The sequence below is a fragment of the Silene latifolia genome, chromosome Y (assembly GCF_048544455.1).
Source record: "Silene latifolia isolate original U9 population chromosome Y, ASM4854445v1, whole genome shotgun sequence".
Taxonomy (NCBI): Eukaryota; Viridiplantae; Streptophyta; class Magnoliopsida; order Caryophyllales; family Caryophyllaceae; genus Silene; species Silene latifolia.
In genome coordinates, this window is record NC_133538.1 from 439,626,254 (window position 1) to 439,698,342 (window position 72,089).

At 41.2% G+C, this 72,089-nt stretch overlaps 1 long non-coding RNA gene and 2 other non-coding genes across 3 annotated transcripts; 1 reads left to right on the plus strand and 2 right to left on the minus strand.

Moving 5' to 3' along the window:
- Positions 1–10,388: 10,388 nt before the first annotated feature.
- Positions 10,389–10,495, minus strand: LOC141636574 (small nucleolar RNA R71). Its single transcript, XR_012541180.1, has one exon. It is a non-coding gene; the product is annotated as a small nucleolar RNA R71 (small nucleolar RNA).
- A 25,829-nt stretch (positions 10,496–36,324) lies between these two features.
- Positions 36,325–36,432, plus strand: LOC141635269 (small nucleolar RNA R71). Its single transcript, XR_012539968.1, has one exon. It is a non-coding gene; the product is annotated as a small nucleolar RNA R71 (small nucleolar RNA).
- Positions 36,433–38,367: 1,935 nt separating this feature from the next.
- LOC141626858 (uncharacterized) lies at positions 38,368–42,301 on the minus strand. Its single transcript, XR_012536439.1, has 2 exons — positions 42,084–42,301; positions 38,368–39,006 (listed from the first exon to the last, which is right to left on the minus strand). It is a non-coding gene; the product is annotated as an uncharacterized LOC141626858 (long non-coding RNA).
- Between the last annotated feature and the right edge of the window lie 29,788 nt (positions 42,302–72,089).

Here is a 72,089-nt window from a genome sequence, read left to right on the forward strand (position 1 = left end):
GTTTGGTTTAGAGCCTTTTGTATGGGTTCTGAATATCAGATAAATTGAGTTTCGATTTTAACTCTAAAGAAGAAAAAAGATGGTCAGAAGGAATGGTTGAGCTGTTGGAGAGAGTTAAGATTTTTTGCGTAACTTATTTGTTCGCTTGTTTGTTTTCTTTTAATCAAGCCTAGTTTGAAGCTCGTTGTATAAAGATAAAGTGTTTCCTATTATGTTGTAGTCAAGTCATGGAATGTGCTGTGCTTATTGTAAAGCTTTTATTTAGGCAAACCTATTGTGTATACTGGTGAATGGTGATCATGCTGGATCCCCTTTTTCTGATAATGACTGAAACAATACATGCTATCTCGCATATTATGCCGATGTATATAAACAATCGTTGGTGTTGTCTTCTAATTGTAGGTTAAACTTATTGGTCAAGCTTCTTATGTTTAGTGACCACAAGTTTTACAAGGATTGGTGGAATGCAAGAACATTTAAAGAGGTATACATTTATCTCAAGCTTCAGCGAATGCCTATAGAAAAACATGAGTTCCTAATGTTTTTTTGTGAACTCTATTTTGTGGCATGTGCTTGCTACATTGATAACTTTGCATTAATATTAGAGAATGTGGAATATGGTATGCATCCTTACTGTGTCACTGTCAGTTTAAGTATTTATGAGCTTTCCTGGACTTGTATTTCTATCACATTGCCCAAAATATTAGGTATTTATGTTAAGGCTTTATACAGTGAGCTAGCAGTTTTGGATAAAGCAAGTTTGCTATGTCCGGTCTGTTAATTTTTTTTTTAGAATGGATGGATGAGAACTGAGAAAATATTCTAGAGTAGATTAAAATATGTCCGGAATGGAGAAGTAACTGACAAAATAATAGGAAAATCTTTTCTATATTTTTTTCCTATCATTGTGCTGAATTTTCAAAATTCATACCAAAATAAGTAAAATGACAACGATAATTAGCTGGTAAATCTCTCAATTATTAGTTAGATTGCATATATTGCAGTTCTATTGAGTGTAGACAGACAATTCCTAACACAAGTACATAAAAAAACCAAGTTTTCTTGAGTTTTTTTTTTCTTTTTTTAATTAACTATTAAACCCCTTTTTATTTACAAGCCGTTCTTTCTTGTTTATCAAAGTTCCCATTTTTTTTTCTCTATTTTCATCTTTTTGCATTGTTTCACTCTCTATATCACGGATGTTTAATTGTTAGGCAGAGTCTTATTTACATCTAGGGGAAAGTGGATTTGTTAAACCTTCCGCACTAATTGTCAACTTCATCACTTGTATATCTACGGAGTACTTCAATTTGTTGTCGTAATCCTTTTTGGTTATTGGCCACTTTTTGACTATTGTAACTTATTGAATTCTCATAGGAACGTAAAGAGGGTACCACAGATTGTCACTCGGGAACAATTTTCTCACCATCATTTCACTCCTCCAACATTGAACAAGATATCTTTAATGCAGGTTAGTGTAATTGTTTTTCAAACGTCAAACATGCATTTTAGAGTTGTTATTTTCTTAATGCATATTTGATACTCAAATTGACATCCTTTTTAGTAATTATTCTGACAGCCTAAAGCGTAAAACATGAAATTCACACTGACCTTGGGTAACATTTTCTTTGAATTGTGGTCGGCTTGAAACTTCAGATAATTGAACTTTATATGGGACATGTTATAGCTTAGACTTCACTACCCCCCCCCCGCGCCCCTCTCTTTCTCTTCTTCCCTGTCCAAGATTTTTTTTCCAACATCAGTCGTTTTGTCAAGAGCATTCATCATTTATATGGTCTCTTAACAACTCCTAATCCTCAGAATTATTCTTATTGATGTTGAATTGTTTTTCATAATGATATTGTCAGTCAAAGGCATGTATGTGCAAAGTTGCAAACTACATCACAATATCATGTGTTTCTGATGTAATTTGGCGCTTATGTCAGATTATGTGGATACATTTCGGCCAATGCTGTTTCCTAAACAAACATAAAGATGCCCACCAAATACTCTTGTCTTAGACTTGGACGGTATGTATGTGCAAACTACACAGAAGATATATATAGTCCTTGATTTAATTCGCCTATGAGACGTCACGTCGTAAAATTATCACGAGATTGCTCCATTGCTACTGTAATATTGTGAGACGTGAATTATTTATGCACTTGGATGTATAATTTTGAACATCAACATTGTTGTTCTCTCGGATGATATGCAAGTTCGTTGGTTGGAATTATTTTTTATGTATTGTTTTTTTATTTCCCTATTTGGATTGTCAAATTAATAGGACATTGTTGTCAAAATTTTGGTAGTATTTATCTATGGTGGTGGTTCTTAAGTATGAAACGCCACAATTAGTTCACTTTCAGTGTCGGTTCTTTGCTAATAACCGACGTCATAATTATCTTTAGTGGCGGTTCTTTAACAACAACCGACGTTATAGAGAACATGTAGGGGCACGTTGTGCGAGAATGTTATAATTGGAATACCTATGGTGGCGGTTTTCAAAAATAACCGCCACTCTAAATGAATTATAGTGACGTCACTTGTCTAACAATCATCGTTTTATTTAAGTCTATAATGGCGGTTTTTGTAATAAGCGCCACAGTAGGAGAGCTATTGTGGCGGTTGTACAACCGCCGCAAAGTATAAACAACCCCGTGATATACGACACACCCAAAATATGTAAAAACCGCCACAAAAAGGTAATTTATGACCGCCTCTATACGGGTTTTTTCTACTAGCGTTGTCTTTTAATTATTTTATGATGTATCCATATTATAAATTGTGATTTAGTTGTCAACTGCTTATCTTACTTGTGATATTATTGTTGTTCTTTGTAAATAATGTTGTGTTGAGCCCGTGTTCATGAGACTAGATAGAGCGCGATGGAGGTCAATGTGGGAATTGTGTTTCACACTACAGTGCGGTTGTTAGTGACGGTGTTTAACGTCACCGATTGTGGCGTAGGAGACGGAATGGTTGTGTTCATTCTATTATTGTCATATGAATTGATATTGCGTTTTCAGTGCTATTGTTTGCTTCTTGTGATTTCCTGCTTACGGATAAAAGGGTTAATATACATAATGGTTAGGAAATTTTAACTATTTTTATTGTGTCGATATATTTTCATAGATATTTGTTAGTAAGGCACAGTTGTTGGAGGGCTTACGAGTTTTAACTTTGATGAATCATTCATAGACTTGTAGTGACAAGAAGTTAGCGGAATATGTGTTGTTTTGAGCTAGAAGCTACTTGTGGTCCATAAGCTTTGTTGGATTAGTAAGGGGTTAGAGTATTGGGGATAAGTGTCATGTTAATATATGAGCAAATCTAGTAGTGATTAAAATTAAAGAACTTTGGAGGATCTCATTTGTGTGCAAGAATCTTGGGTCGTGCGTTATGTGCTCGGGGTAGTGCGTGAGTCGCGGAGGATGTGGTTAAGTGATAATGGGTAATTTAGTTGGCAAATAATTTATATTAGACTTGTGGGATGATTAGGAAATAGTTGAGGTATCAAAGAGTTGAGTGGGAGTGATAATATGAGTTGTTAACGGTTGTTTGAAAGTATAAAATTAGATTTAAGGAAATGATATGAACCGAATAGATGGCAATGAGAATTTGCGTGGAAGGAAGATGAGAAAGTACTAGAACGAATTGTGAGCTAAAAGTCATTTAAGATTTGTTATACGATATCTAATAAGGAATTTTGGGAATGAAATGATGAAGTTGAGGTGACGAATTATATAGAGTAGGGGCAATTTTAAATAATAAGCGGTGGAAGGTATTTAGGAATGTTCTAGTAAAGTTTGGTAGTGAAACTACTAAGAGTGATTGTGTACGCGTGATGTGATCAACGGTGGTCATATACCGATATCGGTTTTCGAGGAGTGTTATTTTGTGAGATAGAGAAATGAGGTTTGTCCCTTGAGAGTTGGTTATGTATTTGGGAATTTGAGATTTCAATGAAATTTGATACGAGTTTGGGGTGAGCTCTTGTAGGTATATTTTGCTATTTGTCGTGAGGTTATATGGATGGGTTTTAGTTATACTAATTGGGATATATAGTTGTGGATTTAGTACTACCAAGTTGGTCTTCGTAGTTACGAGATTGAGAATGTGATATGTAATGCATATAGGTCCAATTATGTTTTTTGAGGTGTTTTGATCACTTGTGTTATATGTAATACCTGCCCCGCTAGGTACCCGTTGACTAGCCATTGACCGACCTTAAACACTTGGTAAACCCTTGAGAACCCATCATACAAACGGACTTAGTTCTTGATGACCTTTAGACGTGGGGAAATCAATCTAGCGTAGGCTACTCGATCGAGTAGTATTGGGACTCGATCGAGTAGAGGCCACTCGATCGAGTAAGTCCCATACTCGATTGAGTGTGGCGGTTCCACCGGTAAGTTATAAATCGTGTAGTCCTAAACCCGAAATCAGTTTTCTTTTCATTTTCTTCCTAAACCTAATCGACGACACTTATCTCCTTCACCAACGTTCAACCCTTAAGAATTCTTTTCACTTTGAGACACCATGGGGATGGATACTTGAGTCGGGTAGCGGTCTTGTCGATGGAATGCCGAGTCTAGATGTTAATGGTGTTTGCTTTGTCTTCTTACGGATTTATGCGGTGTTGATGTTGATTGCTAAAGGTAGGTTTTCTTACTTAGTACTGTTGATGGTTGTCATGTGTGGTTATAGTATTGTTAATTGTGTGATAGTAATGCTGTGTTTGTGTACGGGGTGCGTCCGTGGCTGAGTGGAGTCATCTCAGGAATGGCTTCACGCCCTTGAATCGCACCTTGTGGTTCCCGCCACAAGAGGGATGTGCACATTAATGGACATGGGTTATTCGCTCGATGGAGATGAGCGAGGCTTAGGTGGGAAAGGATGTGGTCCCCCAATAGCGGTGTGGAATATCTGTTGCGATGGATATGCTGGCAAGACTTTACCTTCGGGTTAGTGAGATGATCGATGATTGATTGGAGTATACTTGTAATAAACTTAAATTGTTCTTTTATTGTCGTTATGATATTTACTATTCCTTGGGCAACAGAGAGGGTAATGCCCCATATCTGCTAGGGAAGGTCTTGTTAAGGCTCCTTCGTAGATGAGGGTGTTACAATGTGGTATTAGAGCGACGATTTTGGAACCAGTAACCAATGAACCTAATGAATGTAGTTAGCCTAATAAAATGAACCTAGTGTATGTGTGTTTGGAGTCCCTTGAATGGCTCGATTTTGGGTGGGAAGGCGCTCTTATTCCAAAATCCCGGCCCCAATATGCTTAAGCCAATCACTTCGTATGGGAAATGGAGTCGGGAATTTCTGTGTGCTGGTGTGGTAACATACGCTATATATGTTTAGAGATGGTGTCTTGTGTGTGAAGGATGGCATGCGTGTGATGCATAATTGTTCTCATAATTATGTGGTAGTATATAGTTGGGAAATGTAAAATGTAATGCAAGTATACAAAAGGTTATGTAGTGACATGTAAGTAATAATTTATTTATAGGTTTGTAATGTCTGATAAAATTGTATGAAAATGTTGTATGGTAGAATTTGATATGCATAGGTACGAGTAGAATATTGTATTGTTATGAGTAGATATGTGAACTAAAGTATGTAATAGCAAAATTGAATCATATGTAGTTTGAAATGTAGTAAAATAAAAGTGTAACGTTTTGATCGTGTTAATTATGTTATATGTTAAGTAATGATAACGATGGTATTAGTATATAAATAATTAGTGAGGAGGTATACCTTGGATTCCGAACAAATTGTTGTTTTGCAGGAACGATCAAACAATTCATAATCTATCATTGTTGTTTATTTTGACTTACTCGACCGAGTACGAGGAACAACTCCACTGAGTAAGCCTTAGTCGACCGAGTAGGTGGGTCACTCGACCGAGTTTGATAGAAAACAAAATAAATGCTAATTCTGCCAGCGTCAAAACTCGGCCGAGCAACCTCAACTCGATCGAGTAGGGGCAACTCGATCGACTGCCTCAGATACTCGATCGAGTATTGCTGCTACAGTGACACGGGTTCTTTAAGTTTTTCGAGGCTTATAAACCTCACTCCTTCCATTATTTTCTTTTATTCTCTCTTTCAAAATCTAATTTCTCAATTACACCTTCTTCCTTAACAAACTTGGGTGATTTTGTGCTTGATTCCTTCCGTGTCTTCCTAATTTCATCCACCAAATCCGTTTGCAAACTTATTTAAGGTAAATTTCTACTCTTTCCTTTGATTTTAAAAACAATTTGAAGCATGTATTTGTGTTGGATTTTCTGAAATTTCGGTTTTTATACCCAAATCTTGTATTGTAATTGATGTATTTTGATAGAAATCACCTTGAATCATTCTTATTGATGTTAGGAATTGCAAAATTAAACCTAATTAGTGACTATGTTCAACCGGATTTTTCTAGGGTTTGCCCCAAATTTCGATTTTTGTTCATCAAATTCATCTTAAAGTGTTGAAAAAGGATAAGGGATGTTAGTAGTATCATATTTGGTGGTCGATTTTATCTATTTTAACAAAAAAAAAAATTCGTCTTAAAACTCCGTCTTAAAGGTGTATAAAGCTGGAATTTTGCCCCAATTTCACTACAATAACCGACTTAAGACGCTTGTTTTGGTAGAAATTCAGTCTGGTTACTTCTATAACTTGTTTAAACTCTATATTTTGAAACTTTTAAAACATCTTTTGTGAGTTGTGAAGAGTAAGGGGATTGGCAAAATCTTGTTTTGTCCCAAAATTTTAAATACTTTGACAAGAAATTATCCTACGCATTGCCTTTGTCCGGATTAAGGATTTGAAAATTTCTTCTTTGAATTTATAAAACCGTTCTGTGGCTAAACTATGTTGAAACAGATGCCGAGAACCACAGCTACATGACAAAGTAAGAGGACACGCGCCACTTAGGTAAAGGTAGGAGAAAGTAGTGAAGGACCTGTTGTTCCACCAGTTTCTGGATACCCTACAGTAATCTTTGCTAACTTTAAGCAGAGAGACGCTTTTGTAGAGTTGTTGAGCCGCACCATGAGACCCACTAGGTGCATAGATACGAGTGTGTTGGAGGAGCTGAAAATAGAAGTATATGACCGACATATCTTTGAGATATTTGGTTTGGACGGGTTTTACCATTTGAAGAAGCACTCTTATGCCTTTTTGACCTTAGAGTTCATGAGTTCTTACACTTATGATGTGGCTGAGAAGTTGGTAGGTTTTCGGTTGATGAACACTAGTTTCTATCTGACCCTTGACCAGTTCGCCGATCACCTACGGTTTTCACAGGCCAAGAAGGGATATTATAGAGATGTCCCGACTGAGTGAGGAGCCCGTGGCTACCTTCCCTTGTTCACTGGTACATCTGTCCCTTCTTCGAGTAACATGTTGATCAATGATATTCAGTATGTAACCTTGAAAATCTTCCTTCAGGCCTTGACCTGTTTGCTCTATGGTAGGAAAGATGTGAGTAAGCTTAACTCTCACAAGGTCATGTTGTTGGTTGCTTACCTGAACCCCACCCGACCGATCGCGTTGCTTATAGTGCCCCGACCATAGTGTGTGCCAGGTTGGCCTTGATGGCCAAGTCTTCGATCTGTTACCTTAGTTATGGTGCTATCGCCACTCGCCTAGCTGAGAGGTTTACTAGTTTTAAGGCTTCATCGGCCCTCAAACCTTTGGTTTCAGGTTGTTTCGACTTTGGACAGGCCTTACTTCGTCTATCAAAAGTGGTTGAGAGTGTTGGGTAATGGTCGGTAAGCTTGGAGGGTGAGAGGTAGGAGTTGGATGAGAGTGCCCGACCCGGACCATCTTCTAGTGACGGAGCCATTGACTGAGAGTGACCTTCTCGAGTAGACCTACCTGATCATAGACGGCCTTCTAGAGGAGATGCTTGAGCGGGTCGAGGGAGACCACGCTAGGGCGGAGAACCAGGTACCCAGGTTGGGGAGAGGCCCCAGGAGTGTTAGAAAGGTGGTTAGAGAGTCCCAGCATGTGCAGCCTGGACCGCCCTAGTACGAGTATCCCAACTACCCGTCTTCCTTGAGCCCTCAGATGCAGGTTAGCGAGCTTACAAAGAGAGTTTCTAAGGACTTGGTGCTTTGGAACCTCCATGAGATGGCCTATGTGAAAGGTATTGGGACGAACCAAGCCGATCCGGTGTGGTGGTGAGGCGTGGGCAATGATAGCGGTGTCTTTCATTCCTATGGAATTCACTCGTCTATATAGGGAGATCCTATGAGCTACCCCTATGGGGGCCTTGCACCATGGAGAGCAGGAAGAGACCCCGACACGGGAGCTACTACCAGAGGAGGCACATTGATACGTGTCTAATATATAGTCTTTTTCGCATATTTCAGCACGTACTTCTATGCTTTTTTATACTGTTTTTATGGTATTTTTCCCCGAATTGGCTACTTTGGTTCGTTTTGTCCATTTTGTAGAAATGAACGCGAAAGTAGTGGAATAGTACTCTTTTTCGTCCTTTTTGCATGCATTTAGAGGAGACGGGATTGTTCCAGCTATTTTACCACTCGATCGAGTGGTTTTTACGTCCTTTGGTGGTCGATCGAGTGGTTTTCCACTCGATCCTTATCTTGCAAAAAGGCCAGTTACTCGATCGAGTAACTTTCTACTCGATCGAGTAGATTTGCTGAGGTGTTTGCTCGATCGAGTGGTTTTAATCCACTCGATCGAGTGATTTCGCTATCTATGGGCTTTAAACAGCCTGTGTTATGTTTAATTCCGCAAAAACTCATTTATTTTGCTATTTAAACCTACATTAGTTAGGTTATTAGGATCAGATTTACTTACTGCTTAGCATCTATCAAAACTTTTACTGTGTACTTCATTCTTCACTACTGTAACTTTATTTCGGGATTGCTTTCGCTTGGAAATTGTGTTCTTTACGGCGGATTCACGTCAATTGTAATTCTTTCTCTTCCTTTATTAATAATTAATCTTTTGTTTGCTTTAATCTCTTGTTCCGTTATCTTTACTCCTTGCCCTAATTTCTCTTTATGCTTTTTACTTGCTACTTCATTATGTTTACTACTGGAAATCTATTTGCTGTTAGTTTAATTAGCGATATGAGTAGCTAAACCCCTGTCATGTTGGGATTAGGGGATCTGCGGTAGGATTGTGACGATGTAGTAAATGAAACAGACGAAATAATTACGAGACTCTGTCACCATAGCAATTTAATTGTATTTATTCGACTTAGTTAAGTGCACACTTCTAAGTTAACCTTTAATCTGGCTAAAATTAATCCTAGATTGAAAGATTGGACTAAATAGGCCTGCTATGAACATTAGACTACCCTGACGAGAATGAAAGTTAAGTTAGTGGTATTTTAGGATAGAAAGTGGACCGTAAGGACCATTCAACATCCGTCTTACATTAATTCGTCTGAGTCATTTACATCTGAGTCACTGGACTACCGTAGTGAACCGAAATCCTGACATGTCCCTCTTTATCTGATAGTTTAAACTCATTTCCTGCCTTTATTGCTCTCGCCCTTTATTTCTCTTTCCATTAAAACTCGTAGCTTAGATAAAAGATCAAACACCCCCCCCATTTGTGACCAAATAGACGGACTTCTACAGATATCTTGCCTCCCTGTGGAGATCGACCTGACTTCCCTAGCTATATAGTTAGCCGAGTTAGTTTATTTTTGACAGGTACACGACAGACGTGTCAAATTTTGGCGCCGTTGCCGGGGAGGCAATTGCCCTATTTGTTTTCGTTCCGTTTATTTTATCCGTCTCAGGGAATTCCTATTCCTTGAGGCCGTTCTTATTATTTTCTTTCAGTGTTGTTTATGCCCAGGTCAGACAGGTGTGAATTAGTTTCAGCTGATTCAAAGCCAGAGAGATTATTCAGGCATAGACTCCGTCTGATAAGGAAATCACTAAAGAAAGACTTGAGTACTTTCGAGCCGGAGTTACATCATTCTCTTTTCGAGGAAGATAGTCCGATTTCTACAGTAAGGATGCCTAAACTTTCTAGTCATTCAGTGCCTAAAGCCTCTTCTATTCCCAAAGGTTTCAATCTCCAAACTGAGGATGGGAACACCTTTGATATCCGTCTTTTTTATATCAATCTGGTGGAGAGAAACATTTATAGAGGTGTGGCTGGTGAAGATCCGAGGAAGCATATGGAGACCTTTACCGATTACTGTTCTACTATCCCCGCCACTAAGGGGGTAACTCAAGATAAGATTAAGGAGGTTCTATTTTCTTTCTCTTTAGCTCACTCGGCCGGCAGCAAAGGGTCGATCGACTTGACCGCACAAATTCTGGGTTCTGATTGGGAGTCTCTTGCTCTTGTATTTTACAAGAGATATTTCCCTCCACAACTCACCAATTTGCTGAGGGCCAAGATTACTAGTTTCAGACAGGCTCCCGATGAAAGTTTCTAGAAAGCATGGTCACGATTCAAGAAGTTGGTGAGGTCTATCCCTCACCATGGTTTTGACCCATGGTTTCTGGCTAATCAATTCTATAATGGGCTGTATGACGACCAGAGAGCCATACTTGATGCGGCATCTAGTGGAAGATTTCAGGAGAATACAGATGACGATAAGGGATGGTCTCTTATTGAAAAGATGGCGAATCACAGTGCTGAATATGGTAACCCGATGGATGGGATTAGGAAATTTCATGCAGTTGAAAAGCAGGTTTTGGCTCAGCTGGAGACCATGAATGCTAGGTTCGAGAAGTTGGAATTACAAGCTTCTAGGGAGTCTCAGACGGTCCATGTTCTTACTAGAGGAGATACCGTTTCTTGTGAGAGATGTGGGAGTAATGATGGCCACACTACTGTTGGCTGTCTTGTAGAGAAGGAACAAGTCCTTGCTTTTCAGCAGTATAGGTAAGGAGGAGGTTCCTATTATAATAATCAAGGGGCAGTCCATCCCAACCTCAGGTGGACTAGTTAGAATGTGCTCAATCCTACACCTCCTCTGCACCAGCAGCAGCCTTATGTCCCTCCACACAAGAATCATCAAGGATTTCAAAAGCCCCCTTCTTTTACTCCTCCTAACCATGGTGCATCATCTTCCGGTGGGGTGAGTGAAATTGGTGAGCATAAGTCTATGTTGCAAGCCTTCACGAAGCAGTGGCAATTGAGTGATCAACAGAAAGATGCGTCCATAAAGGCACTTGAAACTCAAGTTGCCCAATTAGCCACTAATCAGTCCACAAGAAAGCAGGGTCAATTACCGACTCAAAATGAGAAGAATCCACAGGAGACGGTAAATTTCATCAATCTGAGAAGCGGTCGTTCATATGAGGGACCGGAAATGCCGAAATCAGACCCGAGGAGAGCTGTAACTGATGGTGAACAGTGTTCTGGCGAAGAAAATGAGCTCTCGGCAAAGAAAGTGCTCGATCGACTGGTTTTAGGCGGTCGATCGAGCAGATTAGGCAAAGAAAGTGGTCGATTGAGTGGTTTTCCCACTCGATCGAGTGAACAAGGAATTGACAATGGTCGATCGAGTAGTTTTTCTACTCGATCGAGTGATGAGCAAAATGGAGTTGCTCGATCGAGTGAAAAAACTACTCGATCGAGTGGAATTGATGAAGAATCTACTCGATCGAATGGGTATATTGCTCGATCGAGTAGTTTTGATGACGGGAAGCTTATTCGAGAGCCTGCTAGTTCTCATTTAAGCGATAAATCACCGGAAAGACCTCGTTCGAGAGGTAAGAAGCGTCCAAAGGATACAGAACTTGCTCCGGAAGATACATTGGAGGAGAGAAACAAGGGACTTGAGATACCTATTACAGTTCCCTTCCCAAGGCGTCTGCTGAATACAAAGGCCAATCAACAATTCGCTAAATTTGTTTGAACATCTGAAAAGCTTGGAAGTCACTGTGCCATTCACCGAGTTGCTGACAAAGGTACCCTCTTATCTTATGTTTATGAAAGAAATTTTGAGTCGTATGAGGACCATTAGTGATAGTGAGACCGTAGCTTTGACTGAGGTGGGGTCAGCCCTGTTTCAAAGTAAGTTACCTCCTAAGCAGTCAGACCCGGGTAGTTTTTCAATTCCGTGTCATATCGGTAACTATTTGATTGATAATGCGCTATGCGATTTGGGCGCTAGCGTGAGTGTCTTACCGTTGTCTCTGGCTAAGAGATTTGGTTTGACAAAGCTGAGTTGCACTAACATGACAGTCCAGATGGCCGACCGTAGTTTATCACGGCCACTAGGTATAGCAGAAGACGTACCTGTAAGGATCGGGAGGTTCTTTATTCCCATTGATTTCGTTGTCTTAGACATCCCCGATGATGCACACACCCCTACTATTTTAGGGAGACCATTTTTGTCTACTGCTCGTGCAGTTATTAACGTCGGGGGGAAGACTTTGACCTTTTAGGTAGGGGACGAAGAGCTGATTTTTAATCAGTCTAAGTCCCGGAGGGCTCCCATGCAAGCTCAGCCTTGCAATTCTCTCTCTTCTATTGACCCTATTATTGACACTCCAGTTGAAAATTTGGAGTATTGTGCTGCAATTGTTATCCCTCCGCCTCAGACAGAGAGCAAGAAGGAGGATAGTTCGTCTGTTTTCCTTGCTGCAGGTACAGATGAAAGCAACGAAGGAGCTGTCAAAGGGTGTTGTGCAACTGCTGTCAATCAACTTGGAAGTAAAGATGCTAAAGACGGTGATAGAGGAGCAAGGACGAGGAAAGTTCGTGCCTATGTGGATGAGAACTATTCCCCTCCCACTGTTACGAATGACCATTCATGCTCATGGAAATTGAAGAGGACAGTTAATGTTGCTTTGAGACGACGTCCTCCATCGGAGCCCTTCAAAGGGCTACTGAATTGCATTGGGAATTGAACGGGGAAATGCCCCGTGTAACACTTTGTAATAGATAATTTTTGAATTTTCCGTTGCATTTATTTTCTTGCTTTTAATTAGGACAATTAGTTTATAGACTGTCTTTAGCGTAGATTTAAGACTATAGACTGTTCTTATGCGTATTTGGTTTTTGGGATATTTTTGCACGTGTTTTTATTCGGGTTTGGGGAAGTTTTACGCATTCCAAAGGAAAAATTGACAAAATTCAAAAGCTTACGCGAGAAAAGGGCTCGATCGAGTACTTTTTGTACTCGATCGAGTGAAAATTTGGTCGATCGAGCACTTTTTCAGTCGATCGAGTAAAGCAATAAGTGGGACTTTTCGATCGAGTAGATTTCTACTCGATCGAGCAGATGAAGCATCAGAGTGCTCGATCGAGTGGTTTAAAACCACTCGATCGAGTGAAATGAACAGGACACAGGGAGTTTTTCTCACTTAAACTCTTTTTCCTAATTCTCATTCATGTGTTCCCCTAATTTTCGTCTAATACTCCCCTAATTGCGACACAAAATCATTCCCAAATCCTATATTTTCTTGCCCAATTAACAAATCCACCTCCTACAATCTCTTGTTTGCATTCTAATCTGTCAAAGCCCCATAATTTCCCCTTTACTTGTGCTCATTTACACGGTCTTAAAGGCGGGTTAGGGTTTGCGATTTTTTCGAACAAAAATCGCCTTTATTGCTTGTTTACTTGAAGATTAATTGCATTTATAGGATCTTTGCCATCAACTAAGTGATCTCTATAACCTCTTTGCGTTTTAATTTCGATTATCTCGAATTTTATGAGGTAAAAAGTTAAAATTAGGGTTTGAAGTTTCTGGTTAGTCGAATTTTTCGACTTAATTTATCATTTTATGCCCTTAATTATCTTTCTTGATGATCAAATTCCCCTTCCTCGCTTTTGTTGCATGCTTAATTCGAATTCTACATGAATTTTTGGATTTGGACTCAGGAAAGTCGAAAATTTCGACTATCAGATGGGTTTTTGCTGCTGTCATTTGTCTAAGCTAGCTTCCTTGTTGCGATAATGTTTCTGTTTGTAGAATGTTTAACATGCCTAACATGCTTCCATTCGAATGTTGCGCGAATCTTTGCGATTAGGGCTGTTTTAGTCGAAATTCTTGACTGACAGACGGGTTTACTTGCTTCCATGGCTTAATTCACCTCAGAATTGCTTATATGCTATTGTTGTTGACTGTTATGCCACCCCTCGTCGCCATTTACATGTTGCTTTTCGATTTTGTTAGAGGAATTGATGGGAAATTGTTGGGAAATATGTGCTGTAGGTCGGATATTTTCGACTGGTAGGGAAGTTCTTATGCTGTCACATGCTGTTTCGTGTTGTTTCAGCCCTGTTAGCCATTATTTTCTTATAATACCCCCTGCCCTTTGCTTACAGGATGGAGTCTAGTACTTTGCCTTCTACCAGTACCACCTCTAGCCCGTCTTTGAGTGAGACAGTGGCCCCTGCTGTTGCCACTGTCTCCACTTTAGTGACTACTGCAGCCCCAGTGTTTCTAGTTTCAGCTGCAGGGACAGTTTTTGCTCCAGCTAGCTCAGCTGCTAGCTCAGTTCAGGCTGCCACTTTCTCTACGGTCACCACCACAGCTAGCACTGCTGCTAGTCCCTCTTCAGTGGTGACCACATCAGCCACTACCTCTGCACCAGCCTCTACTTTTACACCTGTGGCGGACTCGCCAAATAGTCCGTGTTGCCTTCGAGCAGCCACAGTTCCTCACACCGTCGCTTCACGGGCTTCTGCTTTGAGTTTCAGAGGCCGGGGTTGTAGACAGTCCCGAGCTGCACCAGCTCCAGTCACCTTTACTTCCGTTCCTAGCACTTCTACAACAGCTGCTGCCTCTACTTCTGGCACAGTCACGGTCCGAGGGGACACTTCCCTCGACCCTCACCTAGACTACCCACAGGTACATTTCGTTAATGTTTTACATCGCAAGAAATTTTATCATTTAGTACGCTGTGTGCATGTACCTTCCCGATTTCTAGAGAAATCGGCACTTGAGAGATTCGGTATTTACTAGTCAGTTTGTGACTTACTTCGGGGCACGGGGATGGCTGGGCTCATCACTATGAGCGGCCACACTTTTCTGGAGCTGAGCCTCGATTTTCTCAGCTCCTTTACCTTCTCCTCGGGGGCTTACGATATGGACCCCGATTATTCTTCTGTGTCCTTCCGGTTATTTAACCGGACTTTTCCGATGACCCTAGCGGAGTTTAGTAGGTTACTGGGCCTTTCCTCTACGGGCGTGACTGTTGCCCCTAGGAAGGTCCACCGCCAACTGTGGCGGACTTTAGCTCAGACCACCTACCAGGAGCGAAAGCTCCATCAGGTCCACCTTCCCCCTGTCCGTGTTTTCCTTAGACTGATGGGGAGCACTATTTTCGGCCGAAAGGAGCCGAACAACATGACCAACACCGAGCTCTCCATCCTGGGCAGTTACCTAAACATTGACTGTGGAGGTCCTTTTACCTTCAACATTGCCTACTTGAGCGCCCGCACCTTGAGCCGGGGTCAAGGAGACGGGAACCATTTCCTGCGGTGGCATAGCCACCATTCTTGCCCGTTCTCATTTCCCCGACTGACCGCGTAACTTGCAGTACCTCAAGGGAGAGAGGCTACTGAGTCTGGAGGCCATGCATTCTCAGCATTGGCTAACCCTAGACTACCAGACTTGGAAGATAGACGGCTCCTTGTCTGTTGACTTACCTTGTGACACTCTCCCCCGTCTTGAGCCCTCGCCCACTGTTGCTAGGGGCCACCGTTTGCCGTCACTGCCTAACCTTCACCTTCCACTCCGACCACGACCACCTTCCACTGCACCTGCCGATAAAAAGCGGCGTCTTGAGACCGGATAGGGGTCTACACCTTCAGCGAGTACCCAGCCTTCCACGGCTACTCCCGATCCGACCCCTACTCCCACTACTACTACCACTCCTACTCCCACTGACCAGACACAGACTAAGCCGGTATTTCCGGCTACTTTCGTACCACCTCCTCCCTTTGTGGCGCCCGCGGTCCCGGACCAAGGGGGCGCCGTTTACGGTTTCTTGCATGCGATTGTAGAGCGTCAGGCTCGTATGGAGAGAGACATGGCTTTAGCTTTGCACCCTCTGTACGAGTACCACTTGAGGTGACACAGACCGATTCCAGAGGGTTGGCCACACCCTTCCGTCTTCCGGTTCCCACCTGAGGGGTACCCAGAGTCTGCTGACGAGGAGGAGGAGGAGGACCCAGAGGTGGCAGTGAAGAGAGCTCGAGCTAAGGAGGAGAGAGGATGAGAGAGACCCGGAGTTCAGGGTGGAGGAGATCCGCGACAGCAGTGACGACGACGACGACGACGAGTAGCTACTGGTCTACTCACTTCCCCAGATTTCTGGCTGGTTTGGGGAAGTTCGTATTTTGGTATGTTTCTCTCGCTCTTTTATTTTGTCTCCTTTATATTTACTGTTTTTATTGATTGGTTGCACATTCCCGTTCCCCTGTATATATCTGCTGGTGTATGCTGGAGGACAACGAGGCCGTTGTCCGTTTTGGTTTGGGGAGGGTATTGCATCCTTTTGAGTATGCATTTGCATTTGTTTTGCATTCACGTTTATTTTTCAGCTTGCATCGTTGTTTGTTTTCATTAAAAATCAAAAATCCAAAAAATTAGAAAATTTCAAAAAAATTTAAAAAAATTTCACGTTTATTTTTGCATATAGGTTGATTTGGAACGGTAGATTTCCGTGATGATAATACACTATAACTTATCTTTTTGCTTGAGCCTTGCACTTCTTTTGATGGTTATTAGCTTTGTCATACGCATAATCTACGAGTTTCTGTTCAAATATAGCCGACTGTCTAGACTTTACCTGATAAATTGGCAAACTACTTGAAAAATTCTGAGCTTTAGAGCCATAACTAGTGACATTCATGACCAGTTCATTAGGAATTGAGAGTAGTACTCCTTGCATAGCATGTTCATCATTTTTGCACATTTATGACATTCAATTTCTCGTCAAATGCACATATTCGGGTTTGTGGTTGGTGTCACATGCAGGGAGGTGCTTGCAAATTTCCCTTTCCTTATATTTTTCACCCATTTAGCTCCACATTAGCCAAAACTTGCCCTTTTGACCCATTAGCTACATCCTAAACTAAGTCTGCCTAGTTAAGCTAGTTAGTATGATTCTTTTGTGGTATGATTTTCTGTTGCATTTTGGCCCGTATTTCTTGTTTGGAGTTGGTGTAAGAATTGAGGAAGGAGGAATAAGAAAAAAAATTGAAAAAAAAAGAAAAAAAAGAAAGACGTGAAGAAAAGAAAAAATGAAAAAAAAATGAAAAAAAAAATGAGAAAAAGTTGAATTACGTGAAACAGAAGAAAAAAAAAGAAGGAAGTTTGTTTTATTTGAGTTAGTTCTTTCAAACGGTATTAAAAAAGGGAAGTTTGTGACCGTCTGACTCCTCCGTTTTATCCCATACTTTTTCAGGAGATTGTGTTTGAGTTTAGTGAGTTATGTACCAATTGAAGGGACACTTGTTCTTAGTGTTTCAGTTAGTTGAGATTCGGATGGTTTCTTTATGGTCCTGTTAGGAACTAGCTTGACGCTTTTACCTCCACATTTCCATAACATGTTTTGCCTTTTCTCACCTGAACCTCACTATTCCCAAATTATTTGTAAGCTCTCGGCTGTGACGGACATTATCGGTTGGAGTGTGTGCATTAGTACTTGAATTGTCTTTCATTTTTGTTTCATGCATGTTATGTAGGTCGCAGTTAGGTGAGTGACTGTCTTTTCGTACCTCTTTTACATATATCATTCACCTTTGCTTCATGAGAGATGAGTGACCACGAGAGAGTCCGATTTTGTTGGTCTTGCAAGGTCGATAGGTTGGCTATATTTCTGAACAGCTTATAATTCGTTTGCGTATTGACTGCTTAGCTTTAACTGTTAGTTTTTGTTGCATTAAATTGGTTCAAGTAGACAAGTTAAGCTAGCTCTGAGTTATCATTTCCGTTCCATTAGTTTAGTTTTGAGTTTACTCGAGGACGAGTAAAGGTTCGGTTTGGGGAGATTTGATACGTGCCTAATATATAGTCTTTTTAGCCTATTTCAGCACGTACTTCTATGCTTTTTAATACTGTTTTTATGGTATTTTGCCCCGAATTGGCTAATTTGGTTCGTTTTGTCCATTTTGTAGAAATGAACGCGAAAGTAGTGGAATCGTACTCTTTTTCGTCCTTTTTGCATGCATTTAGAGGAGACGGGATTGTTCCAGAGTGAGCTACTGTATTTGGAAGCGTCATGGCACGGATTACGAGGCATTCGGTGACGGACTTGAGCTGATTTGAAGTTAAAGAACTCGATCGAGCTGTTTTACCACTCGATCGAGTGGTTTTCCACACGATCCTTATCTTGCAGAAAGGCCAGTTACTCGATCGAGTAACTTTCTACTCGATCGAGTAGATTTGCTGAGGTGTTTGCTCGATCGAGTGGTTTCGCTATTTATGGGCTTTAAACAACCCGTGTTATGTTTAATTCTGCAAAAACTGTGTTCTTTACGCCGGATTCACGTCGATTGTAATTCTTCACTACTATAACTTTATTTCGGGATTGCTTTCGCTTGGAAATTGTGTTCTTTACGCCGGATTCACGTCGATTGTAATTCTTTCTCTTCCTTTATTAATAATTAATCTTTTGTTTGCTTTAATCTCTTGTTCCGTTACCTTTACTCCTTGCCCTAATTTCTCTTTATTCTTTTTACTTGCTACTTCATTATGTTTATTGCTGGAAATCTATCTGCTGTTAGTTTAATGAGCGATATGAGTAGCTAAACCCCTCTCATGTTGGGATTAGGGGATCTGCGGTAGGATTGTGACGATGTAGTAAATGAAACAGACGAAATAATTACGAGACTCTGTCACCATAACAATTTAGTTGTATTTATTCGACTTAGTTGAGTGCACACTTCTAAGTTAACCTTTAATCTGGCTAAAATTAATCCTAGATCGAAATATTGGACTAAATAGGCCTGCTATGAACAGTAGACTACCCTGACGAGAATGAAAGTTAAGTTAGTGGTATTTTAGGATAGAAAGTGGACCGTAAGGACCTTTCAACATCCGTCTTACATTAATTCGTCTGAGTCATTTACAGCTGAGTCACTGGACTATAGTATTGAACCGAAATCCTGACATGTCCCTCTTTATCTGATAGTTTAAGCTCATTTCCTGCCGTTATTGCTCTCGCCCTTTATTTCCCTTTCCATTAAAACTCGTAGCTTAGATAAAAATTCAAACAACCCACCCCCCCTATTTGTGACCAAATAGACGGACTTCTATAGATATCTTGCCTCCCTGTGCAGATCGACCTGACTTCCCTAGCTATATAGTTAGCCGAGTTAGTTTATTTTTGACAGGTACACGACAGACGTGTCACAGTTTAGGAGTCGGCACATCAGGAGCAGGAGGAGATGAGGAGATGGAGGAGGATCGAGGTGGTGACCACGAGTGATATTTCTTGTTAGCTTGTTACATTTGTTGGTCCGCATTTGGATTTTCTTTCGTTGTTGGTACTTGGATTTCTACTCAGTTTGTGTTTGGCCATAAGTCCGCACTTTATGTTGGTTTTCTAAACTTGCTATGTAGGTACATAATGCCGAGGATGAAACCCCGAACCTTGTTACATTTTCCTTGTTTGATAACGCATTTGGGAGCATTCTAATCTGCAGTTACTCGATCGAGTGCCCTCATCTCGATCGAGTACATGCATTTGACATCTTAGGGAGCCTACTGACCTATACATACTCGATCGAGTATGCTTAACTCGATCGAGTAGCCTGATGTGAAATCGATCGAGTAACCCTAACTCAATCGAGTACCCCTGCTAGTGTTTTTACACGTTTTGCTTGTCACATGGAGGTTATGGTAGTATACTTTCTTGACGTGTTGTGCTATGACCGTAAATTATTCATTTGTGTTTTCTACCTGCGTATGAAAGGTATCCAAGAGTTAAAAGGTGGTCGTAATTTGATATGGTTGCTAATTTGTGTTTACCTGTTGTCCTATGCGGTTGACAAATTCGTATCTTGTTAATAATAATTTTGAGATAGTCATGTTGAGTAAGCATGTTTTTCATAATGTTTCATGGACAACAGGATTTTGTTTTCTAAATGTATATCCGATGGTATTTTTGAAAATGTCCAATCTAATTATTGTGTTGTTATCTCCATATTCTATATTAACATAAACCCATTATTATGTTGTAATGTCAAAAGGGCTAGTTTGTAATTGTTGTTTTCATCATGTTTGGTCCATCTCGTAATGTCAAGAATAAGTAATGGTCTTTCTTTTATAGTAATGTATTTCATCTTAAAGGTGAACTTCGAGGACAAAGTTCTTTTTAAGAGGGGAAGAGTAATGTCGCGCGTGAAAAATGCCTAAAATGTCATCTTTTAAGTACTTCATTGGTAATCTAATTGTTGTTTCTGTTGTATAATTTAATTGTTGTTCCAGTAATTTAATCATTTGATAAGTAATTTATACATTGGATGTTTAATGGCTTAATTGTTGGTCGAGTAAGTAAGTTGTTTGCGTCCAATGTGTATGGTGTATTTGATGTAGGGCGTCCTATGGCGTAAGTTTGTTCGGTAAAAAAGAAGTGATAGTCGCGGTAGTATACCTTTGCAATTGTTAACATGTGGGTGATGGCTTGGAAGGGAGTTGTGTTTGATGGTCTGTTCGTGAAGTAGATGATGATGATTAGTCGGCACGGGAAGTGGGTAGAATGTTGGGTATGACTATAACAGTTCTCGCCAGGTTACGTTTTGTTAGTTGTCTTGACTTAGCATACACCTTTTGTTGCGGCAGAGGATGTGTTGGAACTTTGGGAACGGAGTTCTTTTAAAGGGAGGAAGACTCTAATACCCGCCCCGTTAGGGACTCGTTTACTAGCCGTTGACCGACCTTAGACACTTGGTAGACCCTTGAAAACCTTTCATACGAACGGACTTAGTACTTGATGACCTTTAGACGTGGAGAACTCGATCTAGCGTAGGCTACTCGATCGAGTATTCTAGGAACCTGATCGAGTAGAGGCCACTCGATCGAGTAAGTACCATACTTGATCGAGTATGGCGCTTCCAGCGGTAAGTTATAATACGTGAAGTCATAAACCCCAAATCATTTTTCTTTTCATTTTCTTCCTAAACCTAATCGACGACACTTCTCTCATTCACCAACCTTCAACCCTTGAGATTCCTTTTCACTTGGAGACACCTTGGGAATGGGGACTTGAGCCGGCTAGCGGTCTTATCGCCAGAATGCCGAGTCTAGGTGTTAATGGTGGTTGCTTTGTCTTCTTACGGATGTATGCGGTGTTGATGCTGATTGCTAAAGATAGGTTTTCCTACTCAGTACTGTTGACTGTTGTCATGTGTGGTTATAGTATTGTTGATTGTTTGATAGTAATGCTATGTTTGTGTGCGTGGTGTATCCCTAACTAAGTGGAGTTATCTCGGGAATGGCTTCACGAAATTGATTCGCCCCTTGTGGTTCCTGCCACAAGGGGGATGTGCACGTTAATAGACATGGGTTATTCGCTAGATGGAGATGAGCGGGGCTTAGGTGGGAAAGGCCGCGGTCCCCCACTGGCGGTGTATAATATTTTTTGCGATAGATATTCTGGCAGAACTTTACCTTCGGGTTAGTCAGATGATTGATGGTTGATTGGAGTTGGAGATGGATGTGTGTATGTTGTATTTTAGTTTGTATGTTGTTCTTCAGTTATTGACCTTGTGTGGTGTTGTTTGTCTTTCTTTCTTCTTTTGTGTCTGTCGTGATCCATAATGGTGAGCAGTCAGTCTTAGCAGGTGTTGATTTGTAGAAGCTTAGCTGGGTGCGTTAGAGGGACGAGTCTTTCACCGAGTTCTGACACGGAGTAGTATCATCGTAGTTGATAGTTATTTGTTGTGAGTTGTAGCTTTCCTTTTTGTTGAGTAAAATTGTTATAAACTTAAATTGTTATTTTATTGACGTTATGAAATTTACTATTCCTCGGACAACCGAGATGGTAATGCCCTTATCTGCTAGGGAAGGTCTTATTAATGCTCCTTAGTAGATGGAGGTGTTACATTATATATAGAATAACTATCTAATTGGAGAATGTAATTATGAAGCGTGGAAATGGTAGTGTAAAACTCAGCCCTTGTGAGTGGTAGTATGTATGTTGTTTGTAAAGTTCTCTTTTAATTATTCTGTGAAGTATCCATGTACTACATGGTGATTTAATCATCAATTGCGTATCTGAGTTATGATATTGTTATTATTTATTGATAATGTTGTGTTAAGCCCGTGTTCATGAGTCTACATAGAGTGCGATAGAGGCCGATGTGGTTGTTGTGTTTTACACTACAGTGCGGTTGTTTGTGACGGTGTTTACCGTCACCGGTTATGGCGGAGGAAACGGAATGGTTGTGTTCATTCTATTATTTTTATATGAATTGAAATTGCGTTTTCAGTGCTATTGTTTGCTTTCCGTGATTTCCTGCTTACAGATAAAATGTTAGAATTTACATAATGTATATTTGTTAGTAAGGCACTGTTGTTGGAGCGCTTACTAGTTTAACTTTGATGAATCATTCATAGAGTTGTAATGAAAAGTAGTTAGCGGAATATGTGTTTTTTTGAGATAGAAGCTACTATTGGTCCATAGTCTTTGTTGGAGTAGTAAGGGGTTAAAGTATTGGGAAAAAGTGCCATGTTAATGTATGAGCGAGTCTATTAAAGATAAAAATTACTTTGGAGGATCTCGTTTGTGTGCAAAAATCTTGGGTCATGCATTACATGGTCGGGGTAAATACGTGAGTCGCAGAGAATGTGGTTGAGTGACAATGTGAAGGGTTAACCGAGTGGATTATGTTAAGGATTTCGCTGTAAACCTTAGATGGCGAGAGGTATGGTTGGAGGTATGAAAGTTATCATAAAGAATACTACATGTGAAAGTAGTTAGCGGTGTGATGTTAAAGCGATAACCGGTTATCGGCGGGACATGATGGTGTTATTGAACGGAACTAACTAAGGATATAGTACGGAGTGGGCATTTTGTGGTATATGTCGTTTGTCGATTGTGCTATTGAGGTATTGGTGGCACTTGCGGTATTACTTATTTAGGGTACTTATGGTATTACTTATCAGGAGGGACAGAATTATAAAGTAAGGTTGTAGTTGTGTATAATAGTGATAGTATTGAGGGTGTTGAGTAGGAGCGGACTTTAATGGTGTTGAGTGTGAGCGAACTTTGGGGACGAAGTTCATTTGAATGAGGGGAGAATGTAACATTTCATGTTGTTCGATGCCCTTGCTTGGTAAATGTCATTAGTATTGGAGTATTAGTACCCGGGGTCGCATAATGACGATCATAGGTTGAGCATGATGATGGTCGTAATGCTTGGAAGTCGGTGTCGGATTAGTGGATTAGTGATAGGTGTAGTGAAGCTCGATAAGTAGAGTGTTGCGGCGAGTGTTGTGAAGCTTGATAGGTAGAGTGTTACGGTAGTGTGAGTCGCGTGCGAGGTAGACCGTGTACCTTGAGTTGGTGTTATGTGTTGGAGAGACCCTTCCTTTGGGATGTTGTTGGGACATATAGAGGAGTGTGAGAGGTTTGTGAAGGTCGGGTGTGAACATTGAGGGCGAGGTTCATTTTAAGGAGGGAAAACTATAATATCCATTATTCTATAGCCGTGCACTTGGCCAAGTACAGTAGCGTACTCGACCGAGAGGCACTCTACTCGATCGAGTGCCCTCTGGGCATTAACCCATCTCCTGGTGGTGAGTCACTCGGCCGAGTGGCTGTTGCAATCGACCGAGTGTACGAGCCTAGGCCCTGTTTCCGCATGTTGGGCTCCGTGTTTTGGGCCTTGCTATATAATCTCCTATTTCAGTTTCTCCTTAATTTTAAAACCCTAAAAATCCTCTCTACTCTGTATATACCACCATTAACCCTCTCAAACACTCTCAAACACTCTCAAACCTTATTCTTTGGGGTTTCCTCTTATCTTAGAAGATTTGCACCAAAGTTTCACTCTCTCATTTCTTTACATTGTAAGTTGTTATTTACTCTTTTTCCTCGTATTTACTAGTAGTAACCCTAGATTTTGGGGGTTTTATGGGAGTTGTTAATTAGTGATTGAAATTCCTATTATGAGTTATTAAATGGTAATAATAAGGGATTTTATATAATAAAAGAGTATAGGATGTATTGTGATGGTAATTATGTAATTTATGTAGGGTGGGACGGTTTTATGAGATGGGATCTAGCTTGTTTCGAGTAGCTCAAAGAGTATGCTGAAGGTAGGGTTTCCCTACTCGGTTTTGGTAATATGAATGCTTAATTAAGTGTCCGTTGTCATTATCTTTCAGGGTTGAGGTAGTATTGCATTATATAATGATATTGGAAATTGTGGTGAGTCTTATGTTGTCGTCGGAATTGCATTATATTTTAATAATGACACATGTCGAGTTAAAAAGTCGGAATAATTATAGAAATTCTTTTTCATGGCATTTTTAGGATTGTATCTCATGGAAGTCGCATAATTGGTTTTTCTGTTGCATATGCCATACAAATGGTTATTGTGGATGTTGGAGGTTGTTGGTAGAGTTGTGGTGGTGATACATGGTTGTTGAGGAGACGTAAGACGGGTCGAGAAACCGTCATACTTTTGGTTCGCCTTTTGGAGCTTCCCACTCTAAGAGGGACGTCCACGTTTATGAATAGAGTATGAAGGGGCTCATGTGGTGTCACGATGCCTGGCAGGGGTCTGGTTTGCGGCCGGGCTCGGTACTACGGACGTGTTCCGAGTACTTGTTTTACGGGCTGCGGCCCGGCTGTTTGGTGGCAAATATTGCGGTACCGCCACTGGTTTGTTGGTACCCCAGACGTGGTCCGGGTACCGGTGAGATGATTGGGTAGAGGTGATGGATGGAGAGTGGTGACTTGTGTACCTCATTGATGCATTGCATATTCACATTCATATGTCGTGTCTTCGGTTTTTGTATTATTGAAACTGACGTGTGTTAGTTGTGTGTAATTTCCGCCTACTTTAATTGGGGCGGCCTATGATGAACCATATGATATTTCCGGTCATATGGGGAGTAGTTTGAGTACAAGTTTGGTTTGTGTGTCTTACGGGAGACAGGAGGAGCTTCGGGCATTTGGATTCGATTTGCATAGCTAAATGATAGATGACATAGATGGTAGTCGAGTTGTATAATGTATAATTCACACTTACTATTTATTCATTCCTATATAATTCACTAAATATGTAATTTATGTAAAATGTTTTTAAATTGATATTCCGATTCACTGTTTCGAGAAACCGAGATGGTGATATCTCCGGACTACGTTGGTCGGGTAAGAAGCAGGTGTTACAATATCACACCACATACAAAGCACCTACTCAAGCAATCCCATATTCATTGGTGTATGGAGTGGAGGATTTGTTGCCATTAGAATTGCAAATCCCGTCCTTACACATCGCCATTCATGAAGGACTCACAGATGAGGTTCTCAATGAAACAAGACTAGAGGCTCTCAATAGAAACTCCAATGCTACCAAGTAAGGTTGTCACATGCATTAAACAAAAAGCTGCGCCCTCGTTCCTACCAAGTAGGATATCCGGTCCTCATAGTTCAAAGACTAATCATCACCTCTCACAAGCCGGTTGGTAAATTCATCTCCAAGTGGTACAAGATGTCTACACAAATTGTGCTTACAAAATTGTAGATGAAAACGGCGTCCGTGTAGGCCCAATAAATGTGGGAAGTTTCTGAAGCGCTACTATTCTTGAAGTTCAACACCCAAGCTACTAAGCAATAGTGAAAACTGCACACTGATGTCTTATATTTATGCTCCTCAATAGTGTACAAGGACGTCGCCGAGTATTGTGAGGGTCGAACCCAAAGGACGGTAACTATGGCTCTAGGACGATTTAATTGACTCGAATTTAGCCTTAATAAGTTGATTGGTTTATTAGTAAACTCAGCTATAATAACTATTGAAACTAATTAAAAAGGAAGGTTAACGATTTACTCAAATTAAGAGAGAACTTGGGTGTTCGGGTTCACTAATGTAGACAAGGGTCAAAAGTAAGCCTAGATTAATATTTATCAAAGGGTAAAGTCGAAGATAAAACCTCCACCTCTCGGTGTGAGATGGTCCTAAGATTAAGGCTAGTCAAGCTCTTGCATAAACTACCCAAAACCGAATAATCATTCATGATCTACCACAAGTCAAGGCTCTCACCTTAACAAGTCAACAAAGTAGGGAAAGTCTAGAATTCTCATTCTAGCAATTCCACAAACATTTGTTGTACATGACTGTTCTAGACAAATTACCCAATGATTCCTCACTAATCCAAGAAAATAATTAACCTTAAGATCCTACAAAAGATCCCCCTCTACCCTAGTGAGAATATACGCACACATACTTAGGATGGTGGAAACAACAAATGAATCACACAACATAAGACTTACTACAAGAGACATGATGTAAACTAAATAGACGATTAATACTAAGATTAGATGCAAAAACAAAGTAGAACAGTTAACAAGAAGAGTAATTATACAAAAGATGAAAAAGCGAGGAACTTGGATAAATAATGAAGGTGAATATCTTCAATCTTCAATTCATACCCCAATAACAAAGGTAAACTATCCAACTAAAGTAGATCTAAGCTAAATGGAAGATTAATTAAGGTTTAATTAGGAAAACATTAGTTCTTGTTTATCAATGGAATTACATATTAAATTAGGGTTTCTCTCTATCTAGGGTAACGTCTCTAAAGCACCTTAACATGGAGTATTTACAGTGTTCTCAAAAATTAGGTCTTAATTAAGGGGAAGGGAAGAAATATCGTGGCGTGCTCCTGGCCGCTCAACCGGCCGCCGGGACTTTCACCGGATCTAGATGCACTATTGTATTAACTTGGAACCTTTGGAGAAGTTTGCGGTGGGAGCCGGGTATACGGCCGGCGGGGTGGTGACCGGCGCCGAGAACAAATATTTTTTTTGCCAAATTCTTTAAAATGAATAACTGTGTGTTCCTAGCTAATGGACCGGCTACCGGTCAGCCGGCTGTGGACACGTCTTCTCCGTCTTCACTCGAGTCTTTATGTTGAGGTGTGTTGGGAGACGGGGTGGCAGATGCTAGCCGGCTAAGGGCACTTCATAGCTTCATTTCCTCCTTCTTCCATGCTAGCCATCCAAACATGTTCTTTGCTTGCCCTTTTCCTCGTTTTTGGCCTAATACCTTTAGAGCCGGAAACTCATAGTACGGGAATAAAGGTACAAAATGCAAGCAAGGTGTCGATAAATCGCAATATTTAGGGCTAAAATGCATGGTAAAGACGAGGGAAATAATATAAATTCGGCATATATCAAACCTCCTCAAACTTAAACATTACTTGTCCCCGAGTAAGTAAGTGAACAAAATTAAGACCTTCATCATAAACTAATAACTAAGAAACTTTAATATAAAATTCGAATCGGGTTTAGCTTCACCCGTAGCCCTTTCAACTCAGAATTTGACACTTATGAGAGAAATGGCCCTATTGCAAGGCAATTAAGGTCTTGCTACAAAATGGTGATATATCCGGACATTTAGGCATAAAATCACATGATAGGATGTGTGAGTCAAAATGAAGCCACTTACTTTATCTAAGCGGCAGGTTTCATCTCAAAACAAAGAGGCTCTAGATAAGGAACTACCAACTCAGGGTCCCAAGTGGGTGTCGGTCCCCTATGAATGGCTCAAGCAAACCAATGTGACAACTATAAGTGACTATAAAACACATTCATAGACGGGAAAGGGGAAACATAGCTAGTCCTCCGTGATTGACAAGACTCACAGAATATTCAACCGAGATTGAACCTATTACCAAAAGAGACATAGGTACCAATTAGGTCACACTATCATTTTCGGTTACTTGTCGTTAGGAGCACCTAGACCAAAACAATATTTATAGCTTCAGAAACCACTCTACTATTAGTAAAGGGGTAAGTAAAGGTCGGATCCCAAGGGACGGGTATTGATGTCGGATTTTCGATTGCAAGTAGTGGTGTCTAAGGGTGTCACAATTTGGGTTGAGATAAGAAGATCACTAAACAAAATAACAATGTAAATAAACAAGCAAGATGATTAAAATGAGACGTAAACAATTGATTAAAAGCACTAGGGTGTCATGGATTCATAGGGGATTCATGGGAATTCATCATACAAACATATTCTCAAATTATAAGCAAGCAATTATTGTTGTGACTGGATCGAGTTGGTTTATATCTTATAATCCTAGGAAGGTTTGGGTCCCGGAGCCGAATACATTAGATTGTAAAACACCTACAAGTGGACTTAATCCTCCCTACTCAACTATTTGCATGGTCTAATGAGACTCGAGTTGGTTTATGTCTTACAAGTCGCATTGAAAAGGTAAGTGATGGGTAAAAAATGAAAGGATTCATAGGTTCGCATTTCGTCAAACATAACATGTGCATAAGTTGAGATCACAACAAGCAAGAAAATAAAATATGTGAACATATTAGATTAAGCATGAATCATCCCCCATGTTGTTTTCCCCTAATTCCTCATTAACCCTAGCTAAGGAAACTACTCACTCATTATCAAGTTTAACATTCTAACAAGGTTGTCAAACATATTAACAAAGCAAAACATGATGAATGAATGGAAAATGATTAACAATAATTAAAACAAGGGTTAAGATAATTATACCTAATGATAATTCCAAAATAATAAGCAAATAATAATAGAAGTACTTGATGATTGATGGAAGGTTGTCAATCTGCCAATAATACCCAAATAATCTTCAATTACCCAAAATAAATGATGAACAATAGAGAAACTAAGGAAATGAGATTTGTATTAATGGTTAATTAAAAGTTGATTAAAAGATTAAAATGAGATTACGAAGAACATAAATAATATTAAGGATTTATGATAATCTAATTAGTACAATGGGGTATTTCTAGTGAGGATAAGGTACATAAATTATGGTTACTAAGGGCTTAAATGACGATTAAGACCCTTAAGAAAAGTTGAGGAAATGCGCCTCTCGAAAGAAGATGCTAGTCTCCTTTTTGCTAGTCTTTTAGAAATATGCGCATCCCAAGAGGAACAAGGAAGAGACGTGCTGTACTGGGCAGAAATCCGAGCGGCCAAAAGGTCGGGACGAGCGGATTATGGTGGTGCAGGACGAGCGGGCAGGTTGGTGGGACGGTCGGATTGTTGAGGGCTTGGACGAGCGTCCCAAGGCTGCGACGAGCGGATTGTAGTCCAGCAAGCTTCTTCCTCTTTTCTTCTTCCAACAATCCTCAAGGATCTTGTAGTAGATGCAAGGATCTTCTTCATCATTGCCTATCTACTACATTATTTACATACGCCTTCTAGTCTTGTCTTCACTTTGATGCTTGGTCATTAGATTCTACCAATTTAGATCCATTTTGCCATGAAAATGCAAGGTTTGCACTCCTCTCCTACCAAGGAATCAAAACCTCAAAGAATATGCAAAAAAAAGGACTAAAGATAGTAAATGACCCAATTATGCATCAAAAAGCAAAGGAACGAGGCTAATTCGGGGACTAAATATGCTCAAATATTAGCCACAACAAATATCCGCAAACCGAACCTTTGCTCGTCCCGAGTAAAGAGGTGACAAAACTAGGACCCTTATTTAAACTAACCTACTAATATAACCTATATGAGACAATTAGCGAGTCTCACTCCGCCCCTTCAACTCACAACAAGACAACCATGAGGTGGGATGCCTTCTTGCAAGGCAAGGTGGGCCTTGCCAAAATGGCGACACATCCAAGCATTAAAGCATGCAAAATCAAGTAATGGATGCATCTATAAAAGAATAGCCACTTTCTTCATCTAAGTGGCGGAAAATATCTAAAGAGAAAGCAATTCAAGGGTATACACTCCTTCATAGATATGGTTTCTTCAAACTACTAAGCCTAGAAGGATACCAATAAATCACATCCAAGTTGTGTCAAGCTAGGGTACCTTTGTCCTCAATCGTTAAATGCTTTCGTCAAGAATAGACTCCCTATGGTGTTAGAAACACTGGAGGATCACGGAATTCCCCTTCTTGCCTAGACAAGAAGAAGGGTCGTCCCCTCTCTACCATGCATAAAAGTGGTTACGATGGAAAAGGGATCAATAGTATTTGAGTTTCATTTTGGGAGTTTGCTTTTGTTGTTGTTTTTCCCCCCAATTTCTTGTGGCATTTGACATTTTGAGAACATTTCTTTGCCATTTCTTTGATGTTTGGCATTTCAACACTTGACAATTTCAACTTTTTCTTGCATTTCTTTTTGAACATTTTCAAAGTCACCCCATTTGTAGTGAGGGTGCTTATTTTTGAAGCATAGGAGTTTTCATTTTTGTCACTCCTCTTTTCTTTTGATGCAATTTGTGCAAACTTTTTTTTTTCACTTTTCATTTCATTTCTTGAACTCAAATTTGAACAATTTTTGTGCCCATTCCCTTTGATGATAAAAATGTGGTAGAACATGGATGATGTTGCATGCTTTCAAGGGTCATCTTGGAATAAACGGTAGCCAAGGAGTTATCACACCACAAGGTACTCTTGACTAGGCCTTAATACATGGGTCAAAGGATACTAACATGACACATCATAGGATGTTTTACAAGTATTCTAACAAGCAAAGTCTTAAGAAGAAAAAGCATCTACAAGGGCCTATATACACTTGTCAAGTTTCCCAAATAGACGGTTTCACAAAAATTTTCCTAAATGCAACTATCATTTATACAACCTAATGCATATGCTTCTATCAACTAGTATGCCATATAATCTAGATGCAATCCTAAATTCACATTTTTTTTACCGCATCAATCAAAATAAAGGCACATAGTCATTAACATAAAGAGGAAAAAGGAGATTGGAAAGATCATACCATGTGGTCTTCAATATCATCATGTCTCGGATGTGGCGTAGTCAATCAATGTGAACAAGGATGAACAAACACAATATATACAAACAATATATACAAGACTACGCTACAAAGGAAATGAACTTGTATTTGGATTTTTAAATTTTTCAATTTTTTTTTTATTTTTTTTTAATGAAATTAACTTTGTATTTTTCAAAAAATTTTAATTTTTATCATTTTTGTTTTTAAAAAGGTCAAGTTAGAATTTTCCATCCCAACACTAGTATGGGCATTGTCCTCAATGGCCAATACGATAGGAAATTAAGCGATTTACATTAATATGCATGATTTCTAAACTAAATGCAAACTATACTAAACTACACTACATGATGCATGTGTTTTCGTTATGGTGGAAAGCATAATTTAGATTAGCTCCCAATGCATATGCATAAACTTTCCCAAACCAAAATAGACACTATTTCTAATGTCAAAAATTTTGGAGGAGTTCATGCACATAAAATGCAATGCATGAAACTAAAATTTGTCATTTTTGATTTTGAAAGTTGGGAACAATAAAATGAACACCTCAATGAAGCCAAGGTGTTAGTCCTCTAATGTTGCTAGGACTACACAAAATGATCAAGATAAAATAAAAACAAGAGAAGTAGACAAACCATAAAGGAGGTGTAAGAATGTAGGAGCATCCAAAAGTTTGCTAGTCCTACCCATCGTGTCATCATCATCATCTTCCTCACTTGAGGCATCATCAATCTCCATGGATGTGGAGTCATGTCCACTCTCACTTTCACTCTCTTGTTCTTCCTCACTTTCCTCTTCTTCTTGAACTTCTTCATCTTCACCTTCTTGGTTACCACTCTCATCAACAACCATCTCCTCTCCACCCGGTCTACCACCACTATAAGTGCTAGGAAAGAATACCTCCTTATCTGCCCAACTAGGCAAGGGACAAAATGGGTCGAGAAGTCCTTGCCTAGCAAGATGTAGGAGGGGCGGATATTGGGCCTTGTAAGCATCAACTCTATCATTGTAAGCTTTTTTATGCATTTCCTTCATTAGTAGAGTCAAGTAATCATTTCCCGCCTTGGCATTTTTGGGGTTGAACTCGTGGTATTCAAATGGATAAGGTGAGGTGATAATGGAGGAAGAGGGCTCGGCAACTTCTTCCCCTTGGTGTTGAATGATGTATTTGGTCTCTTCGGAGAGCGGGAGAAGGTAATTCCGTCTATGAACATTCAAGCGGCAAATCTTGCTAGGCAATGCGAAGGATTTAGCTTCATTCGTCAACCACCTAAATTTGTTATCAAGAGTATCATTCTTGACCCATTTGAATTTTAGAATCATGGTGGGCAAATCGATAAGATGGCCTCCTTTTACCGGTGTATAAGTGTTAGTCTTGTTGAAATCCCGGTTAAAATGCTTAGCCAAATAGGTAACTAATCCTCCTTTGGTAATAAAGGTCGTGCCTTCTTCGCCACAATCATCATTAAGCCATCGATCAATCAAAAGTCGTAAAGCATTGTATGGCTTGGTAAACTCTCTCCCAATGTTCAAAGCCGACTCAAGAAGAATAAAATCAAGTTTGGTAAGATGATTTGTGCCTTTCCTAGCTATCAAAGTATTCCCAATGACCTTATGCCATACTCTAATGCCCGGATGATGGACTAAGAGAGCATGACAATCATGATAAGATACGAATTTCTTTCTGGAAATGGCCATCCAAAGAGGAGAGGGGTCATACTTGGTAGGATTCTTTGTAAAAGTCGCATTATCACTAAGGCCAAATATCTTACCCATTTCAGCATAAGATAAGCATCTATCAACATTTTCAAGACGAAACTCAATAATGGTTCGGGTCTCCACCTTTGTTACTTTCAAAGAGCTCAAAAACTCTAAGGTGAGGAAGGAGTATGTCAATTCTTGCATTGCAAACAATTTACTCAACCCCAGAAACTTGAAAAAGGTCTTAGTTTGCTCAAGAACACCCAATTTTGACAATGCATCTTCACAAATGAACTTAGTAGGCATGATGGTTTTCTTAGCAAAGAGAATAAATTTCTTCCTATGGGAGTCGGAAGTGAGAATTACCTCCCGATAATCGGTTAATTGTTCAATAACCGGAGTGGTAGAAGTAGTAGCTTCCATAGGAGGACCTTGTTCTTGAATCTCCAACCTTGCATTATGAACTACCAATACCTTTGATGCTTATTTGTCTTGAAGAGCTTGTTGCCTCTTAGAAAGTGTCTTCTTTTGGGGTGCCTTGCTCCCACCTTTTGTTCTTGCCATACTCCTTTGCTTAGTACCAATGAAAGCTTGAAATCTTCAATTTCTAGTAATGCCCAAATCAATTTAGGATAGATGAAGGTTACCTTGTACGTATCCTAAAAATCGACTCAAAACATGAAGATTTTGGGGTTTGAATCACTTGTTGTTGCTAAAGGAGTGATTAATTTTTGTTTTGAGGAAGTCTGAATTTGATGTGGTTGATTTTGGTTGAGAAAATTGTGTTTTGTTGATGGAGAGGATGAGGGTTTTGGGGTTTTGGGTAGTGTATGTGTTTTGAAATAATGAAAATGAATGGGAAAGGAGGGTTTAAAAGACCCATTGGTTTTTGAATTGCAGAGGGAGACGAGCGGCTTCGATATCGGGACGCTCAGATTCTCCAATTTCTGGGTTCAAAAAAAGACGCATGGGACGAGCGGATTGCAAGAAGGACGAGCAGATTCCTGAGCTGAGATGAGCGTCTTTGGCTTAGGACGCTCGGATTCCTTTCCAGTGAAAAATCCCAAATTTTTAGCAGTAAAAAGATGATCATCTTTTCTCTTGGACGACCGTCGTGACTGAGACGAGCGGATTCCTTGCTGGGACGCTCGGATTTACAGTCAGACCCAAAAATAATTTCTGCAACTTCATAATAGGAGCGTTTTATGCCTTGGACGCTTGGGTTCTTTCAAGACGAACAGATTATCCGTCGGGCCGCTCGAATTCTTCCTCGACCACACGGATTCAGGTCCATCCGTGGGTGCTTCGTAAACCGTGTTATTTCATTCTTCAATTCTTGTGTTCTTCATTTTAGGGGCACTACAAAGGCATGAATAGCCTAGGCAATTGCTATCCCCACACTAAGGCAAAGCACTACACATCAATAAACTCATAAGTCCCTCCATCACTTCTCTCAAAATGATGAAAATCGTGATCAAGGCATAAAAATTTAAATCCAAAAATGACAAAAATGCAATACAATAATTGAAATGCAAGTTAGGGAGTTAGAATATTTAAAAATGGTAGTTTAGGGAGAACTCCACCAAACTCTCATCCAATGTGAGATGTCAAGGGGGCATGTTCAAGGTGTTGTTGATGTTACTCAACACCTTGAAGAAGTAATCGAAAGCTTGTTCATTGTCATGATAAAGGTCCTCAATAGACCTTTGCACTTGTTGTTCTCCATGATGGTCTTGGGCCATAGCATTACCAATATAGGGATTGAATATCCCTTCAAAATCATCATCGCAAAGACCGCATACTTCGTCTACTTGATCACTAAAAATGTCTTGAGTTGATGAAGACAACTCTCCTTCTTTCTTCTCTTGTCCAATGAGGCCTTCTTCTTCACTTGTCATGGGTGAGCTTTTCAAGCTCTCAATATTGCAATTTCCTTGATCTTTTGATGGAGCATCATCCACTTTCTTTTTCCATTGAAATTCCAACTTCTTCCTATCATCTTTCTGGCTATAGTGATCAACCATAAAACATGGCTCAAACAATCGGGGAGCTCTCATAGTCTTGTCAAGATTAAAAGTGACGGTTTCATCTCCCACTTCAAAGGTGAGTTCTCCATGCTTTACATCGATCACCGCTCTTGCGGTGTGCAAGAAAGGTCTTCCTAAAATAATAGGAATGTTGGAGTCTTCTTCCATGTAAAAAATAACGAAATCCATCGGGATGAAGAATTTTCCAATTCTTACGGGAACATCTTCCCATACCCCTAAAGGTGTCTTTGTTGATCTATCCTCCATTTGAAGCATGATGTTGGTGCATTTGAGTTCTCCCATTCCTAGCCTCTTGATTACCGAATATGGCATGACACTAACGCTTGCTCCAAGGTCACATAGAGCTTTGTTGATCGTGGTGTCACCAATAGTGCATGGAATGGAGAAACTTCCCAGATCCTTGAGCTTTGGAGGTGAATTTCCTTGAAGGATAGCACTACTTACTTTAGTAAAAGCAATAGTCTCAAGCTTCCGGATTGATTTCTTCTTTGTAAGGATATCTTTCATATACTTTACATAGGCCGGAACATGATTGATCAATTCCGAAATGGAATTGAGACTTCTAAATTCTTCACAATCTCCATGAATTTTCCAAGTTTGTCATCAAACTTAGGCTTAGCTTGACGACTCAGGAATGGAAGTCTAATCACAATAGGCTCCTTTTCTTTGGTCTTCTCTTCATCCTTCTTTGAAACTTCTTGAATGGTGGGTTCTTCTTCTTTAGAGTTTTCAACAACTCTTTCCTTGTCACTAGCATTCCCAGCATCTTCATCAACGGGCTTCTTTGGTCCTTCATACCTTTTACCACTCCTTAAATGGATGGCACTCACCGATTCTTGTCTTGGGGGATTACCTTGAGGTGGTAATTGGCCCTTTTGTCTTTGTGAACTTAAAGATGCTAATTGAGACATTTGGGTCTCCAACATCTTTGTGCGAGCTAGTATGTTGTTAATGGTGATGTCTTTTACTTGGCTATCCTTTTGCATTTGGGTGAAAACTCTTGTTGGTTCTTTTGCATTTGGAGGACCGCTTTTTGAACATCAAAACCTTGGTCATTTGATTGAGTGTATGGAGTTTGATTTTGGAAACCTTGGTTTTGGTTATAAAAGGGTCTTTGATTTTGGTTTCTCATTAGAGCTGGGGTGTATGTTGGTTGATGGTTTTGAACATTTTGGCTTTTGTATGAGAGATTTGGATGGAATTTGGTGTTTTTATTGTAATAGTTGGAATAAGAGGTACCACTGTTGTATGCTTGAAAAGCATTCACTTGCTCACGTGTTCCCCTACATTCACTTTGGTCATGTCCCAAAGTTCCACAATTCTCACATATTCCACTTGGAATTGATGAAGATGCCACCATGGCATTAACATGTTGCTTTGGTGATTTTGAGGCTTCTTCAAGTTTAGCCATAGCCTTATCAAACTTCAAATTAATGGTATGAATATGAGCACTAAGTTGAGCACCCAATTGGGTAATAGAGTCCACTTCATGCTTTCCTCCTCTAGTAGCCTTCCGAGGTCTACTATATTGTGAGTTATGGACCGCCATTTCCTCAATCTTGTTCCATGTTTGATTATCGTCAACTTCGGTGAACATACCATTTGATCCCATGGTGAGAATGTTTCGGGAGTCTTCATAAAGACCATTCCAAAATTGTTGTACCAAGAACCACTCGCTATGTCCATGATGAGGACATGAGCGACAAGTTCCTTTGAATTGCTCAAAAGCTTCATAAAAAGATTCTTTATCCCTTTGTTTAAACCCCGTGATTTTGGCTCTTAGCATGTTAGTCTTTTCCTTAGGGTAGAACTTTTTGTAGAAAGCAAGAGACAATTTCTTCCAAGAGTCAATACTAAGAGTAGCCTTATCAAGGCTCTTTAACCATTGTTTCGCGGTACCAATCAAAGAAAAAGGAAATAAGACCCATCGAATTTGGTCTTGAGTTACTCCGGTTTATGAAATCGCATCACATTAGTTACAAAAAGTCTCCATATGAGAATGAGGGTCTTCACTAGGCATCCCCCCAAATTGGCTTCTTTGGACTAATTGGATAAATGCGGATTTTGCAATAAAATTACCGGTCAAGTATTTTGTTGTGGGAGTACCATTGGGTAGGTTCTCCTCGGTTGGTACGGAATGTGATGAAAATTTAGGCATTCTGGGTTGATTTTTTGGTGGGTTTTGTGTTTGGTTCTCCTCTCCTTCTGTTGCAAAAGGGTTGATGAACTCAATATTGTTTGGTTGGATTATCCACAATATTACCAATACCTCTCAAAGTATTTATAGCAAGTCTTCTATTGGTTGTCAAAGTTCTTTCAATTTCGTGATCAATGGGTAAAAAGTTACCTTGTGATCTTCTAGACATGCAAAATATCAAACAACTTGAAAACAATTAGAACAAACCTTGAGGAGTTTTACTTCCCCAAGGCAAAGAAAGACACAAATAAGAACAATCAAAGAAAATCAAATCAAGTGAACACCGTCCCCGGCAACGGCGCCATTTTTGGTCGGACTATCGTTTTCGGTTACTTATCGGTAGGAGCACCTAGACCAAAACAATATTTATAGCTTCACAAACTACTCTACTATTAGTAAAGGGGTAAGTAATAGTCGGATCCTAAGGGACGAGTATTGATATAGGATTTTCGACTGCAAGTAGTGGTGTCTAAGGGTGTCACAATTTGGGCTGAGATAAGAAGATCACTAAACTAAATACTCCCTCAATTCAACTCCACTTTGCAAGTTTCACTTTTGCGCACTATTCACAAGCGAACATTCAACTTCAATTTTCTCTCGATACATAAGTGAAAATATATTCATGTGGGATCTTATTTGATTCGTCTTTAATAGTACATTAAAAATATCTAACTTTTATAATTTTTGCAAATACGTAGCTAAAGATATTTATCGCGTAAACACTGCGTTGGCAAACATGATAAAGAAAACTTGTAAAGTGGAGTTGAATGGAGGGAGTAACAATGTAAATAAACAAGCAAAATAATTAAAATGAGATGTAAACAATTGATTAAAAGCACTAGGGTGTCATGGGTTCATAGGGGATTCACGGGAATTGATCATACAAACATATTCTCAAATTATAAGTAAGCAATTATTGTTGTGATAGGATCGAGTTGGTTTATATCTTAGAATCCTAGGAAGGTTTGGTTCCCGGAGCCGAATCGATTAGATTGTACAACACCTACAAGTCGACTTAATACTCCATACTTAACTATATGCATGGTCTAATGAGACTCGAGTTGGTTTATGTCTTACAAGTCTCATTGAAAAGGTAAGTGACGGGTAAAAAATGCAAGGATTCATAGGCTCGCATTTCATCAAACATAACATGTGCATAAGTTGAGATCACAACAAGCAAGCAAATAAATTATGTGAACATATTAGATTAAGCATGAATCATCCCCCATGTTAGTTTCCCCTAATTACCCATTAACCCTAGCTAAGGAAACTACTCACTCATTATCAAGTTTAACATGGTAACAAGGTTGTCAAACATATTAACAAAGCAAAACATGATGAATGAATGGAAAATGATTAACAATAATAAAAACAAGGGTTAAGAGAATTATACCTAATGATGATTCCAAAATAATAAGCAAAGAATAATAAAAGTACTTGATGATTGATGGAAGGTTGTCAATCTCCCAATAATACCCAAATAATCTTCAATTACCCAAAATAAATGATGAACAATAGAGAAATTAGGGAAATGAGATTTGTATTAATGCTTAATTAAAAGTTGATTACAAGATTAAAATGAGATTAGGAAGAACATAAATAATATTAAGGATTGATGATAATCTAATTAGTGCAATGGGGGTATTTATAGTGAGGATTAGGTACATAAATTAGGGTTACTAAAGGCTTAAATGATGATTAAGACCCTTAAGAAAATTTGAGGAAATGCTCCTCTCGAAGGAAGTTGCTAGTCTCCTTTTTGCTAGTCTTTTAGAAATATGTGCATCCCGAGCGGAACAAGGAAGAGACGTGCTATACTGGGCAGGAATCCGAGCGGCCAAGGGGTCGGGACAAGCAGATTGTGGTGGTGCAGGACGAGCGGGCACGGTGGTGGGACGCTCGGATTGTGGTGGTATTGGACGAGCGTCCCGAGGCTGCGACGGGCAGATTGTAGTCCAGCAAGCTTCTTCCTCTTTTCTTCTTTTCTTCTTCCAACAATCCTCAAGGATCTTATCGGAGATGCAAGGATCTTCTTCATCATTGCCCATCTACTACATTTTTTACATATGCCTTCTAGTCTTGTCTTCACTTTGATGATTGGTCAGTATATTCGATCAATTTAGCTCCATTTTGCCATGAAAATGCAAGGTTTGCACTCCTCTCCTACCAAGGAAACAAAACCTCAAGGAATATGCAAAACAAAGGACTAAAGATATTAAATGACCCAATTATGCATTAAAAAGCATAGGAACAAGGCTAATTCGGGGACTAAATATGCTCAAATATTGGTCACATCACAATTTCCTCAAGGTTTTCACTCGTCGCTTAAACATGAAGTACAGGTCGTTTTTGTGGAAAAAATTTATCAAACCACTCACCTACTAAACTCGTGCAACATGGCCGCATTATAATTTGAAATCCTATCCTCTAACCATGTATGAGATGCAAAACGAGGTAATGCACACGCGATGAAAAAAAGGGTTGTAACGGGGCAAAGGGTATAGGGTAGAAACGGGTTGGTGCAAGCACCATTATGGGGTATGTGCAGTTCAATAACAAGAACTCTTAAAAATTCCCGCTTAAACCCAACCTTATTATAACAAATGAGTAATTAAACAAGTAATGAAATCAGTTAACTCAATTCAAACAAGCTTTGAAAGTTCGACTCACTTGGAAAAACATCATAATGCCAGTTATTATGCAACGAATTTTTCTACCCCTTGAATGACGTATAAGGGGAATTGCTTTCGCTTTTTCACGCTTCATACTGTAATGTATTACATATTCTTTTTGTTCATTTTTTTCTATTTTCTTTTCTTATTTTTAAAACCTCTTATTAAACACAATTTGACCAAATGAAAACAATGGTTTCAACTCATGTAAATTAAGCTCATACTCCAACAAATTAGGACTCAAACCCCACTTTCATGCAACCACATACACTATGACAACTTTCTTGATCAAGGATAGTTGTTTTTGGGATGTAGCCGCCACTCACCCTGACGGCGCCGACACATTTCAAATTTGAAGCTTAAATCTTCCAATTCTTCAATGGACGACCCATGGCCGGTAGACCAGTTGGCTGTCGCTGCTACCTGTGTTTGTCTTAAACTCCTCTTTTAGAAACCTAAGTTTTGGGACACTATATATATATTCCCTTTTAAGTTGTATTTAACCACGAAACCCTAGATCTCAATAATTTATTCTCTCTAAGTTTGAAACTTTGCTAATCCTTTGTTAATCTTTCCCTAATTAAAAACCATAATCTTTCAATTATTAGTAGTTTAGATCTAGAAATTGGGTTTTAACAAGATTGAAGATTTCTCTTTCATCCTCATTTAATCTAATATTAGTTATTTTGCATCTAGTTAGTATAATCTCTTCTCTTTGTTCATTTTCTTAAATTCACTCTTTCTTGGGTTTTGTTAGTTGTTTGGGTTTGGATTTCTCTTGTTTGATACTAGAATAAGAATTTTCTCTCTCTTATTCATGTTTTTCATGTTGTTGAGATTAATTGCTCTAGTAAAGTTCGAATCTTTGATTAGTTGTGACAAAGTTTGCTCCTTTTTACATTCACCCATCTTAATTTTAGTTTAATTAGTTAATATTCTCTTTTAACGTAATTAATTGCATGCTTTGTTGTTTAAATTAAACTATTGCCATGTTTATTGTTAAGGCATTCATCTTTATTAATTATTTAGTCTTAATCACCATGAATAGTGAGTAGTGTTTTAACTAGGTTGCGATTTGGCACTAAGATGAGTAATTAACATGATTGGTTCCATTTAAGTTAGTTGTTGAGGGGTAATTAGTGGGGTTCTTCAAAGGATTTATCACTGTTTGTGTTGAATTTGGGATTTTGGTTGATTGATTATCCTTGTCCACCAATGGTAATTGGTTAGGTCCTAGATGAACCACCTACTTGCTTCTTTAGCCTATTTGGGTTGAACCCGGGAGGGAGAGCCTAATGGGGGTACCTTTGGGAACCAAGTTGACCTCCGCCTTTGGGAAAAGGGTTTGGAAAAACCGGGAATCTATCGTAACCTTAATGTCCCTTAGTGATACTTGGGTGTTTAGATAATAGCGCGTGTTCTTTTTGTATAAAAGTATTGAGTCGGGGAAACAAAGTCATGAACCCGGGAGGGAGGTGAGTTGGGGTGTCTAATGTCCTATTATGAGCCAGGGATCTAGTTAATAGGTGAATTAGAGGCGTTTTCCCCTACTTGGTTACCCATAGATGACTAATCGATGGAATTAGCATGGTAATTATGAATGTTTGTAGTCTAATCGTGCCCTAGGCCTTTTATCAATCTAGTAAAACCGTATTTAATTGCTTGCTTCTTTATTTTAGAATTTACTGTATTTTATTTTATCTCTCGTTCGTTAGTCTAGCTCTTATATAATCATCCAACTTGTTTTATTCGACCCTTTATTGTTCAACGATCACGTGATCTTGCGAGGTTAAAACTTAGACCTCAAGTTATGTAGTCATGCCAAAGGAAAAGCTAAAGCTCAAAGTCGGGTAAACAAAAGTGTTCATAATCTAAAAGGTCAAAACACAATTTTATTTGGCAATGTGAGGTTAAAAATATGTAACGAGTTTGTTTCAAAACATATGCACAAAAAGTATGCATCTCTAAGGTTTAAGGAATGAACGCCACATTTATGCGTATATAATGTGACATAACACCCAAGGAGGCTTACTCTCAACCTAGATGAGGCCACTTATAAATGTGCCGGCCTAAAGGAGGCTCTAACTGTCACTATATATGTAGATATATCGGTAAACGTCCAGTCTTGGGTGCGACTAGATCTCACATGGTGGCTTATACTCGTTAGTTAAGCTAGTTTTCCAAGTGTTTGCAAGCAAACACCCTAAAGGTGAGCCGTTAAAAAGTTCAAGCCACTACTTGGAAAAAGAAACGGAGAGACAAATTATCATCATTGACGGTAATGTGTTCCCTTTATAGACCTTACTTTGCAAAATATTTACAAACTTTACGAAACATGCAATGGATACAATTAAACACATAATTAAATGCTACGCGGATGCATATATATATATATACAACGTGACATGTTAATTATATAGTATGCAAACAATCTAATCCTAAGAGCACACAAGCACAATATCCACAAGTTCCAAAATATGGAACATCCTCATCAACAAATATCCCACCCTCCTCAAGTATACAAAAGAAAAAAAATGGAAAAAGGAGAAGAGATGGGAAAGAGTATACCAAGCAGGTCTTCTAACTCCTTTGTTTCCGATGCCCCAAACGTGAATGTACACTTTATTAGACAAAAGCAACATCATATACAATGCATGTTTATGAATTTTTGAAAGTTTTTCTACTTTTTGTGATTTTTTTTGAAATTTTCTCAATATTTACAATATTCTAATTATTAACAAAAGTAGGATATTTCCCTCCCCACACTTAACATTTACATTGTCTCCAATGAAACAAATGCAGGGAGGAGAATCAAAATGGAATACATATTTTTGGATTTTCTAATTTTTTTAAAAAAATTATAACCATGTTTTTGTAAATTTTTTTTAAAAATGAAACAACAATTTTTTGGTATTTTGGATTTAGAAATTCTATCTCACACTTAACATTTACACTAGCCCCAATGGAACAAATGCAAAGAGGAAATCGAAAATAATGGACATGTTTTTGTAATTTTTCGATTTTTCAAATTTTTAGTCATTTTGGTGTTTAAGAATGCAATGCCTGATATAATCTAAATGCTCTAAGGAATGCGATGCAAGCTATACTACATGAAGGCAACTAAGCTATTTGTAGTAATAAGCTAACATATATTACAAATGCAAACTAACTACATGAATGCATGCTTCTTTGGGTTAAATAGGGGTTGTTTGTCATTTTGGATTTTGCTATGTGAGCAAGGAGCCTTATGATGTTGAAAGGCTAGGTAATCCTCATGGAAGTCTGAGGGACTCCTCCAACCAACTCAATTAAAAGATTGCAATTTAGAACAAAAATAACTTACAAGGGGCCATGAACATAATGCTAGGGGAGCCATCGTTGCCATGGGCGCGTAATTGCATGAATTATTCTCTACTCCAACCACCAATCATCACCACACCAAGCTAAGAATCGGTATCATAAGTCGCATTAACTTCATCATCCTCTCCATCGCGGATCACATCATCACTTGCCAAGAAGCAAGCCTTCATTCATTGGCTCATCATCATCATTCACCGTGATATACACCTCATTCCCCGATCCCGAAGCACCCGCATCACTAGCAAAGTAGGGCCTTACACCACCATACCACTCCCCTCTTTGATATTCATTATAACCCGGAGGTTGGAAAAATGGATCACTAAATTAATTCGGTTGAAGGTTGAGGTCACCTCGAATTCCTTTGGAGTGGTAGCCGCCAATGGGCCATAAGTATTAGGAAGGATGAGGCATTCCGGGTTGGATGTGCCCCGACTATCGTAATCATTATAAACGGGGTATTGACCAATGGTTTGGTCATAGTAGACATGGTCCAACCGCCTCCCCATATTGTCAAACCTTGAATTCGTTTGAATCCGGAAGTCTCAGAACTTGGATTTCACAGTAACCATATTAAAATCAATGTTCTTCATAAGGGTTACTAAGGTGAGATCCAAAATTTGGTATTGGGGTGTTTGGCTAGATGAGAAGGGCATATCTTTAGGAAATTACGAGAATTGTTGAAATTGGGAGGTTTGGGTGGTTCACATTTCATATTGCATGGTGGTGTCGGTAGGACCAACACGCTCCTTTGAGTAAACTTGGTCGGGAGTTGTTGTCGGGTCTACCACTTCAATTTCAAGGAAATACTCTTGCTCATTTTGCTTGATTTTTACTTAGTGGGCATTAAGCAAAGGCATTTAATTTCTATCTTTAATTTGCCAATAGAGTCGTCAGTCAACCAAATTTGTTTTTAGCCTCTTCAATGAGCGAGTCAAATATAAGGTGGATAGAAGGTTCTCCCCCGCGATCGGATTTAAGTTAGACTCGTCAAAATTTCTCACCAATTCTATAGAAATTTAGCTGACGTGTCCTCCTATATATATCCCGGTATTTTAGTTGAGGGATTTGACAATATTTTTCAAGTGCAGGGCCAAATGGTGGGTGGTGTTGATTTGGAAGCATTCGGGCTTGGTATACCAATATGAGCCAAGGATATTTATTTTTTCAGTCTGAAAAGTCCAAGGCTCGTGTCTCGTGAAAATTCTCCAACCCATATACCTATGCCAAATCCTCACCACCGAATTATAGCAAGAATTTGCCTCTCGCTTCACTTATGCCCTATCCTCCAAACCGGAGATTGCTTTCCACAACTTGGAGTAGTGGAATTCATGCGGAGGGTTATGGCTGTCCATATAAGTTAGCCGAAATATTTTACCAAATTCCTTTAAAGGCAAGGCATATGGGGTATTCATAAGACGAAAAGTTACCATTGACAAAAGACCAGTGCTCCTTTGTTTGTCTACCAAAAAAGAGCTCAAGTATTCCCAAGTAAGCCAGGGGTAAGTCCTCCTATTCATCGCATACATTTCCCTCATCCCAACACCCTGAAAGAGGTTCTTATACTCCGTATCCAAACCCAAAAATCTCATGGTTGTCCTTGAAATAAATCAAGTTGGATGTAAAGGATGACGCTTAAATAATTGGAACTTACTACGTTGTACCTCGATTGCAAAGACGAGATCGAGGAATACATCATCCGAGCTCGTCCCTGAACTCACCGCCGCTAGCATGGCCGCATTTGCCTTTGCCACTTCCGCCCTTTGTCTTTTAGTTGCCTTGAGTGTTGATGAGGAAAGGATATTGGGTAAGAAAACAGCATTGTGTTTTTGTGGTGGTTAAAAATGGTGGATATTTGTTGAGTTTTGAAGCAGTGTTTGTGGAGATTTGGGGATTTTGGAGTGTTTAGGTGTTTGGGAATGGAGATGGAGAGAGAGAGAGAGAGAGAGAGAGAGAGAGAGAGAGAGAGAGAGAGAGAGAGAGAGAGAGAGAGAGAGAGAGAGAGAGAGAGTGAGTGAGTGAATTTTAGAGAGAGGACTAAATTTGAGTGGTGTAGTGAATTCAAAGGGGTCATAAAAGTGTGTCCCTAGCCGGTTGGTACTGGCTGCCGGGCACCCGGTTGGGTACACATGTCACACTTAATAATTTTTTCGAATTTTGCAAAAAACCAAATGTTCTCGGCGCCGGTAGCCTGACCGGCGGCCGACCACTCGGCTTCAAGCACCACTTCTTCCATTTTCTTCGAATTTGTGCATGTAATGTGCCTACATAGCTCTGGTCTGGCATGCCGGCTCAGGACACACCTCATCTTCTTTTCTTCAATTTTCTCAAATAAAGGTGTTCATAGCCGGGTGGGTGGCTACCGTTCTACCGGCTCACCACCCCCCTTCCCTTCCAAATCCAGTTTTTTTCCTTAAATTGTAATGCCCTCAGCGCCGCTAGCCTGACCATCGGCCGACCACCCAGATGAGATGGCAGGTTCTCAATATTTAGTCATTTTGCATGTTGACTTCATCAAATGTTAGAATATCTCGACACCGGTCACGTTACGACTTCCGAGTACCCGGTTATAGATCCTAAATGCTTGTTTTTAGCATCCTTATCTTTCAATCGAACTCATAGCATCTAAATCTAGGTTAAGTAAGAGTGTTACAAGTATTTCGCTTCTTCCACAAAGACCAAATCCATATCCTCCAAAACACATCGAGGGCGAGAATCTGTCATCCTTTCCTTATCACAAAAAAATCCTTTTGACAAACGCCAAAAGTAATCCAAGAAGCTAACTCACCTAAGATACACGCACTATTTAAAAATTGGTGGTTCTTGTGGAACTCCACCAACCTAAGCTTGCTTAGTTTGAGATGCATTCATCCCCCAAGGGAGGGGGATCCTGAAGTGCCATTTCACCTTGAGTGTCTATAGGTTGACCCTCATAAAAGTATTTCACTCTTTGCCCTTTGAATTTGAAAAATTCACCTTTGTTATTCTTTAACTCAAATGAAGCATATGGGAAAACGATCACTACTTCAAAGGGTCCCGACCATCGAGACTTCAATTTTACGGGAAACAATTGAAACCTTGAATTGAAAAGAAGGACCTTGCCTCCCACATTTATCTTCTTCTTTAAGATCTTAGAAATATGTCATTTCTTGGTTCTCTCTTTGTAGAGCTTAACCTTTTTGTATGCATCCATTGTAAGGTCATATAGCTCATAGAGTTGAAGAAATTGCATGTTCCCAGCAATATCCAATTCATAGTAAAGCTCTTTTAAAGCCCAACTTGCTCTATGCTCGAATTCAAGAGGGAGGTGACAAGATTTACTAAAAACCAAACGATAGGGAGTAGTATTTATCGGGGTCTTGTAAGCAAGTCTAAGTTCCAAAAGTACATCATTCAGTTTGGCACTCCAATCTTTCCTTGATTTTCTCACCAAACGCTCTAGAATGGCTTTTCTTTTTGCGGTTCAACACCTCCACTTGCCCATTTGTTTGTGGATCATAGGCAAGGACTACTTTGACCGTACTTCTAAAGCAAGGCATAGATTGTTCGGTTAATGAAATGTAACCCACAGTCACTAATCACGACTCTAGGCACATAAAAATGCGGAAATATATAATCCTTGAAAACCTTGGACACAACTCTTGAATCATTAGTGGTTGCGGCGATAGCTTTAAATCCATTTGCACACGTAATCCACCACAACCAGTATGTATTGGTTGCCATAAGAAGATGAAAAAGGTCACATAAAATCAATACCCCACACATCAAATAGTTCCACATCTAGAATGTTGTTAAGAGGCATCTTGTCTCGCCTTCCAATATCTCCCCTTTGTTGGCAAGAGTCACAAGAGGGTACAAAAGCATAAGCATCCTTAAATAATGAGGGCCAATAAAAACCATAATGGAGAACACGAGCTTGGATTCTTGAGGTGGATAAATGGCCTCCATAAGTTGTAGCATGACAAGATTGAAGGATGACTATTCCCTCTTCAGAAGTGACACATCTTTGATAGATACCATCATTACATCTTCTATACAAGAAAGGGTCTTCCCAACATACCTCCTTGACTCATATCTCAACTTCTTCCTAGCTTAGTTATCAAATTATTCCGGAATAAAGTTAGAACATAAGTAGTTTGCAATGTCCACATACCAAGGGTTTGATCTCTTTCTCCATGGTGGTTTAATTGAATTGAGTTTTATCCAATGTTTTACTCATATAAGCTATGACCCGGAGCTTCTTGTCTTATCTTAGACCAAAGATCGCCCATATGGCAAAGTCGCTTGCATCACACATCAATTCAAAGGGGAGGTCCCAATTTGGTGATTGAAAAATTAAAGCCGTTGCGAGAGCATATTGAGCCTACAAAAACTATCACGACAAGAATCATAAAATATAAAGGATGTGACCTTAACAAGAAGTGAGGTGAGGGGTTTGGCAATTTTTGCAAAATCTTTGATAAACCTTCGATAAAAACCTGCATGCCCCAACAAACTCATCACACCCTTGACGTTGGTGGGTAGGAGAAGTTTCTCAATCACCTCAACTTTGATTTGTCACTTGAATCCCATTTTTAGAAATAACATGACCAAGAATCGCTCCCTCTTGTACCATAAAATGGCATTTTTTCCAATTCAACACAAGCTTGTATTGGACGCAAGTTTATAGCACTTGAGAGAGGTTCTTCAAACAATCATCAAAAGAGGTATGATGGATACTAAACTCGTTCATGAGCACCTCCATGTACTTCTCAATATACTCCAAAAATGTAGACATCATCGCTCTTTAAAATGTCTCAGGAGCATTGCAAAGGCCAAATAGTATTCTTCGATATGCGAAGACGTCATAAGGACAAGTAAAAGTAGTTTTTGCTTGGTCATCCGAGTTGATGGGAATTTTGAAAAATACAGAATAGCCATCAAGTAAGCAAAAATACTCATGGTTTGCCAATCTCTCGAGCATTTGATTAATAGAAGGCAAAAGGAATGTGATCCTTGATTGAGACGGAATTCAACCTTCGGTAATCAATGCACATTCTCCATCCCGTAACCGGCCGGCTGGAAATGAGCTCACCATCCTAATTCTCTACCACAGTCATACCGCCCTTTTTAGGGAAAATTTGAACCGGGCTTACCGATTCCCTTCCTGAGATGGAGTATATGACTCCGGCCTCAAGTAATTTTTCAATTTCCTTACATGCCACCTCCATCAAGTTTTGGTTCAATCTTCTTTGAGGTTTAACGGAGGGGATGTATCCATCCTCTAGTGTGATACGATGCATACACAATATAGAATCGATACCCGTAATAACGTCAATGCTATACCCAAGTGCCATTTTGTTTATTTTGTGAAAACTTAAGAGTTTTTTGTATTGTTCCATCGTTAGTTTAGCATTGATAATCACGGGGTAGGCCTTTTCATCATCGAGATAAGCATATTTAGGGGGGGAGGGGGGGGGGGAGGTAAAGGTTCTAGATCTACCTTAAAAGGGATCTTACCCTCAATCTCATTTGATGTCGGTGGTAGAGCTTCATAAATATCTTCTTGGTTTCCTCCCGAACATTTGTCCCGTGTGTCTTTAATCACATCTTCCAAAACATCCACCGAATAAGCACTTTCGAACATTGGCTTAGACATAGCCCCCGTTAAAGAGAACTCAACTACATTTCCTCCCACATTAAAGGAAAGTCTCCTATTCTTCACATCAATCATGACCCTTTCGGTTGCCATGATGGGTCTAATACCACAAAATCCGCTGGTGTATAGAAATTCCCAACTTTTACCGGAAGATCTTCAAGAACACATGTGGGATATTGTACCGATCAATCGGCAAATTTCAATGTCATGGATGTGGGAATCATGTCATTTAAGACCAAGCTTCTTGGCGATGGGAAGATGTAAGATACTAACACTTGCACCCAAATCGCACAATGTTCTTTTAATGTTCACATTGCCTACCATACTGTGGACATGGGCCACGTCTCGGTCTGTAGATTTGGGCCACCTACTGGTCTGTAGTCGCAGGCCACCTGCACGCCAAGCCAATCTGTTGACATGCAGCGGTCTTTTGAAAGCCACGCTCGGCGGCGTAAAGGTGCTTTCGACCGGATCGTTTTATATCGGTCGGTTTCTTTTAGGTAAGGGTCTCGAAACGATTAGAGATGTTCGGAGTCGCCACCAAGCATTTGTGGGATGCCTGGAACCCGTTCGAATTCCAATTTATACCTCAGTCAAATCAAAGCACAAAGTAGCGTTTGACATAGGTACTAAAGATAAGGAAATCGTCCCTCTTTAGCATCCTATCTCTAGAATGACTCTCGTACGCCCTGGATAAGATCGTCCACTATCCAAAGTTTCTGAGTAAGAGGTGAAGGTACGTATTTAGAAGCCCTTTAATCAGACACCCAATCCCGCCCGCGTTTAGCGGCCTCTACTGATCGATTTTGGTTGGTTGAATGCAAAAGTTGATAAAACGGTTTAAATGCATGAATACGCATCCAATGATTTAAAACTAACATGTGAGAGCTTTCTAAGTCGGTTGATTTAATCCAAGTATCAAGTATAAGATGTCGAGTTGGATTAATGGTTTATTTGCATGCAAGACGGAAATTAAACATCCATTTACCGTATTAGGTTTAGGGTACATAAATGATCCATTTGCCTTAGTAAGGCACTTTGCAAATATGGTTTTAATAGTCATCTGACCCGTCCTATATCCGGGTTAACCGGAGTCAGGATCGTCCTAGGCTAATGCTGGAAGGGAACAGGCCCTGAACCAGGCGGCTATAAGAGGCGCGAGCCAGCCGGCGGTGTAAGGAGCCTCCCTCTGGTTTTGAAAATGAGAAATGAGGAGCCTGCTTGAGGCGCGGGTTAGCCAACGGTTGTATGCCGTGTTCTGACTGTTAAGAAAACGTTATAAAACGTGTTGAAAATGGGTGTATGAACCCGGTTTGATTTTGAAAGGGTCCTTTAGACCGCATTTGTTGATTTGAAGAACTAGACCCGAACAATCATCATTATTTGATAATATTCGGTGTCGGGTTCGATTTGACAAACTTGACATGAATAGTTTTGAGAAATGATTATGGACTAATTGTTTTAAGTCCATTTCGAATGTAATTAGTCGATACTCGTCATCGTACCCGGGTTAAAATCCGGCATGGTATGTAGAACCAAGGATGTTTTTGTGTTGGTGTCTAATATGTTTGCTTGAAAATGTGAGGAAATAAAATAAAAGGCTTTAAAATACCTTCTAAATGTCATTAACCAAATATTATCACCGAAACACGGATTTAACCGTCATGGTATGAGGAACCAAGGATGGAAAATGCTTTATGGTTAAAACATGTGAAATGAAACAAAAAGGTTTCGAAAATACTTGAAACGGTAAAAACCGATTACAAATATGAAAAATGGATTAAGGGAAATGACGAGAACAAACACGGTTGATCTATGGTTTGAGTACCCCATTTAGGCGCGAGCCTGTTGGCGACCTAAGGGGCTTCTGCCTCAGACCAAAAATCAGTTTTGGCTAGTTTATTCCATGTTTTGGATCATGTTATGCATGTTTTAGCATGTTAGAGTCATGAAACGAATGAAAACATAATGAAAAGGATTTTTACACCCTCATACTTACATGTTTGGTTATGGCGAGTGACCGACGTAAGTGTAACAACTTGTTTGATCGGAAAAAACTCGGTTAAAACCGTTTTGGTAAGTAAAAAGAGTGTTTTTAGAAGTTTAGTGATGGTGTAGTGGTCGAAATAGTAGGTCAAATTGTTTAATGCACGATGACGGTACCAAACAATGTGTAAGGCTTGTGTTTACGATCGGTAGGTCGTAAATACGCATCGGATTGTGACTTAAGAAGTCGAGTCGAGAATTTTAAGGGAGAAAAGAGGGGGCGGACACTCGCGTAACTCTCAAATGGATGGCATTTGAGGGGTATTTATAGGAGAATGAGTGGTTGTGTGAGTTTTGAGCGACGTGGCCACCTGGGCTGCTCAAAGAGGCGCGAGCCACGTCGCGGGTCTTCGAGTTGTGTTGTCGCTTTCACAACAAACGCAATCATGATTTGTTCTATTCTAGGTTTTGTAGTCACATGTTTGGTACTTGACCAACATGAATCCGGAAAAACATAAGGTAGAAGGCTTTGAGATATTTTGGTTTTTGTGTCTGACTCGGTTTGACTCGTTGTTGGAGTCGGGATTTTGAATTTTCGAGTCGATTTTTGGTCCGGTGTCGGTTTTGACTCTAGTTAGTGTCATTGTGACCCCATCGCCATGCATTAAACACTCCAGGTATTTTTGAAATGTTTTGAAATGTTTTATTTTCGAAATCGTTTTAATTTTTCCGACGTAAAGTTGTACACAAACTGTCGATCAAACGCTGCGATTCCCAAACATGTTGTAGTCCGATAATTATCGGGTGTTTGTTGGAGTCTCAGCAGATACCGGGTATCTACAGAGCCCCCACTTTGACTGAGGCTTGGACAGGGCGAAAGTCAAAGTAGAGCCCCCAGGTCAATCGAAGATTACAACCTGGAGACCCAAGCGACGTCGAGGCGGCTCGAAAGGATTCGGGCCAAGGACCTGTCATCGAGAAGGGCGACGCCAAGGCGACTCGAGGGTACGAGTCAAGGACCTGTCGTCGGGAACATTTTAGAGTCTGTCGACTGTCCGTGTGGGTCGTTTAAAGTCCGTTAGACTACGTACGAAGGCTCGCCAACCATAAGAAAGAGTCATACCTGAGGCATCTTCGGATATGTCCTTGCATGTTTGTGGATAAAGGCTCGCCAGCTGTGGTGCGTATGTGAGGAGGGTTCGCCATCCGCGATGCGTTGTAAGGCTCGCCAGCCGAGACAAGGAAAAGTACCCGAGGCATCTTCGGGATGTGTCCTTGAAAGGTTGCGGACAAAGGCTCGCCAGCCATGGTGGGGTCGGTTAATGGACCATGGGAGTAGCCTCGTAGAAAGGGCTTGTTTTTAAAGTAGCAAACTCGTGATGTCGCCGGGGGAAATAATGATTTTGGATTTTCACTATCACCGTTTTTGGAATGAGTGGGTTCCGCGTGGAAGCCCCCTGCTAGTATTTGAAGGAATAGTGAATTTGGAATCTTCACTATTGATTGAAGTGACGGTTTATGTGCTGCCGTTGACATGTGTGGTGAAAATAGTGGACTCAAATCCCCACTACTATTTTGAAAATGACGGTTTTAATTGCCGTCGTCTAAAATTTAGAGAAATAGCGGTTTTTGAATTTTCGCCATTATTTTTGAAATTTGAGGAAAATAGCGATTTTGAATTTTCGCTATTATTTTTGAAGTTGGCGGTTTTGATCGTCGTTTGCTTGAAATTTTTGAAAATAGCGAATTTAGATTTTCACTATTTGGTTTTGTTTGTTTTCGAGAAAATGACGACATTCAATATCATTAACGAAAACTTTGGAGTTTGTTATGGGAAATTGGACAAAGCCCAAATTTCGCTGAAAAAGCAAACGGGAGGCGTGGTTTTGGCGCGAGCCATCTGGCGATAGAAGTCGGCTTCCCTTTTTTCTGTTAAAAAGACGCGAGGTTGAGTTGCGGATGATTATTCATCTTCAACCTCCAAAATTTTGAAAAATCGCCATTGAAGGACCTTCTTGCGTGCTTTCACTTGTGCCATTGTCAACAAATGTCATCTCAAGGTATGTATTTCCTCTTGAATCCTTTCAAATTTGTTGATTGTTAGCTTGATTGAATTAGGGCGAATTTTGCCCTAGAGATCGAATTGGGCGTTTTTGATTGAGCCGATTTAGAGTGAAATTGATGTTTGCATTAGGTTAGAAACCTGTTTAGGGGTATAGGGGTGCTTTTAGTTTGCATTTTGGTCCCCGTTCCCGCTCCCTATGCTCGAAAAACGTGAATGAGGCGAGAAACCGTCTCATTTCACAATGCGAAGTTTATTTTCTTGGGTAGTGGGTCCCACTAGGTTGCATTATAGTTGGGAAAACCCGTATTTGCCATCTAAGGACCTTGGTTGGATGTTTGTGGGCAAAATTGGACTTTTGCCTTTTGCGACGGTCTTACGTCTGACAAAATAAGCGCCTGTTTGGGCTTGAATTGAGTCAGTTTGCCTTGAAATGGACCTTATTGGTATCTTAGGTCACCTTGAGGCGTGATAGTATCACGTTTGCATTTTTGTGGTCATTTTTAAATTTTTGACCAGTTCAGGCTCAAATTAGCGTATGAATTGCCTTTTTGAACCGTAGAAAAATCCCCATTGTGTCGGGAATGTATTTTGGGGTTGTTGGCGGACCTTGTATGGGTCTTGAAATGCCGTTTTTGTGGTTTTGACTCGTCTTTTGCTTGAAAAGAGGGGCGAGTCGTTTATGTGTTTTTTTTTGTGAATGGTTTGGGGCGGGATTGCCCTTTGCTTTTGTATTGCAGGTTGTGTTTTTTTGTTTTCGGATTTATCCATTTCATGCCGTCGTAATGCCGAAACTTCGGCTGACGTTTTTTGTTTGTTTTTTTTTATCATAGGGTACTGTTTGGGACCTATGGGGTCCGTCATTGAGGCTTTGGAAGATGAAGTCGATCCTGGAGGGGCTGTAGCGGCCGAGGAGGCTGTCGTATTCTAGGCGGGGGTGGAGGATGCTTCCGTAGAGGAGGATAGGCGGCTAACATGGCCGGTTTGTCCTTTTCGTTGTGGCTCATAGACAGGGTGGCTGATGAGTGGGTTTCAGTATCGGAATGGTGCATTGCATCATGGTTCTTGGCCTCCTCATCATCCGAAGTCTGCAAGACACTGTCTTCTTTTTTGTCGTGGAGCAGGAGCGAAGGGTTATCGTCATGGTAGCCTCCTTTGCTTTCGCTGTTTCTCCTCTGTTTCCCCTGTTGCTCTCTTTCTTTTCCGTTTGAGAGGATAGAGAGTGCTTAGTTCGGTAGGTGGCAGATAGCCCCCAGTTCGTTGTCTTAGGCCAGCGTCTGTATGATAGACGTTTGTTTTAGGCCAGTGTCTGTATAATAGGCGTTTGTTTTAGGCCAGTGTCTGTATGATAAACGTTTGTTTTAGGCCAGTGTCTGTATGATAGACGTTTGTTTTAGGCCTAGTGTCTGTATGATAGACGTTTGTTTTAGGCCAATATCTGTATGATAGACGTTTGTTGATGTATTTTGCGTAAGGCGGTTTGTATATATGTGTTTTTGGGTTGTCGTTTATTTTGTGATTTTTGGCTTTTTTTGTGTTGTGTTTCGGAGGAGCGCTGTCGGCTGTTGATTCTCCTTTTGCTTTGTACCAGTTCATGCATCGTTAGTGTAGAAAACAGGCAGCAGATAGCACATACGTATAAACGCAAACACGTAAAAAAACATTTGATTGAAAAACAAAAATTAACCAAGATGACTTGAAGTTAAAATTTGAAATTTTGAAATGACTTTTGAAAATTCCGTGACAAGTCGTCACGTTCGGAATTCAAAAGGAATTGATTTGAAAATTTGAGCAATTAAGTCGTGTCGTGAATTAAATTGCATCGAAATTTTTGAAAATTGACTCGAAAAATATAAAACTCAAACCGTCAGGAAAGAACTTTTAGAAAATGATTTTTGCGAGTATGTTTGATTTTTTGAGGTCAAGACTCGAATTTGTGAGTGCTTGAGTTTTTGGGGAAAATTGATGTCGTGTTATCAATTCTCGATTTTGATTTTTTTGCCGGAAAATTGCGAAAAAAAGCGAAAAATTTTCGGAACTCGACTGACACGGAAACGATCCATCGCGGATCGGGGCGACTAGCCATTCCCCCCTTAAAAAAAAGAAAGAAAAATCCGTATGTTTAAAGCTGCGTCATGGAAACCGTGTCGGATTTCTTAAAACGCGAAAACAAGGAAATGTGAGTGTGAGGAAACACAAAATTTCCTGAATCATCCCGAAGAGGCGCGAGGTTCCTGGCGGGAGGTTTGACGTGTCTGGAGAAAGCACAAGTTGAAAGAGACAAGTCAACAGCGGGAATCCTGGAGAAGGTCCAAAGAGGCGCGAGCACCCTGGCGATGGAAGCCGGCTCTCCCCTTTTTCTGAAAAATGCGCTGATCATTTTGTATAAATAGGGACGTTTGCGTTTCGTTGTTTCATCATCCAAAACACACAAATATCTCTACAAAACCTCTTCTTCTTCCACAAAAATATTTCATGGATGCTTTTGAGAATGCATTGCGACAATGGTGTCGGGATTTGTCGCCTCCCGAGAAGTATCAACTCGATTGCATGGGAGTTGGTCAATTGTTGGTGCTTCGTCAAGTCAAGGTGCAACCTTCGTTTCTTGAAGCATGTTCTCGGTTTTGGTATTCGAAACATCATGTTTTCGTTTTCCCGAAAGGCGAGCTTTGTCCTCTTGCCGAAGAAATTGGAGCCATTGGTGGGTGGTCGGGTTGTGTTCCAGTGCTTCCTCCGACTCGGTTGTGCTACAAGGAGTAATTCCGTTCCATGTTGGGCTTATCAACAAGCCAAGTCAACTTTCTTCTTGCCCCACATGGTGTGGATATGTTGGCTCTTATCAACATCTTTTCAAATCGATTAGATGCTAATGTCTCGGAGGTGGCTAGGAGAAGGGCTCTTGCATTTTGCCTTGTCCATGTGTACCTCTTTGTTGATGTCTTGAAGAAGGAGGGGCCGAGATGCCATGGTAGCATGACCCTTATCCATGTGATTGAGCAAATGGAGCATGGTAGAGATCCATCGTGGTTGGTGGTTGGAGAGATTATCCAAGCTTTGGACAAGGAAGGCTCTTGTGGAGAAGCCCCCTCTTTTGGATCGCCAAGGATCCTCCAAGTGTGGCTATTGGAGAGGCTAAGGTATGTAGAGCCTCCGGTTAATCCTTCTTCTTATTCCTTCCGTCATCTTACCATGAGGAAGAAGTTGTACCCAGATAGTTTGGCTTCCACCGAGGCCTATTGGGCCGCAAGGTTGGCGGAGGAGGATGGTCCACATATCCGTTGGGTGGTGCCGTGGTGGCACTTGAGGTCCTTCACGGGGTTGCCCGCTTCGGGTGCTAGTCCTCGTTCTTTGATGGTGGTGGGTATGAAGGTTGTTTCCTTCATTTATCCTGAAAGGCTCATGAGGCAAATGGGGCGTCAACAAAAGGTGCCCGCTCAAGATACTCTTGTCCAAGAGAACGTTTTCCAGAACTCCGAGCTCGTGGAATTCTTTGAAAAGTGGTGGGCAACTCGGCCACTTTGGGAGGTGCCAAACCCCGTTGCCACGACATGGGTGACTCCCGCTTATGTCAAGTGGTCACGTGCTCCGTCCTTGGAAGAGAGATCCAAATTTCGTAAGGACGAGGTTGTCGACTTGAAGTACCGAGAGGTTGGCAAGGCCAACCGTGCCTTATTTGAAGAGTATGTTGATGGAGCTACCCCCGATGTGATGAGACCACTGAAGAGGAACAGTTCCGGCCCCAAGAATATGGTGGGCCGTGCATTGGCTCGTCTTGGGTCGAATGTGGGGTCTTGTGCTAGACCGGAGGCCGTTGCCGTCTTAGATCCGTTTAGGATCCGTTCCGAGGAAGAAGTCCATGCTAGGCGGGCCAACAATAAGAACAAGGGGAAGATGTACCCCGAGGGAAAAGGCAAGGGTAGAATGGAAGAGTGAAGACCTCCATTACCCGCTTTATTATTATGTTGTATTATTGTTGTGAGTTTTTATTATGTTGTACTAGCTAGTTATTGTGTGTTTTGTGCTAGCTTTATTTGTTGTTGAAAATGTAATCCCTCCCATTATTAATTAAATAAGAGGATTGCTCGTGTCGAAAATTGTGAACGCTTGTTTCTTCCATCCATTTTGTGAAGGCAATTCGATTTGAATCGTCCTAAATGTTTGCACTTGGGAAAATGGTATTTTGAGGAAAGGGAGAAAGGCTCATTTTGTATTTTGTTGGGAAAGGGAATGGTTTTGCCTTTCTCTTTTTTGATGGGGATGTTAGTATGGGAATGATTGTATTTGATTGTGGGAATGGTTGTATCCTTCTTCTGTAAGAAAGGACTGCCTACGTATCCACCTGAAGGGGTGAAATCAAACCATGATCGTAGTTCGAAGTATTTTGTCAATTTGAATTGGGTTTTGTGGTTGTGTCCCTTAGGCATAAGAGGGATTGCCTACGTATCCACCTGAAGATGTGAAATCAAATCATGCTCGTAGTTCAGGGGGTTTGGTTTTTGTAGTGCAAATGGACGTTGCCTTTGACGGATCAAAGGACATTCGAAACGGGCAAAGTGCCGCAGCGTAGACTCGATATGCAATTTCAAATCAGAATGTATTGAGGAACTTGACTTGAAAAGGGTTGAGGTCGATGCTAGTTGTAAAACTAGGCTAGGTTGTTGGTTGATAGGGTTCAAGGGTAGTATTTCTTGAGTTGGTCTAGGTTGTTCGGGTTTGTAAAGTCCTCCCCATCTAGGTCACTCAGTCTCACTGCGCCCCCCGAAAGTATTTTCTTGACCAGGTATGGCCCGGCCCAGTTGGGTTTGAATTTTCCCCTCGGATCGACGGGTAATGGTGCTCGGACTGACTTGAGGACCAAGTCGCCCTCCCGGATGTTTCGGGGTTTAACCTTCTTGTTGAATGCCCGTTGTATACGTCGTTGGTATAGCTGGACATTGTGCAAGGCGTTGAGTCGCCGTTCGTCTAGAAGAGTGAGTTGTTCGTACCTTCGACGGGTCCATTCCGCCTCAGGGACTTGACTCTCCAACAGGATGTGTAGAGATGGGATCTCTAACTCTACCGGTTGAACCGCCTCCATACCGTATGCTAGGTAGAAGGGTGTGGTTCGTGTCGGTGTTCGAATGGAGGTTCGGTATCCCAGAGTGCGAATAGGAGTTTGCTCGGCCAATCGTGGTAGTTGTCTTGCATTTTCTTGATAATGGTAACAAGAGTCTTGTTTGCTGCCTCCACCGCTCCGTTAGTCTGGGGACGGTAAGGGGATGATCGATGTCGTTTGATCTTGTATTTGTCCAGCAAGGCTTGAGTTTCCGCCCGAAAGTGAAAGCCTTGATCGCTGATGATTTCATGGGGTACCCCGTATCAGCAGATGATGTTGTTTTGAATGAACTTTGCCATTTGTTTGGCGGTCAACACTGCATATGACTGCGCTTCCTCCCATTTGGTGAAGTATTCGATGGCGACGACGACAAAGCAATGCCCCTTGGTGCCTATCGGGTTGACTTTCCCGATGATGTCGATGCCCCAGGTTGAGAATGGCCAGGGTGATTTCATAGTGTATAAAAATGATGGTGGTATGTGTTGTATGTTGGCAAAGATTTGGCAATTGTGGCAATGTTTGACATAGTTACGGCAATCGGCTTCCATGGTTGTCCAGTAGTAACCTAGCCGCATGATTTTCCGTGTAAGCATCATTGCACTCATGTGAGAGCCACATTCTCCGTCGTGAACCTCTCCCATGACCTTCTTGGCTTTGTGATGGTCAATGCAAAGGAGGAGAATTCCTTGGGGTGTTCTTTTGTAGAGTTGATTTTGGTTTATCACGAATTGTGATGCAAGTAAACGGATGATTCTTTGTCCTCTTTGATCAGAGTTGGGAGGGAATTCATTTTTGGTTTTGTAATTAAGGATGGCTTGGTACCAAGGTTCATCATGGCTTTCCTCGTCGTCGATAATGGCACAAATGTGAGCTGGCTCGCTCCTTCTCTCGACACATAGGGGCATCGATGTCATGTCGTCAGGTATGTTGACGAGCGCGGCAAGTTTTGCCAGGGCATCAACAAATTGATTTTCCTCTCGCGGCAAGTGGAAGTAGTCGACTTGGTCGAAGAACTCGGCCTCTTGATTGTTCTTTGCTCGGTAGGGAGCTAAGCTGTCAGATCGGATTTTCCATGATCCAGATACTTGATTGATGATGAGTGAGGAATCGCCATGGACCCTCAGTCTCTTGATGCCAAGTGTGATGGCTGCTTGTAGGCCGATGAGGCATGCTTCATATTCAGCGGCGTTGTTGGTGACGGCGAAGTCTAGCTTGACCGAGATCGGAACGTGTTCTCCCTCTGGTGAAATTAGAAGGATTCCTACCCCGAAGCCTCTCAGATTAGATGCGCCATCAAAGTATAGGTCCCATGCGTCGGTGTCGGCACAAAGGATGTCTTCGTCAGGAAGTGACCATGTGTCGGTCGTTGGATCCTCGTTGACAGGATTTTCTGCTAGGAAATAGGCAACTGCTCTTCCCTTGATAACCTTGAGGGGTACAAACTTGAGATCAAATTCAGACAGCATGAGTGTCCATCTAGACAGCCTTCCAGTTAGTACGGGTTTTTCGAAGATGTATTTAACCGGGTCCATCTTGGAGTAGATGTGGACTGAGTAGCTGAGTATGTAATGCCGCAGCTTCTTTGTTGACCATACTAGGGCAAGGCATGTCTTTTCCAGTTGAGTATACCCCGTCTTGTACTCAATGAACTTTTTGCTGATGTAGTAGATGGCTCGCTCCTCGTTGCCAACTGTTTGGGCTAGCATTGCTCCCATGGCTGTGTCGGTAACAGTCAGGTATAGGGATAGAGGAATCCCTGGTTGAGGTGGCATGAGGACAGGAGGTTTGGATAGGATTTCCTTAATCCTGTCGAAGGCTTTCTGACAGTCGTCGTCCCAATTGGAGTGATCGGAGGCGCGAAGCTTCTTGAATATCGGTTCACAGATCATAGTGAGCTTGGCAATGAACCGGCTGATGTATTGGACCTGACCGAGAAATCCCCGAATCTCCTTCTCGTTCCTAGGCCGAAGCATTTGTTGAAGGGCTTTGATTATGGTTGGATCAATCTCAATGCCTCTTTTGCTAACGACATGTCCCAAGAGTTTTCTGGAGGTGACCCCGAATGCACCCTTCTGAGGATTTAGTCTCATGTTATATTTCCGTAGACGAGCCAAGAATTTCCGGAGGGCACTGATGTGGCCGTCTCGTTCTTTTGATTTGACGATCATGTCATCGACATATACCTCTACCTCCTTATGAATCATATCATGTATGAGAGTGGTAGCGGTTCTTTGATAGGTCGCTCCGGCATTGATGAGACCGAAAGGCATGACCGTGTAGCAATATGTACCCCACTGTCTGGTGAACGCGGTTTTGTGCATGTCTTCCTCAGCCATTTTAAGCTGATTATACCCGGCATACCCGTCCATGAATGATAGGAGAGCATGTTCGGCAGTGTTGTCCACCAGAATGTCAACATGTGGCAAAGGGAAGTCCTCCTTTGGACTCGCCTTGTTCAGATCCCTGAAGTCGACGCAAACCCGAATTCTTCCGTCTTTCTTTGGTACCGGCACAATGTTAGCCACCCAATCCGAGTATTCAGACACTTTGATGAACCCAGCCTTGAACTGTTTGTCCACTTCTTCCTTGATTTTTAGGGCCCACTCAGGACGCATCCGGCGTAGCTTCATTTTCACGAGTTTAGCCCGGGTTTAATGGGTATCCGGTGCTCTGCAATTTCTCTATCAATCCCAGGCATATCTCTGTAAGACCAGGCGAACACGTCCTTGTATTCGTGGAGGAGGTCAATGAACTGTTGTCTTTCCGAGGGGTCCAGGGTTGTCCTTATCCTAAGTTCTTGAGGTGTATTATCGGTTCCTACGTTAATAGGCTCGGTTTCCTCAATGATGGGGGTTTTGGTTTCCCGCTTGTCAAGTTCTTTGGCTAAGTGAGGTGGGTAGTCGCTCAAGTCAAATTCCTCACAATCATTCAGAATCGCGTTGCAGTTAAATTGAGACGAGTCATAAGCAAACTTAGCGTTCATTAAGTTGACACGAGTGAATAGCTCGGAAAGGACAGACATCTCGTGGTCAGCCAGAGGCGACACAACAGAGGAAGTGGCCCCTGGAATAGGCTCCAGGTTGTCACCTTTCATTAAAGTGGGGGTGACCTTAGTAGACTCAGCCACGACTTTGTGATAAAACAGTGGGAAGGGGACCTTGACTGGGACATCAGGAGTGTTAGGAGCTATGACAGACTCTGACTCCGACTCAGACTCTGACTCAGATCCTTCTTCAACTCCCTTCTTGAACATAGGGCCTTCTCGAGTCGTTATCTTGAGAATACGGCCTTGGCGATCGGTCCATTTGATGGTTTTTCTCCAGCCCTGGGTAGCTTTCTCCGGGTCAGTATCGGAGATCAAGGCGGTTGGATCAAACTGGTTGTCTTTCAGGGCGATGTTGATAATGTCCTCATAGTCGAGGTGCTTGACGTTATCTTCCCCAAATAGGAGTGTGACAACTTATCCGTCAAGGCATGGTGACGGCTTGGACTCAGTTGATGCAGCTTCGATGTTGTCAGGGATAAAGTAGCAGTCCTGGAAGACTTTCACTTTCGGGTATCTAGCCCTTGCCACAGAGTCATAGATCAGCTCTGGAAAGTCGTGGTAGAGTTAAGACTCCCCCTCGGGGACAAAGTATCCGTTGAGAGTCAGGTGGTAGGGACGGAGGATGACTCCGTGCTTCTTGATTTTTCGGATTAGGAGGTTCATCTCCCGGATATCTTCGTCAGTAGGTTCGTATCCCAGCCCAAAGGGAATGTTGGGGACCTTAGCCTGTTTCAAGGGAGGCAATGGGTCTTTTAGTGGATTGAGAGGCAAACCTGGAAAATAACGCTGATGCATCATGATACGGTTGATCGTGAGGTTGGTGAACGGGTCACACTCAGAGGTTGCCGATTCATCAGTTATGGCATTTACGGCTTGGAAACCCCACATTTCATTGTCGTCCTCCTCAATGGCTTGGGAGGCTACCCCTCTTCTCATGACTGCTTTGATTGGGGAAGCGGGGATCGTGATCGTTTTCCCGTTGAAGGGGACCCTTATCTTTTGGTGGAGCGTTGATGTGACCGCCTTGACGGCGTGAATCCAGGGGCGTCCCAGGAGCATGTTGAAGGACGCGTCGATGTCGACCACTTGAAAACTGGTTTGTCTTTCTAATGGCCCGGTTGCGACGGTCAAAGTGACTAGCCCAGCGACCTTGCGACGAGTGTCGTCGTAGGCGCGTACTCCTTGATTCGTCGGGATTAAATCAGATTCCTTGATGCCCAGCCTGTGGGCAGTTTTGAGAGGAATGACATTCATGGCGGAACCGTCATCCACAAGGACCATTGGTATATTCTTTTGGAGGCATTGTACGGTGATGTACAGGGCTAGGTTATGATTGGTTCCGAATAGGTCGGATATCCTCGTCGGAGAAGACGACCGAGTTGCACAGATCAGGGGCGTCTCTCGTCATGTGTGCCACTATTTCTTCTGGGGAAGAGGTGGAGGGCACGATTTATTTTCCCAAGGCCTGCAGAAAGGCCTGTCGATGCTCAAAAGACGTTGCGATCAGTTGCCAAATTGAGATTTCGGCTTTTCCTTTCTGGAGCTGTTTCAGGATTGAGTTCTCGGGGGCCTTTGGTTGAGTGTCCACCTCTGGGTCGATTTGGTCATTCGTTGTTGGAACGGCCGTTGAGTTGCTCGGATTCTGATAGGGACGTCCGGATCGGGTGAGATGTCCGATTTCTTTCATCCGCTTCTCCTTCCCTGGGAGGATATAGACATCCTCAACATAATCCCTCCATATGTCGTTAATTTCAGAGTCTCGAGGATACCTTGGAGGGGTATTCCTCGGTGGGTAGTTCTTGTGGGGAATATTTTTGTGAGGGCGATTTTTATGGGGGTAGTTATTTTGGGGGTAGTTATTTTGAGAGTAGTTATTTTGAAGGCGATTTTCGTGAGGTCTATGCCAGAATGGTCGCGGGAGCAATCCATCCTGGGACGAGTAGTTTTGAATGCTTGGAGAATTCTCCCTCGGACGCGGTGTTGGTGGATTGAAAATGAGTCGACAGTAGGCATCGTCGAGTCGGGTGATTCTCTCAGAGAGGCTGGCTATGGCCTCTTCAACTTGCTGAAACATAGTGAGCATGGTGGCAGCACTGAATACGAACACTCCGTCTGAAGGATCCTTTTCCAGAACATTCACCTCGTCGTCAATTAGCAAGATGAGATGAGAGCAGTGTAGGTTCGGCTCATCGTCAGAGATGGCGTGAACTCCCAGGGGATTCGTTTTGTTGTTCGGTTTAGTTGGTGGGGGTATAAGTAAATCTCCCTTCTCAATCATTTCCTGAATGAGGTGCTTGAGTTTGAAACAATTTTCGGAATCATGCCCTTTCCCTCGATGATACTGGCAGTAGGCATTGGGTTCCGAAATCGGGATTTCTTGGCGTCGGCCGGGTCCGGGGTGGGCCCGATCGGTTGTAATTTCCCTTGGTCTATGAGCCTTTTAAAGGCACTTGCATATGTCGACCCTATGTTGGTGAACACTCTTTGGGGGCGTTTAGTTTTCTTGGCAGATGGTTCGACGAGGTTGACCTCATCAATCTTGTGTGTCTGACCGTAAGGGCGAGATCCGGTTGAGGTGGATCCTTGATAACCCCTGCCAGTGGTCTTTGCTAAAACACCCTTTCGGAGGTCGTCCTCAATACGTGTCCCCAGAATCTGCAGATCCTGAAAAGTCTTGATATTCTGATACCTCAGTAGGTTGGCATAAACCGGGCGGAGGTTGTTGACAAACTTCTCCACCGAGTTGTTTCACTCGGCTTAATTGACCAACTGAGTACTCACCCTCCTCCAACGGGTTAGGAACTCAGTGAATCCTTCCTTGTCGTTTTGGGTTAACACCTCGAGAGTACGGGTATTGGCCTGGATCTCGACATTGTCGGCATACTGTTTGGCAAACTCAACTGCGATCTCATCCCAAGTAGTAAGGTTTTTCGGATCCAAGGAGTAGTACCATTTGCGAGGAATCGGTTCCAGAGAGGATGGGAAGATCCGAGTAAAGAGCTCCTGTTTGACCCCTTTAATGGCCATGTAGTCTTTGAAAGCACGGATGTGCTTGAGTGGGTCCTCCACTCCCTTGAACTTGGGCACATCAGTCAGGGTGAAGTTGTAAGGTAACTGATCCCCAACAGGTTCGAACCTTCGGTTATTTTCAAGGTGGATATTGTTACCCCGGGCTAGGAGCTGTTCTTCCAAGAGTTTCAGCCTCTTCTCGGTTTCAGTCAGGGGTGGGTTATTATGTTCTCCAATTTCCTTGTTCTCGAGGGCATCGATACGGGTCTCGACACGATCCAGAATGACATTATGAGCGGTAAGCAGGCTAGCTAGCTGATCAGTTGTGACATCTCTGTTGTTATCATTATTGTTGTGGTTGACAGACGAAGTTGAAGATGGGGGCCATGGCTCTGAGGTAAAAAAACGGCTCACATTACAACTCAATCCGATAAGGTTCCAAGACTGAACGCAGACAACACAGAGGACGAGACAAAGATCGACTCAACAAGAAGGGGTGACCGTGTATGGTCCCTCGGTGCTGACTCGATTTATGACGTGACGGTGTTTGACCGAACCTTTGACACGAGTCCAACATGACGGCGTGACGCCATTGGACAGGTCTCGTGGTGAGACGACTCATAAGTAAAAACCCATAAGTACATTTGCTTTGACTTGATAGACACGAGGCGGAATTGGAATGGTGGACTGAAGTTTTCGAAAATAGGTATTTCCAAAAAGATTCATTTGTCGCTTTAATGGGCGGCTTCCGAAGATAGAGATCTCCGCAAGTTGATCAGTTGAAAAGGGTTGTCTTAAGTTTATTTGCAAAAGAAGGTTTGAGTTTAAGTCGGCTCGGAAAACAGTATGTTGCTTCCCAAGACGGTTTTGAAATTCAAAATTGTATGTTTTGAAAATCGAGTTTGAAATGTTTGAAAAGGTCTCGGGGATGGTGTATGGTCCTCGGGATCCCGAAAGTGTCTCGAGAAAAGGATGTGTGCTTTTCTCGGGTTTTAAAAGAGAGCCATTGTCGGCGCGAAACGGGTTAAAATACGTGTCTAGACGCGGCGATTATAACGGCGTAAAAAGGTGATTTGAAATGGTTCTACAAAACCGGGTTTGAAAATCGTTATTACGACGGCCTAAAAAGGCGTGTTTGAAATGGTTATACAAAACCGCGTTTGGAAATCGTCATTACGACGGCCTAGAAAGGCGTGTTGCAATGGTTATACAAAACCGGGTTTGGAAATCGTCATTACGACGGCCTAGAAAGGCGTGTATCGGTCGGCGAAAGACCGAGTTTTGAAATGGCCATTATAACGGCGCGAAAGGGGTGTTTTTGAAAATTTGAAAATGACACGGAAGGACTTATGATCAGATAGCACATAAGCACTCACAGTTCATTATATTATGCATCATGCTGACATGGGTTTTGGCTTAGAAGGGTGGGTTACACACAAAGCAATCAAACCCCGATTTGCGAGAGGGATACCAATCCAAACAAAATATGTAAGGAGGGTGCTCTAGCCTCGTGCTCGAAAGTGATGAAAGCTCTTTGACGAAACAAAATGTGTAACGTCAATGGTATGCTTGACTCAATCAGGATTCGAAACGCGGGGATGAGAAAACTCACGCCGACGAAATGAGCCAACTAGTCGAAAATGGTTAGGTTTTGGGCCCGGACAAGGAACCCGACCGTGACCGTAATATCAATTAATGCATTCCAACCAAGACCTCGTTCGAGTCTCACCATCTAGGGATCACAAAGACGTAAGTGTCCTAGTTTTCCCCAGCGGAGTTGCCAATCTGTGGACATGGGCCACGTCTCGGTCTGTGGATTTGGGCCACCTACTAGTCCATAGTCGTGGGCCACCTGCAGGCCAAGCCAATCTGTAGATATGCAGCGGTCTTTTGAAAGCCACGCTCGGCGGCGTACAGGTGCTTTCGACCGGATCGTTTTAGATCGGTCGGTTTCGTCTCGATAAGGGTCTCGAAACGATTAGAGATGTTCGGAGTCGCCACCAACCATTTGTGGGATGCCTGGAACCCGTTCAAATTCCAATTTATACCTCGGTCAAATCGAAGCACAAAGTAGCGTTTGACATAGGTACTAAAGATAAGGAAATCGTCCCTCTTTAGCATCTTATCTGTAGAATGACTCTCGTACGCCCTGGATAAGATCGTACACTATCCAAAGTTTCTGAGTAAGAGGTGAAGGTACGTATTGGAAAGCCCTTTAATCAGACACCCAATCCCGCCCTCGTTTAGCGGCCTCTACTGATCGATCTTGGTTGGTTGAATGCAAAAGTTGATAAAACGGTTTAAATGCATGAATGTGCATCCAATGATCTAAACCTAACATGTGAGAGCTTTCTAAGTCGGTTGATTTAATCCAAGTATCAAGTATAAGATGTTGAGTTGGATTAATGGTTGATTTGCATGCAAGACGGAAAATAAACATCCATTTACCGTATTAGGTTTAGGGTGCATAACATGATCCATTTGTTTTAGTAAGGCAGTTTGCAAATATGGTTTGAATAGTCATCTGACCTGTCCTATATCCGGGTTAACCGGAGTCGGGATCGTCCTAGACTAATGCTGGAAGGGAACAGGCCCTGTACCAGGCGGCTATAAGAAGCACGAGCCAGCCGGCGGTGTAAGGAGCCTCCCTCTGGTTTTGAAAATGAGAAATGAGGAGCCTGCTTGAGGCGCGGGTTTGCCAACGGTTGTATGCCGTGTTCTGACTGTTTAGAAAACGTTATAAAACGTGTTGAAAATGGGTGTTTGAACCCGGTTTGATTTTGAAATCGTCCTTTAGACCGCATTTGTTGATTTGAAGAACTAGACCCGAACAATCATCATTATTTGATAATATTCGGTGTCGGGTTGGATTTGACAAACTTGACATGAATAGTTTTGAAAAATGATTATGGACTAATTGTTTTAAGTCCATTTCGAATGTAATTAGTCGATACTCGTCATCGTACCCGGGTTAAAATCCGGCATGGTATGTAGAACCAAGGATGATTTTGTGTTGGTGACTAATATGTTTGCTTGAAAATGTGAGGAAATGAAATAAAAGGCTTTAAAATACCTTCTAAATGTCATTAACCAAATATTATCACCAAAACACGGATTTAACCGTCATGGTATGAGGAACCAATGGTGAAAAATGCTTTATGGTTAAAACATGTGAAATGAAACAAAAAGGTTTCGAAAATAATTGAAATGGTAAAAACCGATTACAAATATGAAAAATGGATTAAGGGAAATGACGAGAACAAACACGGTTGATCTCTGGTCTGAGTACCCCATTTAGGCGCGAGCCTGTTGGCGACCTAAGGGGCTTCTGCCTCAGACCAAAAATCAGTTTTGGCTCGTTTATTCCATGTTTTGGTTCATGTTATGCATGCTTTAGCATGTTAGAGTCATGAAACAAATGAAAACATAATGAAAGAGGATTTTTACACCCTCATACTTACATGTTTGGTTATGGCGAGTGACCGACGTAAGTGTAACAACTTGTTTGATCGGAAAAAACTCGGTTTAAAACCGTTTTGGTAAGTAAAAAGAGTGTTTTTAGAAGTTTAGTGATGGTGTAGTGGTCGAAGTGGTAGGTCAAGTGGTTTAATGCACGATGACGGTACCAAACAATGTGTAACGCTCGTGTTTACGATGGGTAGATCGTAAATACGCGTCGGATTGTGACTTAAGAAGTCGAGTCGAGAATTTTAAGGGAGAAAAGAGGGGGAGGACACTCGCGTAACTCTCAAATGGGTGGCATTTGAGGGGTATTTATAGGAGAATGAGTGGTTGTGTGAGTTTTAAGCGATGTGGCCACCTAGGCTGCTCAAAGAGGCGCGAGCCACGTCGCGGGTCTTCGAGCTGTGTTGTCGCTTTCACAACAAACGCAATCATTATTTGTTCTATCCTAGGTTTTGTAGACACACGTTTGGTACTTGACCAACATGAATCCGGGAAAACGTAAGGTAGAAGGCTTTGAGATATGTTGGTTTTTGTGTTTGACTCGGTTTGACTCGTTGTTGGAGTCGGGATTTTGAATTTTCGAGTTGTTTTTTGGTCCGGTGTCCGTTTTGACTCTAGTTAGTGTCATTGTGACCCCGTCCCCGTGCATTAAATACTCCAGGTATTTTTGAAATGTTTTGAAACGTTTTATTTTCGAAATCGTTTTAAGTTTGCCGACGTAAAGTTGTACACAAACTGTCGATCAAACGCTGCGATTCCAAAACATGTTGTAGTCCGATAATCATCGGGTGTTTGTTGGAGTCTCAGCAGATACCAGGTATCTACACATACACTACAAAAAAAAATAGGACTCTGGAGACTATATATGGCAACTGAAAACAGTCTCTAAAACCAATTTGGCGACTGAAAATGATCACCAAATCCTATTCGCAAGCTCTAGTCGCCTATTTTGATTGAGGCGATTGAATTCAGTCGCCAAAATTGGCAACCGTTTTATTAGTCACCAACTAGGCTCTATGGCGACTGAAAGTAGTCACCAAATTGGCAACTGAAAACAGTCTCTAAAGACTTATATTAGTCGCCAATTTGACATTAAAAAAATAAAAATAAAATAGCCACAGATATGAAACAATCAAGCTCGGATAACATGAAAAAACCAATTTTACATTACAGTACAATCAATTTTAACATAAAACAACCAATACCATCCACATTAACAACAATTTTGATAACACGAAAAAACCAAATTACGTTCATCGCCGCGGTTGATCATAACATCGGCAACGTTAAATACCCTCTACTGACCATCGTTTACAACATGGAACCTTCCGTCGATCGCCATCTATCAGCGTTGAACACCACGCCACCCTTTCCTTTTTTTTCTCCTCTGTTTCCATTTACTCGCCTCTTAAAACTAAAATACTTAGAAGTCAAGATCAGAAAACAAAAATCATTTTTGAGGATGAAGGGTAAGATACTTTGAAATTAAAATATGAAAAATTTAATTTATAGGGAAAATAGACTAATACCTTTAATTAAGTGAAGGACTATGAGATTATGACGAATATTACACAAGAGCAATTAAACTTGAGATTGGATAAAACAAACTCGTTTAACGAGATGCAGTTGGCTACTTTTGTGATTTAAAAAAAAAAGAGCAATTAAACAAAGCATTGAATGATCGAGGGTGGCAGTTTGCTTGTGTAAAGATGGAGATAAAATGATGGAAAATATAAGGGAAAGTAATAAATAGAGCCAAAGTTTGTTTGTGTAAAGAAAGCGTGAGGGTCTACTGAGGGAGGTGGGATCCAATGTCTTATTTGTGTGCAAATAAAATGGCGACTGACATTAAAATCAGTTGCCAAATTGGCGACTGATTACGGTCATCCGGTCTTATTTATAATTGCCAATATTAATTAATGTAAGGTTTTGTGGGGCCGCCAATTTGGCGACTAATATCAGTCTCCCGAGAGAATATTTTCGTCACCCATTGACGAATGGTTTGTACAATCGCCATTTATAGTCGGCCGATAACAGAATTCGTGTAGTGATACATGGGATTGAAAAGCTACCCGTATCTTGTAGTTTCTTAGGCATGTGATCAACCAATACTGCACTACAATCTTCCTTCAGGGCAGCGAGCCCATCTCCATTTCCTCTTTTCTTTGTCAACACATCTTTGATAAATTTGGTGTAGAGTGGAATTTGTGTTACTGCCTCGGTGAAAGGTAATGAAAATTCGATCTTTTTCAGTATATCCAAAAACCTAGAGAATTTATTCTCCTCATTCACTACTCTACCTCTATTAGAAAATTGTATTGGAGGGTTATAAGGCTTGTTCGATAATGAAGATTTCTTGGTGTCATCTAGCTTTTTGGTTTCCTTTTCCTTTTCCTTGTTGACCACTTTCTCAATTACAATTTCTTCAAAGACAAAGTTTTTAACACCCTTAGGTTGATGATTCACTTTTCCTTTATTGGAGCTCTCACCTCTACTTGTTGGCGAAGAAGGTTGACTCTCAACCTTTCCATTCATTACATCCCTCTTCCTTTATGTGCCCCGACTATCGTAATCATTATAAACGGGGAATTGACCAATGTTTTGGTCATAGTAGACATGGTCCAACCGCCTCCCCATATCGTCAAACCTTGAATTCGTTTGAATCCGGAAGTCTCAGAACTTGGATTTCACAGTACCCATATTAAAATCAATGTTCTTCATAAGGGCTACCAAGGTGAGATCTAAAATTTGGTATTGGGGTGTTTGGCTAGATGAGAAGGGCATATCTTTAGGAAATTACGAGAATTGTTGAAATTGGGAGGTTTGGGTGGTTCACATTTCATATTGCATGGTGGTGTCGGTAGGACCAACACGCTCTCTTGAGTAAACTTGGTCGGGAGTTGTTGTCGGGTCCACCACTTCAATTTTAAGGAGATACTCTTGCTCATTTTGCTTGATTTTTACTTAGTGGGCATTAGGCAAAGGGATTTAATTTATATCTTTAATTTGCCAATAGAGTTGTCAGTAAACCAAATTCGTTTTTAGCCTCTTCAATGAGCGAGTCAAATATAAGGTGGATAGAAGGTTCTCCCCCGCGATCGGATTTAAGTTAGACTCGTCAAAATTTCTCACTAATCCTATAAAAATTTAGCTGACGTGTCCTCCTATATATATTCCGGTATTTTAGTTGAGGGATTTCGCAAACTTTTTCAAGTGCAGGGCCAAATAGTGGGTGGTGTTGATTTGGAAGCATTCGGGCTTGTTATACAAATATGAGCCAAGGATATTGAATTTTTCAGTCTGAAAAGTCCGAGGCTCGTGTCTCGTGAAAATTCTCCAACCCATATACCTATGCCAAATCCTCACCACCGGATTATAGCAAGAGTTTGCCTCTCTCTTCACTTATGCCCTATCCTCCAAATCGGAGATTGCCTTCCATAACTTGGAGTAGTGGAATTCATCAGGAGGGTTATGGCTGTCCATATAAGTTAGCGGAAATATTTTACCAAATTCCTTTAAAGGCAAGGCATATGGGGTATTCATAAGACAAAAAGTTACCATTGACACAAGACCAGTGATCCTTTGTTTGTCTACCAAAAGAGAGCTCAAGTATTCCCAAGTAAGCCAGGGGTAAGTCCTCCTATTCATCGCATACATTTCCCTCATCCCAACACCCTTAAAGAGGTTCTTATACTCCGTATCCAAACCCAAAAATCTCATGGTTGTCCATGAAATAAATCAAGTTGGATGTAAAGGATGACGCTTAAATAATTGGAACTTACTACGTTGTACCTCGATTGCAAAAACGAGATCGGGGAATACATCATCCGAGCTCGTCCCTGAACTCACTGCCGCTAGCATGGCCGCATTTGCCTTTGCCACTTCCGCCCTTTGTCTATTAGTTGCCTTGAGTGTTGATGAGGAAAGGATATTGGGTAAGAAAAGAGCATTGTGTTTTTGTGGTGGTTAAAAATGGTGGATATTTGTTGAGTTTTGAAGCAGTGTTTGTGGAGTTTTTGGAGTGTTTAGGTGTTTGGGAATGTAGAGGGAGAGAGAGAGAGAGAGAGAGAGAGAGAGAGAGAGAGAGAGAGAGAGAGAGAGAGAGAGAGAGTGAATTTTAGAGAGAGGAATAACTTTGAGTGGTGTAGTGAATTCAAAGGGGTCGAAAAAGTGTGTCGTTAGCCGGTCGGTACTGGCTGCCGGGCACCCGGTTGGGTACACATGTCACACTTAATAATTTTTTCGAATTTTGCCAAAAACCAAATGTTCTCGGTGCCGGTAGCCTGACCGGCGGCCGGCCACTCGGCTTCAAGCACCACTTCTTCCATTTTCCTCGAACGTGTGCATGTAATGTGCCTTCATAGCCGTGGTCTGGCCTGCCGGCTCAGGACACACCTCATCTTCTTTTATTCAATTTTCTCAAATAAGGGTGCTCATAGCCGGATGGGTGGCTACCGTTCTACCGGCTCACCACCCCCTCCCCCCCCCCCCCCCTTCACTTCCAAATCAAGGTTTTTTCCTTAAATTGAAATGCCCTCAGCGTCGCTAGCCTGACCATCGGCCGACCACCCAGATGAGATGGCAGGTTCTCAATACTTAGTCATTTTTGCATTTTGTCTTCATCAAATGTTAGAATATCTCGACATCGGTCACGTTACGACTTCCGTGTACCCGGTTATTGGTCCTAAATGCTTGTTTTCAGCATCCTTATCTTTCAATCGAACTCATAGCATCTAAATCTAGGCTAAGTAAGAATGTTACAAGTATTCCGCTTCTTCCATAAAGACCAAATCCATATCCTCCAAAACACATCGAGGGCGAGAATCTGTCATCCTTTCCTTATCACAAACAAATCCTTTTGACAAACACCAAAAGTAATCCAAGAAGCTAACTAACCTAAGATACACGCACTATTT